Genomic DNA, 57,333 nt, shown 5'->3' with positions numbered 1-57,333 from the left:
TCAAAAACCTGGTGAGCACCCTCTTTCCCCCTGCCGCATCCGCTCAACCGCCAACCCCCAGCATGGCCTGCAAGTCCTCCAGGTCGGCTGCCCCGTCTGGAAGACTCACTGGTCCTGTGTATCAGGCCCTCTACACAACACTTTGAGGACATTTTCTCTAATTGTTACAGCAACTCTGTGAGAGAGGGATTTCTGACTTTCATTTAAAGTTGAGGCTGCTAAAAAAAAAAAAGGTTGAGGCAGCTGAGCCTTATGACAACTCACATGAGTCATACAGCTAGGAGGTCAGTGTCCTCTATTTGGGAGATGGCTGGGCTCTAGGCAGGCCCCCCAAGGCTCCTGGGAACGCGGTGGTTGCAGCTACCCTGGTCCACCTGCAGAGGGTGCCCCTGCCTCGTGGAACTGCCCACGGCTCCCTAATAGCCCTTTTCAACCTGCACTTAGGAAGGGCTTATCTAAACCTTCTTCCCTCTAAACCCCACCATATAATTAGACTTCTCAAAATATTCTCTCTGAGTGGGATGGGGACAATCATATGCTACAGACTTCTCCAATTTCATGAGCAGCCTCTATGGAACTCCCGGAGCAGAAGTCACGGGTCACCCCCCACTCCAGATGGGGCTGCGTTTCACACAGCTGAAGTCAGCTCAGCTGCTGGGATTTAGCAAGTGGCCCAAGGCCTGCTGGGGACTGTCACGTTGCTGGGCCCTATAGCATCACATCACACCACACACACACACACACACACACACACACACACAATTAGAGCTTACCCACCCTGCTAACCTCTGTCTCACTCCCGTCCACCTGCCACATCACCAGCATACTCTCAAATTAGCAGTTAATTTGATCCTCTGGATGTGTGTGGGTGTGTGCTTTGTAAACACAGCACATAATAAAATTGCCTGTCCAGCTAAATCTGAGTTTTGAGCACCCCTTTCTATCAGAGACAAAGCAGGGTAAATAAAATGCCAAAAAGGAGTAGTGGTAAATACTCATTGGTCATGACTAAGACGTTGGGTCCCTGGAAACAGAACAAGTCAGAGGGGTGCAAAAAGTTAAAAGCAATTTCGACCTTCTAGAGAGCAGGGAGGTGGAGTGGCTATGTGTGCAGGCCTTTGGGGGTTCAAAAGCTGCTTTATTGGTCATTTGCTGTGTGACCTTGGGCCAGTTACTTATTGTCTCTGTGCCTTACTTTTCTATTGTGGAAAAATGGGGGAAAAGGATCATAGTCACCTCCCAGGCAGGAGCAAATGAATTAGTCTCTGTAAAGAGCTGGTCAGTCTTAAACTGTGATGGGAAGCCCAGCTGGGGGAATAAGAGAAGAATAAAAGAGATTATGCTAATCACGGATGGGAAGACTTCAGCATAAATAAGATGCCACGGGTTTCAGGCAGCTTTAAAAAAGTATTTAAAAATACGTATGTAATTAAATTCTCCTGATGTAAAAATTTCAAGTAACACAGATAAAGTTTAAATCCCCTCCGTCACACTTCCTTCCCCAGAGGTGATTACTATTGTCAGTCTCACGGGATTGCTTCCATATCTTTTTCTTTGCGTGTGTATACATATGTATGTTTCTTTTTCTTTTTTTAAATTTATTTATGATAGTCACAGAGAGAGAGAGAGAGAGAGGCAGAGACATAGGCAGAGGGAGAAGCAGGCTCCATGCACCGGGAGCCCGATGTGGGATTCGATCCCGGGTCTCCAGGATCGCGCCCTGGGCCAAAGGCAGGCGCCAAACCGCTGCACCATCCATGGATCCCCACATATATATGTTTCTATAGAAATCCATGGCTTTGCTTGACGTTCCTTTTTTTTTTTTCCTTTTTAAAAAAACAACATCAAGTGCTGGGTCTTGGAGCTCTTTGCATGTCAGCGCTCATAGATCTATTTCATCGATGTGCTGCCAAATGTAGGCAGGTACCGTGGTTTGATCATCCTTTGCGTAGTTTCTTAAAAATTATTTTTCTGTTAGCTTAAGAGTAGTAAAAAACAAAAAAACAAAAAAACTGTCATCTTTCTAAAATGCAGTATTGACCATGTGGCTTCAGCTACCCCAAACTTTCAGGGGGTCCCCATTGCGAAACTCTTGTGTTTCTGGCAGCACTTTAGCCTATATCTTAGCCAGTCACTACAATCACCATTTCTTACCCCTTTTAAAAAGAATTTATTTATTTATTTATTTATTTATTTATTTATGAGAGACACACAGAAAGGCAGAGACACAAGCAGAGAGAGAAGCAGGCTCCACGCAGGAAGCCCGATGTGGGACTCGATCCCAGGACACCAGGATCACACCTGGAGCTGAAGGCAGATGGTCAACCACTGAGCCACCCAGGCATCCCTATAATCACCATTTCTTAAACGTGGTACCCATTTACACCCCCTTGTATCTCTGCTCAGCTTGCCAGCACCTGCCTTCTCTGACTGTTCCTACATTCATTCAATGCTCATCGTAGCCTAAATGAACACCAGGGCCACCCTTGGTCACTCTCCCAGCTGGAAATAAGTGTGTGTGTGTGTGTGTGTGTGTGTGTATGTCCACAGCCTTTTGTACCTTTTTCACTCCTTCATTCAGCAAATATTCATCAAGTGTCTGCTCTATCGGTTTGCCTCTTTTCTTTCCTGTCTGTCTCCCTGACTTGGCTGCCAGTTCCCAGGGGGATGAGATCATGTCTCATGCACAGAGGTTTCGGGGGAGAACAGATATCCTGGTTTGCCCTGTGTGGTTCCAGTTTCACCTGTTATCCGGGCGGAAATACTGGTAGTGCCTCCTTTCACTCCGGTTTAGATGAAAAAAATCATGTGATCACTTTAGTTTTATGCATGATAGATGCTTACAGTAACTGTTAATTGGAAAAAAGAAGGGATGGCAGATGAATGAATGTAATTTGCTTCTCACATTTGGAGATGCCATTTAACCCTGAGCTGCAGACTGGAGAGAACACGCTACATTGTGGAGAGGTCGTTTCATCCTGGGGTCTGTTGCCTGGGAGGGGTTTATAGGAATCCTGTAATTCCCAGATATCATGCTTGTAGGTAGTGGGGCATTCTTGTAAGATTCTAATGGGCCAAGCTAAGAAATGATGGGCACAAAGGAAACATCTATGAGTAAAAGAGCTGGGGACCCGCTGAACTTGGGGTAGGAAGCTGCTTCTCAGATGGGGTAGTCCAAAGCAGAGGTTTGGCAGGTGGGCTCTGGAGTCAGATCACCAGGGTGGGAATCCCGGTTCTGCTACTTCTTGCTGTGGAAACTCGAGCCAAGTCACTTCCTCCCGGAGCCTCGGTTTTCTCATCCACAAAGTGGGGGTTGTCACCCCACAGCTCTGTCGGGGGACTCAGGGGAGATGAGGAAATGTAAAATACCATATGAAATCATCTCTATTTGAACACTTTAACCTTCAAAATGGCTTTTCACATAGTTCAAGCTGGCAGATGCCTGGAGCCTAGTAAGTGTGTAAGACATGGTGGCTGTTCACATCTCACACCTGATTGGGCTGATCTTTCCGCTTCCATGGCCTAGCCGAACAGACATTCCTGTCTTGTGTTGAAAATGTATTTGGGGCCCCTGGGTGGCTCAGTCTGTTAGGTATCTGACTCCTCATATCGGTTCAGGTCATGATCTCAGAGTCATGGGATTGGGCCCCATGTCGGGCTCTGTGCTCAGCAGAGTCTGTTTGTCCCTGTCCCTCTGTTCCTCCCCCCTGTGGGTGTGCTCTCTCTGTCTCTCTCAAATAAAAATAAATAAATAAATAAATAAATAAATAAATAAATAAATAAATAAATAAAACAAATTAACTTAAAAAATCTTAAACCCAACCAACCAGCCCATATTTGTGGAGCACTATGTGCCCAGAATTTTAGGAGCAAAGTAGAACAATCCTTACAACATTTTCAGTAGCAGGGTAGCATGCATGGAGGGCTCCAGAATGCACATCAGAGACTGGTCCGTAAGCGTCATCTGGTGGCATAGCCCCGACGACAAAGTGGGCCTTAGCTTACAGAGCATGAGGGGCCAGGGCATGAGCAGCCTGAACCAGGCACTCGCCTTCGGGACTAGCTAGGGAAGCCCAGACCTTTGCTTTCTCAGAGATCAGGGCTCAAAGGGAGCCTGGGCCGTGCAGAGGTGAAGCACAAGAGAAAAGGCAGATTTCTCACATCGGCCAGCCTGGAGACAAGGCTGCAGAGCTGAGCTTTCTGCCTGGGCATGTCCTTTTTCTGGTTGTCCAGCTGGAGAAGAGATTCCACGTGCTGTCATTTGATGTCACTTCCTATATTTAGTTACCAAACACATCGCCTTCGGTCCCCTGGAGCTGATGCCGCTTGGGTGAGGATCCTGGGGAAGTCCCACTCGGCAGGCTTCAGAATCCATCCCTGGCTGCTCTTTTGTTTTGAGGGAGGGATCCCACTTGCACAAGCTTTTGACTATGCTGAGGTATGGATCAGGTCCCGTCTGGAATGAAGGGGCTGAGATAATGGGGACCCCAGTTCCACTCACCCGGGACCTGCAGACAATATCCCGCAGTGATGTGCAGAATCAGGTTGTATCCCAGGCAACAGGAGGGGAGGAGGCAAGAAGTGAGAGTTCTGTTTTCCATGGGGCTGGTGGGGGTTCTCGTACTGACAGTGGGCAGAGGTGGCCTGGCCAAAGGTACTCTCCTTCCTGAGGGAGAGGCCAGTTCTGATAACGTCGCAACAGCCACACTTCAGGCTAGAGGACCTTCTGGAGGGGCAAGGCTCTGTACACCAAGGCAAGGGAGGGCAGATGTCTATTTTAAGCTTCTCTTTTCAGTATTACAACAATAAAATTTTGTTAGCCATTGCAGTCAGACTAGCTGGACTCTAGGGATTTAAGGAATGTGCCTACTCATAATAGGGTTCACCTGGCAGAGAAGATTCTAGAACTATGCTTTCAAACATGGTAGTTACTTGTGGCTAGTCTGAATGAAGATGTCATATAAGTATAAAATATTTATCAGCATTCAAAGACTTACTGCAAAAAAAAGAGAATGTGAACTATTTCATGGATATTTAAAAATTTTTATTGTATATTGAAATTATAATAATTTGGATATGTTAGGTTAAAGAAAACATGTTATAAAAATGAGTTTCATCTGGTTTTTTAATTTTTTAAAATGTGGCTACTAGAAAATTTAAAATTACATGTGTGGCTTGCATTTTATTTCTGTTGGAAAGTGCTGTTCTAGGAGTCTCAGGGTGACTTCCAGCAATCCTGAGTGGCCAAGGTATGAAAGCACCACCAGACTGATTTGACACATGAGCATCCCTTGGGGAGTCTAGAAATTGGTGGATGAGGAAACTCCAGTGAAGATTGCTCTTGCTGTGGCTTGGGCCACCTTAGTTGGGTATAAAAGGGAAGTGTGACCTCAGAGAGCTGGGCCTATGGGTTTAGCCTCAGAGTATGAGAACTAGTGACTTTTATTTTGCAGTGGCCTCAAAATGGTTTCACCGAGACATCAATCCAGAAGTCCAGGATGGGGCCGAGGAGCAAGAAGCCCCCAGGTAGATCCCAAAAAGCTTAGGAGTGGCTTTCAGGCTCAGCAAGCAACTAGGTGGTTTTACTTCAGGACATTAGAGAGTTTGTTCACAAAGACGCTGCTAGACCATGGCTATGTAGAATGGGTTTTTATACCATGGGTCAAATCACAAATGCCCACGTGTAACATGATATGATCCAGAGCAGTAGACACTGTTGGTGCCTTGATGGATCATTTTCGGTTTGTGAACACATTCCCCAGCCTCTGTGACTTTGCTGGCAATGGCAACTGTGATCCTCTTTGGATGATTGCTCATGGGTTACTGGTGCCCTCTCACCCATTCAGAGAGCCAAAGTTCCCATAGCCAATGACTGACTTATGCAGGTGTGCAAAACTCGGACTCCAGGAGGGACAACTCTGAGCTGCACTTATGCATCAGAGCTCTCCAGTAATCAGGTTGAGGTTACACCTCAAGTCACATTCTTTTTTTTTTTTTGGTCCCCCCCCCCCCCCCACTGCCTCAAGTGACATTCTTGTTTGGCTTCTTCGCTTTCCTTGTCCCACTCCCTCCACTCCTTTCCTGATTGTTCTTGGAGGCACTTCATAAACAACAAATCACTTATTCTCAAATGCTCATTTCAGTGTCTGCTTCTGGGGAACACCACCAGAGAACATAGCCAGACTTTATTGTGGGTATTGGTCTTGACCTTGGGTGGAGGCCATGTAATACACATCCATTGAAAGTGTGGGGGATTCCAAACTCTTGAGACACCCTTGCTGAGCCCTGACCTTGTACCCAGAAAATCAGGGGCTGCAAGACCAGAATGGGGTCCACATCTGCCCTGCTTCACTCCAGCCGTGTCCATGAAGCAACAATGAACATCACACCAACACATGACTTCCCCTCTGATGGTTTATTTTATTGCTATTTAATTAGGCTCTTCCCCAAACATCTTTCGATCTTCATCATGGCCTCTCATCCAGAAAGTTGAAATTGTGCCCTGCTTCTTGCCATCTTCATGGCACCCCCTTCCCTCTTAGATAAAATATTTCAACATAAAGATCGAAACAGGAACTTAGCTGAGTTTTGCAACACAGAAATGTATCCTAGGCCTACATTTATAGAAACTGGGGGGTGGGGAAGAGCAAGGAGTCCACAGGGATGGGGGAGGTATGCACGCGGAGGGTAGTCACACGGGGCAGGAGGCAAGCAAAATGGGAATAGATATCTGAGTCCTGGAGGCTCCAGAATCATCAGAAATTACCAACTTATCTATGGGGAAAGTTTTAGAAAAATCTATAAACACACACTGTCTCCACATGGGAGGTACTCACTTCCCTTTAAGGTAGACTAGAAAAAAAAATGAGAGAAAACCCGAAACCCCACATTAACTAAAAACACACACACACACAAACACACACACACACACACGACAAACTCTAAGTCTCAGGATAAACACCTTCAAATAGGCACTTGGTGTTTTCAGCTCTGGGGTTGCAGAGATCTGGGGCTTGGCCCCCCAAAGGCAGGGGCACAACAGCTTCTGAAGGCTCTGGGGTCTGATCTGTCAGATGGTACTGGCCCAGCTGGTTGAAAAAGAACCCTTTGCCTTCATCCAAAATAGTGACTTGCAGGAATTTCTGTGCCCTGTGCATTTCCTGAATCTAGTGGGTTGGCACTTCTAAAGAGCACATCACTGAACGGACAAGTGCTGGCCATTCAGATGTGGGCACTGCATGTTGAGAACTGGCTGGCTCCCTGAGGCAGAGACCAGGACCAGGGTGCTGCTAACCACCACATCCTCACAGCACAGCACCGAGCCTGGCACTTAGTAGGCACACGACAAATGTTTTCTGAATGAAAAAATGAAATAACCCAAGAAGAAAATCCTGTTCTCCCGAGAACACACATTTATAACCTCATTGGCTATGGATTGGTTCTTTTTAATCCTCAAAGTAGAATTATAATTCACTTATTCTCCCAACAACAGTTGGGCCTAAAGGAACTTTTTTTTTTTTTTTTTTTTTTTTTTTAGTTGAAACCGAGTCTTTTGGGTTGGAGCCAGGGACTTAAACTAGTTATGTCCAAATGGGAGGATGTTCAGCAAATGTGCTGGTGAACTTCCATGGGATAGGCCAGCTGCTGGCCCAGAACTGGTGGTTGGGCTGGGGGTCAGGCCAGGTCCTTATATGTTGAGTCTAAGGTCTAGGGAGAACAGGTGGGTCTTTAATTATACCATAGGGGCAGGTCTGAGCCTGGCTGGTAGTGAAAAAGTCCCCGTGTAGCTGCCTGGAGGGATGGCGTGAGGAGTAGGAAGTGGAGGCATGCGAGGAGGGAGACCAAGGACTGCCCAGAGAACGGGGAACCAGGCAGGAGAAGGATACGGCTGAGCCTGGGCATCTTCACCCACGGCCCTCTCAGGTACAAGGATGCTGGTCCGGGGGGAACCGCTCAAGCATTTGGAGAGCCTGTGTCCATCAAAAAGATGAGGTATAAGGAGCGTCTTGAAAATGGAGAGGTCTGTTCTGATAAAATTCACTTCGGGGGAAGGTTCTAAGCTCAATTATTGGACCCTCAGGGAATGGGGAAGCTAGTCAGTGCTGTCTACACTGCAGAGAGAAAGCCAAGGGGATCTGAGAGAGGCTGGGAAGGAATGAATAATTGGAAGCAGCCAGCTGGACACCCCAAGGGAGCTGAATTTAGAATGACAGCAGCTCAAGGTACATCTGGGGCCCCGGGGGCCCTTTCCACAGGATCTACCTTGGCCCTCAGGGCATGGCTGCCAGAACCGGTGATCCCAGAACCGTCAGAACCTCCTTCCTTTCTCTCCTCCTTCAGTTTTGGACAAGAGACTAAGGACTCTTTGGGGAATGGTTTGGGTATAGAGGTTTTTTGTTGTTGTTTTTCATATCAGGGCTATATAGACACTGGCCCAATGCACAGCTATTTTCAGAAAGGAAGGGTTGAGGTTCACTGGGGGTGACTTTGGTGGATGCTGGGGCCCTTCTGAGAGATGGCAAGGTACCGATGTCCCCAATACGTGCCCCCTCCCTGGACGCCTCCCAGTGGGGCAGTCCAGTCCTTGTCAAGTCCTTGCCAGGCAGGGGGGAGCTCTGGGGGGTGTGTGTGCCAGGGGTCTGGAGAAGGAAGGGGGGAGGGAGGTGCCAAGGCCCCCTGTCATGGGAGCTCTGACAGTTGGGTTTTCTCTTTCTGGTTATACAAGTGCCTGACTTGGGCTTGGACTGCTGAGAAGCCCACATCAAAGAAAGCTATCTGCGATAAGCACGTTGCCAGCCAGCCACAGGACTAGATAAAACGCCAGGCTTCCTCCTTCCCCAGGCTCCTCTGTTTTAGAAATCTTAGCTGCTTTCTAAAGCTATTTCGGGCCCCTTGATTTTCCTTGTCCTGTGCTTTGAATTCCTGCTCTTATGTATCAAATTCACGGACAAAGAAGAGCCTACAACACCCTAGGTCCTCACCCCCCCGCCCCCCAAAAAAGCAGACCCCAGGCCTGTGCCGCCTCTCTCTCTCCCTGCGACTTGGCTGTGTGGCCCCAGGTGTGCCGTGCAATGTCCAGGTCCTGGAAGTAATCATCCTTTTCTTCCCCACCCCCAAAGTCTCCTGACCGTTGTTGCTGATGGGCGTCTTGCAATCAATCCCAAGAACCACGAGGGCCAGTCCAGCCACAATATCAGCTATGGATGGGCTGAGACCTGCACCCCACAGCCCCCCGAGGGCTCAGGGCATCATGTGCCACCACTTGAAAGAGAAGGGCTTCCGGCGCACGTTGGTGCCGCAGTGCACCTCCCCCAGGAACTTGTGGTAGGCCGAGATGTCGTCCACGAAGGTGCAGCAGAGGCCCAGCGGCTCCAGCAGGGAGCGCACGTGCGTCTCCAGGCAGCACACGTCCTCCACCTGGGGCCCAAAGGGCTTGGGGATGCCCAGGTCCTTGTCCAGCACGATCATGTTCACCTGTGACCGGGTGCAGCATCAGCGCCTGCTCAGTGAGCGCCAGCTACCCACCGGCCCGGTTCTAAGCTCGTGGGACGTTCCCCTTCCCCTCCCACGTGGGCGTGGCCATCATCTCCTCTTTACAGAGTAGGAAACCGAGGCACAGAGGGGGCTCCGCGGCTCACATGTGGCAGAGCTCAAGTGGAAAACCCGGCGACCTACCTCTGCATGTGTGTGCGTGTACGAGCACCTGCACGTGGTTACACATGTCCGAATCGGCATGTGTGTGCAAGTGTGCCTCTGTGTGTGCGTGCGTGTGTGTCCTAACCTCCTCCGGCTCCTAGAAGGCTCTCTTCTATGACATCATGCATCCCTCCTGTCCCTAAAGGCCTCTCTAACTTAGAGAGCACGTTCCTATCTGTCAGGGTAAAGGATGTCCCAGGATCCCAGGAGGGGCTAGGATGAGCCTGTCACCCCCGGGAGGGAATGCAGCCCAGAAAGGGCAAGGGCCTGGGCTGGGTGGGCGAGGCCGCAGAGCCGCTCAGCCGGGACGGGGACCTGGATCTCCCGACCCAACGGCCTCCGCCGCCCAGGGGTCCCTCCCGGGTCCAGCTGCCCTAATGGGCCTAGACGAGCTGGGGGCCCGGAGTGCCTCACCATGTTTGGGAAGAAGGCCCTGGCCTGGCGGTGCTCATCCATTTTGAACAGAGCGGGGAGATCGATGATGTCCTGCTCCGTGAGCCCCAACTCCTTCTTGAGGATGTCACGGTTCCAGTCCAGGCAACGCTGGGTGACGGGGAGGGTAGGGCAGGCCAGTGAGGGAGGACACTCCTGCCACTTCGTCTACCCTGCTCCTGTCTAAGCAGCAGACCCTGGGGCCCTGCACTCCAGGGAGACTTCCAGGCTCACCCAGCCCCCTGCCACCTCTCCAGTGCCCCTCCCACCACGGCCCAGTGACAGTAGCAATAGAGCGAGACAGAAGAATATCACAGAAATCTCGCTTTTAGGCAGAAATGAGACAGGGACTCAGGAGGTGGGATCCACCCATGGCAAATTTGCTTCAGGGAGCTCTGATCCCCTAAAACAAATAAAAATCCAGAGCATATATTGACACATTTTTCTAGAGGGCAGGTCTGTAGCTTGCGTATTTTTAATTTTATTTTTATTTATTTTTAAAGTAGGCTCCATGCTGGATGTGGAGCCCAATGTGGGGCTCAACCTCACAACCCTGAAATCAAGACTTGAGCTAAAATCAAGAGTCGGCCTACCTGACTGAGCCACCCAGGCACCCCTGTATCATTTGTTGAAGGGGTGTCTCTACCCCAAATGTCAAGAGCTCTGGCCTTACAGAGCCTTCTGTTTTTTTTTTTTTTTTAATAGCACTGCTGATATGCTTTCCTTCCCTGGTCTCCTGTCTGCTCCTGGCCTCTGCTGACCTGCCCTTTCTGTCTTTGTCCCTCCATCTAGCTTCTGGTTTTAGCATCGGAGCAACGCAGGGAGGCGTTGAACCCCTGGTCACTCCCTGTGGAAGCCCTGAAGATGTGAAAGGGGTCACAGGGCACGAACCCTCCATCCCTCCCAGGGCCCCCTGCTCCGCCCTCACCTGGAAGTACTGGTTCTCTTGCACGAGGCTCTCATTGGACAGAATCTTGTTGATGGTGATCCGCTTGCTGCTCATCCCGCCCAAGCCTGTGGAGGTCAGAGGTCACAGGGAACAGTCTAGCCCTGGGGAACCCATCCTGGGTGCTCCCCTCTGTCAGCCGCCCAGCTTTTGGGCTAACTACTGGGAGGAGGGAGATGGGGCTGGGACAGGCTGGGGCACAGGATGGCAGCCCCCCCGGGGAAAGCAGGCCCCCTCTGCCAGAAAGACACTGCTTTCTCCAGAGTGGGCTGTGTTGCCTGGGCCAGGGAAGAGGTGGCGGTGCCTTGCTCTCTCTCTGGCCACAGGGTGGGGTGGCACCAGTAGGTACCTGGGTCTCCCACCTGGAGCCTGCTTCTAAGGACAAGCAGCTGACCAGGGTGAGTGTGGCAAAAGCAGGATGCCCAGAGGTCACCCTTCCTGTTTTCCAGACCTGCCGCACACTCCGCCCCTGCCCTGGTCTGTGCCTGCACCTGTCTCCTACTCCACACGTGGCTTTTGATCTGGTTAGTAATACCTAAACTCATCGAGCACCTACTATGTGACAGACACTGTTCTAGATGTTTTACGTAGATTAACCCAGGAATCTTTCCTACATTTTCATGAGATGGCTGCTAGCATTAAAGATGGGTGAGCTGGGTGGCTCAGCAGTTGAGCATCTCCCTTCAGCCCAGGGCTTGATCCTGGTGTCCTGGGATCCAGTCCCACATCGGGCTCCCTGTGTGGAGCCTGCTTCTCCCTCTGCCTGTGTCTCTGCCTCTCTCTCTCTCTCTGTCTCTGTGTCTCTCATGAATAAATAAATAAAAATTTTTTAAAAATGGGAAAACAGAGGCACAGAGAAGTTAAATGACTTGTCCAAGGGCTAGTGGCAGAGGCTGCATGCAGACCGGGCGGTCTGATTCCAGAGCCTGAGCTTTAATCATAATTCTTCTTCTTCCTCCTCCCCTTACTCCTTCTTCTTTTCCTTCTCCTTCTTTTTGCCTAATCTAGGAAGAGGCTGCTAGTCCCTTGCACTCCCCAGTCTTGCAGCTTGTCAGTGCCAAAGAGATTGGGGCTGTCGCACCGTGTACCTGCACCGTCTCCCCACTACCACTTGGACTCCTTTGTACAAAGATAACGGTTTCTTTATTCTATGGGTAACTTTAGGGTACGTTTAATATAGAAAGAAGGCTCTGGAAAATCCAGACCTGTGCCCGCCAATCCAAGTAAAAAATTTCCCGAAGGCAGGGAATCAAAAAAGGACACAGGCCTTAGCTTGGCCCTGTCTGTTCTGGACACCAGTCCGTCAGGAACGCTGCCTTGGGGTGTGGAGGGCAGTGATGTATGTATAAGTATCAACCAGCCTCAGTAACCCGACTTTTGGGAGTAGGGAGATTGGAGACACCATCCTGAAAAGCGGCACAGAGTAATTTAAGAAAAACACAGAAGAAACCATCACGGCCTCTCTAACCTGGCTCACTGTCTCCACTCGATCAGATCAGCTTTCCCTCTTTCCATGATTAATTTAAGAGCACACCTACTCCTCGTCTACCTCTGTCCCAATTAAGTGAATGTCCCAATTAAGCAGATAATTTCTCACTCTGGGACTGACAGTGATGAGGTCTGACTGTAAATCATGTCTATCTGTTCCCGCTTTTCTTCCTGCCCCTAAACTGCGTTGTGCATATTTTTCTCTGTCACCTTTTCTTTCTTTCTTTCTTTTTTTTAAGATTTTATTTATTTATTCATGAGAGGCACAGAGAGAGAGGCAGAGACGCGGGCAGAGGGAGAAGCAGGCTCCCTGCAGGGAACCTGATGTGGGATTCGACCCCAGGACCCCAGGATCATGACCCAAGCCAAAGGCAGACGCTCACCACTGAGCCACCCGGGTGCCCCCTCTGTCTCCTTTTTAAGCTTCTCGAATACAGATCACATGTCACTTAACTCTCTTTTGGGTCTGGTGCCATTTAAAGTGTACACTAGGTCCTAAGAAGCATCTGGGGCTGCTGCTGATAAGGAGCAGGGGGCAGCTCACAGTCCGGCTGACCACAGCGAGGGTCACGAGAAGCCAGGGCTGCTTACGACCGTGCTGACCTCACAGGCCGGAGCAGCCCAGCCGCCCAGGGAAGCGGAGCTGGATGCTCAGGGGCAACGTGCTCACCTGCCCCGTCCTCCTGGGTCCCCTGGGCACTCACCTTTGAACATGATGGCTTCCCCGTGGCCCTCCCTCTGCTTCTCTCGGAAGAGCTTGTAGCAGGCCGAGGTACTGGCCATGAGCATCCGGAATTTCTGCGAGAGGACGTCCAGAGGGACAGTGTCAGCCGAGGGGACGTGGCCAAGTAGCACGAGGGAGTCCCAGGGGGCTCAGAGCCCCGGATGCCCGTGGTCTCGGGCCTCCTCGTGCCGAGTGGCAAGGGCGGCCTGCCTGGCAGGGTTTTCTCTGTGTCAGAGCAGCGTCTCTCACCCTTCCTGCTCTAGAAACTCCTCCACCTCAGCAACGCCATGGAGTCAAAGCTCAGAGTCTAGGATGGCTTCTTCTTCAGGGTGGACGGGCTTCTGCACGTGGCCAAGAGGACAGGCCATTTGCAAAACTTTTCCAGGGTAGGAACTTGCAGCCATCCCTTGCCCTTCAGAAAGTGAAACAGGCCCCGGCCCATAGCCCATGGCTCCCTAGAGCCTTGCGGCCAATACAGTAGCCACAGCCCTGTGGCTCTTGGACTCGTGAGTTGTGGCTAATCGGAGCTGAGATGTGCTGTGAGGAGTAAAATACGCACCAGAGTTCGAAGACTTGGCATGAATAAAAGAATGCAGCATCGCTCATTAATAATTTTTATATTGATTACACGGTGAAATGCTAATATTTTGCTACCCTGGGTTAAAAATTCACCAGCCGCAGCGACAACAGGCGAACCAGCTTGAGCCTACTTCCTTCTTCCCCGGTGCAGCCACCACCTCTAGGCCCTGCCCTCTGCTGACAAGAGCTGGTAGCGTGTGGGTTCCCCGTCATCCCAGTCACTCCAGCCTCAGGGGCCAGCTCACCTTTGTGCCCGGGATGGGGACGAAGGTCATGAACTCGTCCACGTGGCCCACGGTCAGCCAGTCCGAGTAGAGCTCCACGGGCGCCTGCACCTGCTGGGCTTGCAGGAAGTCCCGCACCACCTTGGTCATCCTCCGACCGCCGGACCTGGGGCAGGGGTGGGGAGGGGGCAGCTCTTCAGATGGTGTTGCGCTGCGCCTGCCTCGCCAGAGGGCCTGCCGGAGTGCAGCCCCTGGAACCCAGCCTGGATCCAGGGTGGTGTCAGCAAAAGTCTCGGGGAGGAGCCTGAGCCACAGGGCTGAGAGACCCTGGTGCTGCCAGGGAGGCAGTTGCGCCCAAGGAGAAAGAAGGGGGCCTTAGCTGTCGCCATGGCCTGTATGAAGGACATGGAGCCCAGCCTTCACCCCTTTCAGCTCCCGAGGGTGTCAGGGGGCATAAAAAGGCCAGCTTCTGGGCTCAGGGGTCCTGCAGGGACTGCTGGAGGGGGCTAGGGCACAGGCATGGTTCCAAAATCTACCCCAGGCCAGGTGCCTCTTTGTTATATTATCTTCTACTTAACTTCAATCTTTAATCAGTTCAAGTGACACCTCCTCCAGGAAGCCCTTCTTCCTGATTTGTGACTCTCTGAGGTCTTTGATCTCCCCAGGACCCTTAAACTATCACTCAAGGCCCTCACAGTGCCTTGCCAGAGGAAGAAATTCCTCTCTGATTTGGCCTCTGCCTGGATCTGTTACCTCCTCTCCTTCCTTCCTCCTTGTTCTACTTCCTAAGCTTGCTGCCCCCTCAAGCCTTTCCCCTCCTGCTCCTTCTATTTGAAATGCTCTTTCCCTCTGATCTTTCCACGGCTGCTCCGTTCTCATTCAAGCCTTGATTCCCAAGTCGCTGCCTTAAATCCATGAAAGCTAAAGCGCACCTGCCCCATCACTCTCTACTATATAAACCCTGTTTTACCTTCTTTATTCCAACTTGTTAGCATCCAGAAGGGGCTCATTTATTTGCTGGCTGCCCTGTTGATTTTCTGTACTCCTCCCACCCTAATTGAAAATTTGCCAAGAGCTGGGGCTTTGTCTGCTTGGCTCACTGATGTATCCCTAGAGTCTAGCACAGTGCCTGGCAGAGAAGGGCCTCAATTAATATTTGTCTCTAAGGAGCCCTCCCTGGATTCCCCAAGGGGGTTAGAGACTCCTCTTTGGTTTCCCCTGGCTCCCTATCATTTTTTCTGTCACTGTATATGGTCCTCCCTTGCACCTCTGCTGTTTCATGTCTGTGATCTCCACTGTCTCCTTGGAGGCAGGGGCTGGGCTTCATGTTTAGAGCACCATGGATGGCACCAGGTTGGTCCATGGGAAATATTTGCTGAATGGATGAATGACTACTGAGTGGAGGGAAGAGGGGAGGCGGACACACAGACACTGCCTCTTCCAGAAGGTAGAGCATCCCATGTGGCTTGGAGGGCCTTGGTGCCCAAATCCTGGCTGATCCCATATATGCAGGTTCCTGGCAGCCCTTTTGTGAAATGAGGACCCACAGTTCCCACTCTTCCCAGTGACTGTCTTGATCAAGGAAGAATCTGCCTTTTCATTGGGAAGTGGGTCCCCTGGGGAGGGAGTGACAGTGTTGTGGACAGGTCAGGGAGCTAGGGACTCACACTTTGGGAAGGGCCATGTCTTTTCCACCCTCTTTTGTATATGGGCACCCCCAAGGACTTATTAGTACTCTCCTACTCAGCCTCTTTCGGTTACCTCCTATGGACTCTTTTGTTCTTTGCCTACCTGGTTTATAATCTCATTATACAACCTCCCATTTGGGGAAAAACTATTTATTTAGTTTTATATTAGATCCTAAGTCCTACTAAGATATAAAGGCTAACTTGGTTTTATTTTTAAGAGTGTCTGTATCTTTTTAGATTCTCCCAGCCAACCCTTCCATGTGTGAGCCCCCCAGGCCACTCCTAAAGAGAAAGAGTAACTCCCCGGCCCCACCCACTCCCGCCGTCCCAACCCTGGCTCCTCTTACAGAGGAAAGCTGCTCCCGATGAGGATCCGGCCCAGGGGGTAGGTCTTGCCATTCACAGTCACTGGTGGACTGACCTCCAGGTTCCCAAAGGAATCAAGGCTGGTGACAGGCTCGAAGAGGGGCTCCCGGGTCACGTAGCCAAAATCTGGGCCCTGGGCAGGGGGCACACACCCATCATTAGCCTTCTGTAGCCAGAGGTCCTTAGCCCCAGCTCAGCCACCCTCTGATGAGTACTCTTACACCACTTGGGTCTGGCACTGTGGGCATTTGGTTTCTAGGGGGTCACCCACAGTCTTCTTATTCCCACTGAAGAGCAGGGGCAAGGTATGGGGAGGCTGAGTTTGTGGGTATGCTGGCCAGTGTGGGCATGCATGGAGGTATGTAAGTGTGTATTAGTGTGTGTGTGTGTGTGTGTGTGTGTGTGTGCACGGGGTCTCTGCATGTGCCTGTTTCTAGACACAGAGACATCACAGACACATATTGGTGACTTCAGGGGTGGTTTGCTTTTTGTGCTGTTGACATCCCTGCTCATCTCTTTCTTTATCTGACCCTCAGTTTCCCCATCTGTAAAAGAGGTATTGGTTTAGGTACTAGAGGGAGGGTGGTAGACGGTACCATCATTCCCAGAGACTTGCTACCCTCTTCCCAGTAAGAGGATTTTGTATCCTGAGCCATTGTTAGTATGTGGTATCTCCCAGCAGAAGGAAGGGAATTCCCCACCCAGTGTTGGACCCGGTCATGTGACTTGCTTTGGCCAGTGAAATATGAGCGGAAATGACATGTGCCAGTTTGGAGCAGAAGCCATCAGCTCCGCTGTGTATGTCTACCAAATCTTTCTCTTCTCCTCGTGCTAGGAGAATGGCATTTCTCAGGCTGGGGCTGCTCCTGCAGCCGGGGCTCTAGAATGGGGAAGGCACGAGGAGGCCGGGCCGTGAACAACCAGCCCACAGTCAACACAGAATCACAAGTGAGAAATGGACCTTTGTTGTCGTCAGCCACGAAGATTGGGGAATTGTTTGTTACTGCAGGCTTACCTAGTAAAAGCTGACCGATACATGAGGAATGACAGATTTGCCACATACACACCATCCCGGCCCATTCCCAGCCAACCCCTGTATCTGTTCCCTGAGCCCACAGAGAGCCTCCGAATCCTGCTTAGAACAGAGCTCCAAAAAATTAGAGCTGGCACACAACGTAACCCCAGTGACCCTTGAATTTTAAGGTTCCTTTCAGGATTTTTCAGTGAAAAAGTAGGGGCCTCACTTGGGAACTTGCACTGGGGCTGGAACTAAGCTTGCCTGATAAAAGTTCTTGTAAAAAAATTGCATGGGGTAGGAAGATGTAGCTTATCCTGGCCCAGCTGAGAGGCTCAAGGGACAGCCGTGCCCAGTGATGTGGACAGCTGCAGCTTAGGGCTTTTTTTTGCTTGGGAGCTCCAGATGACAAGGTGTGACTTGCTGGAAGCTGGGCAGCTGGGCTTTAGGGCATCATGCAGGCGGGCAAGCACGTGGCACAAAGCCGGGCTTGGCCCGGGTCACCAGGAACAGTGCAGCCTGGGACCTTGGAGCCAGGCCAGCCTGGAGCACCGAAGGCACGTGGTGACATGGGAAGAGGGGTAGAGTCAAACTGGCCTCCAGTAGCAGTTACCAAGGCCTCCCAGCAAACTGAGGCTTGTAGAGGTTAAGCTGCTTGTCCATGGTCAAGGGGTGGAAGGAGATACAAGGCCAGGCTCCTCCACCATCTTCCTGTGGTGAGGGCACTAGGTTAGGGAAGGTTCCCAAGATGTACATGTGAACCATGAATGTCTCCGGACTCAAGCAGAGGCTGCCCTGCCCGCGACCTCGGGAAAAACTCTTGATCTATCCCAGTCTCTACTTCGTGCTCTATCCAAACCGCCCTCCCTGTTCCAGGGGGAAGGTGAGATTTTGGTTTTGCCCTTACTCAACCAGTGGTTAAGGGCATAAATGGGAGTGGTAATGGCTTCTAGAACCAGGGGGTCAGATTGCTTAAAAAAAAAAAACCCACACAAACTGAAAACCATACCTTCAGTGAGCTTTGAGGTTAGAACCATGATTTTTGACATTTAAGTATAATTTTCCTCTTTGAAACTTATTTTTCTTGGGGTACCTGGATGGCTCAGTTGGTTGGGGGTCTGCCTTTGGCGCAGGTCATGATCTCGGGATCCTGAGATCAAGCCCTGCATCTGGCTCTCTGCTCAGTGGGGAGCCTACTTCTCCCCCCCCCTCCCCATTGGCCGTGCACACCCACGTGCACACACTCTGTCAAATAAATAAATAAAATATTAAAAAAAGAAAGAAACTCATTTTTCTGCAAGTTGGGGATGGGGCTGGGGACGGACCCCCACTCCACCTCTTTCCTATAGTTCCCATTTTATTTTAGATTTTATTTATTTATTTATTTATTCATTCATTCATTCATTCATTCATTCATTCATGATAGACATAGGGAGAGAGAGAGAGGCAGAGACACAGGCAGAAGGAGAAGCAGGCTCCATGCAGGGAGCCCAATGCGGGACTCGATCTGGGACTCCAGGATCGTGCCCTGGGACAAAGGCCGGCGCTGAACTGCTGAGCCACCCAAGGATCCCCCTAGTTCCCATTTTCTACAAGAAAACTCTCCTCTGAGTAAATTTTTTAATCCAGGGGATCAAATCTCATCTGGGTGGCTTTTTACTCCTGCCTTCCAAAATGGGTGAAACTGATAACAAATGGTACATTTATTGAGCACTTGTGGTGTGCCAGGCCCTGGGGAAGTGTCACACTTTCCTATGAGGAAACTTTTCAAGGAAAGGACCATGGAGGTCACTACCCCAACTGATTCATTCTGCAGATGAGAAGATGGAAGCAGTGGGCAACAGACTAACTTGTCAAGGGGTGCCCAAGGTCTCCGGAGCTCTCTGTTCTTTAAGAGCCCCCAGGATTGTTTCCCCCATGCCCCACCCCGAGGTGGCCCTCAGCATCTCACCAGAAGCTGCTTCACTGGGAAGTCCTTCAGGTTTCCATCTCGGGGCGAATCCAGTACCACAGGGAAGCCTTTGTGGGGGGCCTCTATGTAGCCAAACTCAACTTCATCCTGTGGGGACACCAAGGAGAGCTGTCAGACGAGGCAGCCTCCCTAGTTCTCCTCACTACCAAGCAATGGCAACGGTTCCTTACATATCCTTCAAATAGTCTCTGCACACTCTAAGCATATTTGCATTCATATCAACCCCATTTCTTAAAACATAATCAATAACATCCTTATGTTCATTTTCCTGCAAGTAGCACCTTAATTTGAAGCTCATTCTGTATTTATAGGTTGGCTTCTTTTTAGCTGTTGTATAGTACTCCACTGTAACCCCCCCCCTATCTAATGTGGATAGACATTTAGGTTGTTTTACAGTCTTTTGCTACTTCAAGAAGCAACGCTGCAGTGAATCACCTTATACAGTTATGTGTCTGTGCACATGTGTGTGTATGAGCCAACAGCAGAATTCCCATACATGGAGCTGCTGGCCAACTCTTCTTGCCTGAGCTGTGGGCCACATCTCTCCCAGCCCATGGTGCCTCACCTGGATCCAGCGGTCACCTCGGTTTACGTACTGGAAGCAGACCTTCAGTTCACAGTTGGTTTTCTCAACCAGGTTCTTCACCTCTTTCAGGAACAAGTAATTGTCCTTCATGCTGAGAGGTTCAGGGAAGAGAGGGAGGCCAGGAGGAAGGGTGAGGAGGGACAGGGCCAGTCTAACTGAGGTGGCAACAAGCAGCTGGCACCTCTGGGCTGTTCTGGGAAGATGAGGCCATCTCATCTGTTCACAGTCACCTTTGCAAAGGCTGCTGTGTGGTGTCTGCCAAGGTCACGAACACATAAAACAAGAAGGGGGGCTCTTGCCCGCCCCCCCGTCCAGATTTCTGAAGAAGGGCTGTGTCTACCCCAGGGCCTCAGGATCCCACTTGTCATGGCCAGCATCCACCTGCCGGGACTCCTCTCTCTCACTTCTCATCTTGCTGCAGCTGTCTAGCACATTATAGGTGCTCAAAAAAGAGTGTTGCATAAGATGAGCTGAACATCTACTGCATAGGAGGCTCCCAACCAGATGGTGTGGGCCAAGAATGAGAAAAGGAATGAAAGCTATTATTTTTGAAGCACAAGCTGTGCCAGGACCTTGGATTAATACTTTGCCTGCTTCGTTTAATGCCCACAGTGACTCTGTGACGTCAGCATTTCAGAGAAACAGAGGCACAGAGAGGTCAACTGAGTTGCTCAAGGTCACAGGGATGATAAGTGACAGAGCCAGGATCCAAACTCAGGTCGGTCTGCCCCTGAAGCCCCAGCTATAGTGACTCTGCTGCGCTGCCTCCCGGCGCCGTGGCCCATTGCTTACCAGCACACAAACACCGACACAGGAGGCAGGATGTTGGGGGTCATGATCCATGGAGCAATCCGGAATATCACGGTGTCCGTGAAGATGGGAGTCAGGGGAATCTCCTGGGCATGGGAGAGGGGAGGGGATCACAGAGTCTTGTCCGGGTACCTCTCGCACCTGCCTTCTAGGGTGGGTGAAACTGATAACAATGCTACGTTTGCTGAGCACGGGCGGTGTGGCAGGCCCTGGGGGAGTGCCACACGGGCCGTTTTGCTTCTGCCTTACAGTAACCACAGGGCAGAGCTGCTATTATAACCCTTGTTTCACAGGTGGGGAAACTGAGTCACAGACCTCTAGTCACAGACCTGTTTCGCAGCTGTCCGAGGTCACGTGGTTAGCAAGGGGAGAGCCTGGATTTAAACCCACGGGGGTCAGGCTGCTGCAGCCATACTGGGAACCACTACCGGATCTTGCCCCATCAAAGGCTCCTTCCTGAAACTGGGCTAGCCCTGCCCCTGCTTCTGTTTCTGCTCTGGGCACCTTGTCCTTTTCTACAGGTGAGCATTTTAATGTTGTTTGGAGGAATTTTGCTATGTTCAGATTGTTCTTTAAGGAAAGGTTCAGGAAGCTTGCCTGGAGCCTGGGGGAACATGAGTGGATTCCAGGGTTCCTTTGTGTGGTTGGCTTCGAAGAGCTACAGGAAACGGGCACCTGCCCTTGGTGGAGGCCATGGGGGCAGGTGGGACTATGGGCCTCGCTGGCCCTTCCTGCCTGGGTCCACCTCGTGAGTCTCTGCTGGTGCCCGCTGGAGGGATCAGTCTGAGGCCCTGATGGCCAGGCTGCTCCAAGCTCAGGTGGGAGCAAAAGCCCTCCCCCGTCCAGTCCTGTTAGCGCTGCCTTTTCTCCCTTTCCTCATCTGAGGGACTTGAGGGTGCTTTTGAATGAGTTCTTACAAGCTTGGATGCTCACAACCACCCCAGGAAGCAGAAACATCTGCTGTTTGTCTTACAGATGGGAAGCGAAGGCACAGGGAGAAGATTCACCTGCCCAATGTCTCCTGGGCTGGAAACTAGGCAGTCTGACTCCAGAATCTGTTGTCATAAATCTAAGCTATGGGACGCCTGGGTGGCTCATGTTATGCCCAGGTGGCTCAGCGGTTGAGTGTCTGCCATCGGCTCAGGATGTGATCCTGGGGTCCTGGGATTGAGTCCCACGTCACGCTCCCTGCGTGGAGCCTGCTTCTCCCTCTGCCTGTGTCTGTGCCTCTCTCTGTGTGTCTCTCGTGAATAAATAAATAAAATCTTAAAAAAAATATCTAAGTTAGATGCAGCCTCACCTTCTACAGAGCCCACTGTGTCCTGCCCCAAAGTAGTCTAGAAGTGACAGTGAGGAGGGGACCTTGAGTCTGGGAGGGCAGCCAGGGGTGGGAGCCTGGGGCTGCGTCTTTGGGATGAGAGGTCCTCGTCAGTAGGACACACTCTAAGTGAGGGGAGCCTCTCCTCGAGAGGGGCAGGTGTTCTCCTTCTTGTTCAGTTTCCCAAAACCAAGAACAACAGTGAGTGAGGTGTGTGGCCATAGGGTGTGGGCGTGACCTGCAGCTGGGATTTGGGGTTCCGCCCGTGGTCAGAGGTGGTATGACCCACAGGGAGGGTGAAGGGTCCGTCTGGGGAGGGAAAAGCAGGGCATATAAATAGTCGATAAGCCTCATGTGTGTGGCCTGGTTTGCTCCCTGGAGTAACCCCTGGGGATCTGTGCCTCAGAACTAGGTCCATGCTACTGCAGGGAGGGGGAGGACCAGGGGACAGGTGTGGGGGATGTCAGAAAACATCACCCATGGGGAACCCTGGGGAGTAGGTGAAGCAAGCACGAGGATCCCTGGGGTGTAGCTCAGAGGACCCCAGCTGACATGTGTGGGTGGTCGTTGGGGAGCATCGAGGTCTCTAAGCTTGGCCCTGCCCGGTGCTTTGGGGGGGAGTGGGGCATAGTGAGGACCGCTGACAGTGGCCCTCTGGAAGGACCCCACCAGGTCCCCAGGGGCAGCCCTTCACGGTGGACGCCTGCAGCCCTCACCTCGGCCATGTACTCCAGTAGGCTGACGTGGATGGAGACCAGGCCTGGGAAGCCCTCGTCGGGAAAACGCAGGCCTTCCACGAAGAACAGCAGCTCCGCGGAGCCGCCCGTGTACTTGACCACGTGGTAGAGCTTCCGCCGGCCCAGGATGTGGATGTAACGCTGGCCGAAAAACGGGTCTGGAGGGAGGAGGGCCAAGGTCAGGCTCCTATCCCTGCCAGGGAGGTGTCACTGGGGCGGGGGGTGGGGGGGCAAGACGGCAGAGTAACTGGTCCTCTGGACACAGAGAGAAACGCACAAGCAGGAAGTGCCACCAGAAGGGCCACGGCCCGGTCGTCGCCCCAGCATGGCCACGCTCCCCAGGTGGCCCCAAACCAGGCCCCCCTCTCTAGCTCCTGGCTTCCTCATCTATAAAACGAGCCGAATCCCAGGAGTGGCCCACGTGAAACGACAGCAGGTGATGACAGAGCAGCTAGTGGCGTGGAGGAAGGATATTACGCCCCTGCTTTACCGATGAGGAAACCGAGTCTCAGAAAGGAGAAATGGCTTGCTGAGGTCACACGGCCAGCACGCGGCCGAGCTGGGACTCCGATTCAGGTGCAATTCTGAACCCCAAGCTCCTGCTCCCCTTTGACAAACAAAACACCAATGTGCCCATCTGTACCTCAAAATCCAGAAGCCGTGTTGGCGTGGAGGCCCACACGTGGTCTCTGGCTGTGGCGTCTCTTGCCTGGGAGGAGAGGCAGGTGCCCCCAGGGCTTCTGCCCCACTGGAACCCCCCAGCTCTTTACAGTACTCTTCCCTCCGCTGGGCCTTGATTTGTGTCCCTTCTGGGAAGTACACCCAGATCCCCCGGAGACCAAGCCAGGGACCTGTGTGGGCCTTCTGCAGCCCTCGTCCTTGCCCATCACAGCCCTTCTGAGTGGGTGTGATCTCACTGTTTACCTGTCGACCCCGAGAGACTGTCACCTGGGGGGCAGAGACAGGCCCGGCTGGGCCCAGGGCCAATGCGGCATGTGGTCGTGTTTCATAAACGTCTACTGGATGCACCCGTGGCTCCCACGCCACTCCCTACGGGAGAATTTTTGGGCTAGAGCAGAATTACTGTGTTCCCAGCATGGCCGAGGACCTCTGGGGGGAGGTGGGCAGCGGAGAGAAATGTGAAGATGCCGTTTCTCTGTCTGCCCAGAGCAGTGCTCGGCCGGTGGTAAGATAAGGCGGATGTGGGAAGTGTCCTAACAGGGCTGGAGAGAGCAACCGGCAGGTTACTGGGGTGGGGAGGGTGGGGGCGGGAGGCAGGGTGGGGCGCATGTGAGCAGAGGGAGGCCGACTTTGAGATGCCCTGTGGGGTAGCAGAGGTGGGGTGCGGTGAGGAGGGGAGATACTTGCAGTGCCAGAGGCATGGAGGGAGGACCCTATGCAGTTCCAGAAGGAGTTTCTTTATGCCCTGTGGAGCTGGAAGGGTAGAGTCAGGCTCAGCTTGGTACTTATTGTCAACAACGACCGCGACAGTTCATGACCTGTCACCCACGGGTTAGGACACATAACCAGGACAGTCCTCGTACAAATAGGGTGCGTGATCAAAACTAGCAAATTAAATGGAGGAACCTCCGAAGCCCGAGCTCATAGGACGTAAGACAATGTGCCCAACTGGACCCTGGGTAGACGTCTTGCTGAGGGCAGGTTACCTTAGCGGTTATGACTTCCAGAGTCAGAGAGATCTGGGTTCAAATATCATTCGGACTTTATAAGCAGCAAAAACTCAGGGAATTCACTTAACCTCCCCGAGCCTCAGTTTACCACTTGTTAAATAAGGATAATATCACACCTAGGCCACAGGTCATTGCAAGACAAAATGACACGGCATCCGTAGCTTAGTGAAAGCCGGTAACCATGGGTACCCATCGGTGCCGGTGCCACAGCTGGGCCCCGAGGGTGTCAGTAGGAGGAGAGCCTGTGAATGAGCTAGCGAGACCCTTTCTGCCAAACTCATGGCCTTTGCGTTTGGATGCCTATGAGCGAAGGCAAAGAAATAACATCTCCCCTCCCCTTCCCTTGGGTGGGCCCCAGAAATGAGAAAGACTCGGACCCTGGATGTGCCAAGTTGCTCAGCACGGCCTGACACTGAAGCTGAACTTCTCACTCAGAAACGCCCTGGGTAGATCCTAATCGCTGACTAGATCCAGATGGATCCGCATAATCAAAGCATTCTCTTCCAGGCATTCAGGCTGCACTCCGAGCTGAGGCTCCGGGAGAGAGCTCAGGCCTAGAAGCTGACTTGTCTTTGCAGGAAGCTGCAGTGTCCCCAGCACTCGGGGCAGCTGGGAGGGCCACCTGGGCCTGGGGAGGGAAGGGGTCTGGCCTGGAAGCTGTGTCAGGGGGAGGGACACGATCTTGCTCATCTGCATGTAGGTTTTCTACAGTCTCGTGGCCTGTGATTTACATGTGTCTCTCTTTCTGGTCTTGGGCCAGTACCAGGCACATCGGTTCCGTGGTGGGAACAATCCTGCCACTGTCCCAGGGAGCCTCCTTCCCCCGCCCCCAGCTTGGTGCAGGAGGCCTGAGCACGGCCGCCTCTCCCTGCGGGAACCAAAAGTGCCCTTCTGTTGAGTGGCCCACATGCCTGGGCCTGGGCCTGCCAGCCACCCTGACCTCTCCTTGGCCCCAGGCATTGGCCCCACCAGCCGGCGCGTGGTGTGGTTTGGCATAACCCTTCTGGTCACCTTGGAGCCGTTCCACCTCCCAAGGAGACTCTTGATGGTGCGACCAACCGTCCTGGTCTGCCTGGGACTCAGGGATTTCCCAGGATGGGCGATTTTCAGTGTTAAAACCAGGAAAGTTCCTGGGCAAACTGGGACAAGTTGGTCACTGTATTGTTATAGGAAGGGGTCAGGCCCCAACTTTGGGACCAAGGGAAAGAATCTGAGGCTGGAACCCAGTGTCTTCCTAACAGCACTGGGGACTTCTGTCTGTTGCAAGGATTATAATTAATAATCATGATAATAATCCCAGCAAAAGCAACGAGCGCCATCTACAGAGGGCATTCTGTGGTCCGGCTGCCGTGGGGAGTGCCTGACACATGCTCCTTGTTTGGTCTCCAACCTGAGCAGGGGTAGTCATGCCTCTCATCATCCCCAGGTCACGTCACAGCTGAGCCCCAGGCGTGGGCTGGTAAGTGGACTTGCCCCGATGCAGGGCTTGAGCCTCCCAGGCTCCAGAGCTCCCTCTCGGGGTCCCTCGGCCTCCAGCTCCCTGCCCTTGGGGGACACAGGTGACATAAACCATTTGTGTAACATGACACATGCTCACCCATAGGTGTGCTCAGGCTTTGACAAAACCTGGAAATGTTTGCACGGAAGAGGGGGCAACTGTGCCACAGAGGGATTACTCCCCCGCTGTTCTTTCCAGGATTCCACATATTGTGGGAAAACTGTTGTGGAGTCATGGCTGCACCAGTACTGTGCCCCCCTTGCCCCACAGGACAGCAGCCCAGATGAGACAGGCTGGGAAATGGGGTCTCGAGGCGCTTGTCTGCTCAGAGCCCCTCTCGGATGGCAAGCGAGGGGCAGGGATGTCCTTACGGGGCCAGACTGCAATCCACTCCCATTAATGAACAGAACCTGCTAGATAACGTCCAGGTGTCACTACCAGGAACACAAGGCGTGTCACTGTTCCACGCCACGGCGGAGAGGAGCAGGCCTGCGCCGCAGCACCCCCATCCTCTGTGGCAACCTTGGACCGCACAGGGTAAACATCAACATCCCCGGCCCCCTGGGGCAGCAGAGCCGGCCTGACTCTGGGGACATTCCAACCTGCGTGAGGTCACTGCCAGGGCCCAGGGTGGATCAGGACGGCTGGCTTCGGGTGGCAGCTGTCCACTGCTGTCCGGGTTAAATCACTCCCTGAGGTGAGGGTCCCGGGCCCTCATGCCCAGCTCCTCTGGCGTCTGCCCCGGCTCTAGTGGGCCTGCCCCGAGGGGCCCCCAGACTTAGGCCAGAGATCCTGGGCCCCCCGGACAGCTGGGTGCACGGGGAAGCCCCACCCTGCATCAGGGCAAAATGCAAAGCTAACTATTTTGCTGAGAGAGCTTTTTAATACATAAATCAGATCTTGACAGTCCCTTGCTTAAAAGCTTCTAATGGCTTTCCACCGCACTCAGAATAAAACCCAAGCCCTCCCCCATGCCCTGGCCTCTGCCCAGCTCGCTGACCTTGGCTCCGACACCCCCCCCCACCTCTAGTCTCTCCCTTTTGCTCCTCCAACGCTCCAAGCTGGTCCACCACTCTCTGCTTCATGTGTGCCTCTGCTCCCTCTGCCTGGAACACTCTTCCCTCAGCTCACGAACGGCTGGTTCCTTCTCACTGTTGATTTGGGTCCTTTCTGGCCCCACTGGGCCCAGCGATGCCTCACCTCTGCCCCCAATATCCCCTAGTACTTGGCAGGTGTCATTTGCTCCGGTTGTGCTCCTTGTCACGCCTCCCTCACCAGACCACCCCCTCCCGCTGGGGGTGGGGTGGGGTTGCAGAGTTCACTGCAGGGGACCCCATACTGAGAACAGCATCAGGCGCCGAGGACAGCACCTGGCTCAACACGTATTTATAGAAAGAATGAGACAGAGCGAGCGGCTATGAGGACTAGCTCTGTGCCCGAAGCATGTTCCCTACACAGCGGGGGCCCCGGATGCCCTGTCACCATCAGGAGGAGCCAGGGGTCCAGTCTGTGTGGGTGCCCACAGCCTCATCGGGGTCTCTTGAAACGCTGGAGGCAGTTCTCGGCTCCAGAAAGCCTGAGATGGGCAGAAAGCACCCGGGGGAGTGCTGCGTGGGTAACCCACCTTCGGTATCATGCGGGTGGCACGGCTCCAGAAAAGCTGGACCTCAAAAACCTGGTTCATGGGAAGAAGGGGCCCTCGGGTTGTACATAAACCTGCATCACTAGCGACTCCTCTGAGGGAGGAGCGGCCTATCCCTGGGGCCTCTCGACTTCACGGGACAACAGCGCGCCCAGTGATGGTTACGAAGAGGCGGGTCCTGGCCCTCTCAGGTCCCCTGCACCTGTAGGAACCACCGCTACTGAGGGGTGGCTCTGGGGAGCGTGGAGGGCAGAGCTGGGCCCCGGGGAGGTCCGCTCAGTGGGCACCGGATGGATGGAACCTTCTGGGGGGGGCTGCGCTGGGGTCACTCACTTTCCACATAGAACACGCCCACTTTGTCCGAGTCAGCCATGGAAATGTAGAGAATGATCTCGTATCCGGCGGGGAGGCGGTCCGGGCCTTTGGTCCGCAGGATCATCTGGGACATGTCCTTGAGGTCTGGGGTGGGAAGATGCAGAGGAGGTTAGAATTAAGACACACGCGGCTGGAATGTGGGCTCGTAAATAACGGTCACTTTTCCAACTGGGACAGAAAGCCCCACACACGTGTATTGTGGGAACTGTAGGGCAGCACAGAGACTGGTTGTCTCCTCCGACACTATGACCTCCTGTAACTTTTTGGAAATTTCCTTCCAGGCCTTTCCCTATGTGTATCTGTATGTGTAACTGCTAAAAAGCATGGCTCCAACTGAACCACATTAATAGTTTTGTCTTCTGTTTTTTAGCAAGAGTGGATTTTTTTTTTTTTGAGAAAGAGAGAGAGAGTGAGTGAGCGAGCAGAGCAGGGAGGTGCAGAGGGAGAGAAAGAGAATCTTCAGCAGGTTCCATGCCCAGTGAGGAGCCGGACACGGGGCTCAATCTCACAACCCTGAGATCATGATCTGACCTGAAATCAAGAGTTGGATGCTTAACCGACTGAGCCCCTGAGGCGCCCCAAGAGTAGATAACTGAGTCCACCATCCCCAGGAGACCGAAGGTCACCCCTGCCTCAGCCTTGGGCCAGCCCAGGACTGAGCATGTTTCCACTCCTCTTCCCTGCCCCCAACCCCGAGTGTGGGTCCCGCTGGCACCTTCCTTGCTGTAGACCTTCTCATCGTTCAGGTCCTCCTTGGGCAGCCAGGGTGTGTCTCGGTCACAGTTCACCAGCAGGATGGCCCCCTGGCCCTCGGGGCCCCAGGTCCAGGATGCCTGCGTCGCCAGGGAGAGGGGTCAGCGCCTTCTTGTCTACCTGCTGGCTGATTCCCAGCCCCACTGCAGATCCCCGCCCCAGGACACCAAAGAGACAGCCCCAGGATGAGAATGAAGAGCAGCCACCACGCATCGGGGCAGGGATGACTCGGCAGACGAGAATCCCACATCTGGTGGTGGGGGGGGGGATGGCGGTGGCAGAGGGAGACACAGGGCTCCGAAAACGGACCCTGCATTTGTGAACGTCCAGCCTGGTGAGGCTGTGCCTGGAGGGGGAGGAGGCAGGGAGACGGAGGGTGGCCAGGGAAATGGACAGGCCGACATTCTACGACAGGCTCTGAAGTCCCCGGGGGGATCAGGGGGAGAGGTCTGGACGGACGGACGCCCAGCTGTTTCCAGACATGTGAGCGCTCCAAATGGGACCTGCAAGGCGATCCATTCTCTACGCTGCAGCCAGGGCCATAATAGAACAAGCTCCAACCAGATCATGTTATCACGTCCCTTTCCTGCGTTAAGCTCTGTCGGGGGCTCCCTGTTGACTTAGGATAAAACCCCAATCCCTGACTGCGGGCTGCAAGGCTGGTAAGACGGCTGGCTCTCCGTCCATCCTCCCACCTGCCCGGCTCGCTGGCCCCCGGCTCTCAGGCCTGTGCCCTCCCTCACAGGTCCTTGCGCTCGCGGAGCTGGTCTGTCTCCCCCCACCCGGCCAACCCCAGTCCTCCTGTGGTCGTGGCCTCACCATCCCTTTCTGATTCTCCAGCCCTGAGCAGCTGCCCTGGGGTTACATTTAGGGCACCATACACGTGCTATTTGGGGGTGAACTTGGGACAATTGTGGAGAAAATATGAAACTTCATAGACCCAGATAGAGGGAGTCTGAGAAAGTTCAGGCCCACAGGGATTGTGTGACTTCACCAAGGCTGCAGAGCTCCTCAGGGGAGGCTGGGCTCCACAGAGGCTTCCATGGTCAAGTCCGTGTGGCATGGCCACGGACACAGACCCGGGGTCTCCTTGCAGCCGGCTGCCTCCAAAAGCCAGAGTCCCATGGAGGAGCCGAGGAGAAGGGACTCCCCAGCAGGTGCGAAATCCCCCATCCCTGGTACAGACAGTCTAGGGCTGGCTGCTAGGACCAGGCTTCCCTCTGGGCTGTATTCATTTAACTGTTTCAAGTATCCGTCTACATGTAATTTAAAACAGGCTTTAGGTTGTTATTAGGAGAGTAGCAGAGGCCCGTGGCAACAAGGTAAGGATACAGACGGGCAGAAAATGGAAAACAGAAACAGGATGTACGCAGAGCAAAGCCAATGGAGCTTAAAAACTGGCTCGAGGTTGAAAGAACCCAGGAGAATGAGATGCAGAACACAATGCTACCCACACAAGCTAATCGTGCGCCAGCCACACGGTGTGTTTTGCAAGAATCATGAGGACAGAAAGGAACACACAAAAGCCATTAAATGGTCCTTTGTGGGGGAGCAAGATGGGAGCGTGGAATGTAGGGTAAGAGAGAATAAATGAGTGAACACAGGAACAGATGAAGGGACGATGAATGAATGGATGGGTGGATCACACAAGAGAGGGGCTGTGTGTGCACCCTTAAAAATAACATCCCTGGAACTGAGAGCAACGCGTGCAACCTTCTGCTTCTCATTCAGTTTTACAGTTTTTAGAAAATGCAGAGTAATGAGAGCAAATGCTTTGGCAGCACCTCCTCTGCGGCAGGACATTTATTATTTCCGACAGCTCTGTGAACTGCGTGTCCCATCCTGTGGATGGGGGACCAGAGTCCGGGAGGTGCTTTGCTGCCATTGCTCTAAGGAGCTCAGCTCCTCTGTGGGCCCTGCCACCAGCACACTAGGTGTGGGAGCCTGCACCGGGCCTCAGTCTCCCCATCTGTAAAAGGAGAGCTGTCTGTGCTTAATGGGAGGAAAAACAGCTGCATGCAGCCTCCCTCCTGAGCCTCTCTGCCCCCCCGGGACTCCCCAGTCCAGGGCCATGTGCCCTGGTAGCTTGGTACCTTTTTGGGGTTGTTCTTCTCCACCACACCATCCCGGTCTGCATCCACATCCAGGGAGATCTCTGGGGAAAGACACACAGGTGAGTTGTTGAGCCTGCCAGACAAGGTGGGGGCAGGGCCAGGGCCAGGGCCAAGAGGAACACCTGTGGGACTGGGTGCAGCTCCCACATTCCCTCGGTCCCTGGAAGGAGAGGGCCTTGTTGAGGGTCATCTTATCCAAACCCCTACGCCAATACCCCAGTTGCCGATGCAGAACGTAGGCAGATACTGTGCAGATGTCACAGCTGATAGACTTGAGAGGGGCTACCGGGTAGGCCGGGGGTCTCCCAACACTTCACCGTTCTGTGGGCAGTTCTGGGTGGTGGGTGGCATGAGCCTCACCAGACAGATCCAGGAGCCTTGGCTCAGAGAGGCCACGTCACGAGCCCCGTGGGAATGGGGAGCAGTAGTGGACCTGGGCCATGCTGGGCATTTGCCTTCCCTGAAGCTCCTATTTTGAAAATTTTCGGAGGAATTCCTGACTCCTTTTCTCTGTCTGTCCAGGTGGTGTGCATGGGGGTGTGATCTCTTCCAGAACTCCCGCCTCCCATCAGTTCTGCTTTGGGTGGGAAGCTGGGTCTCCAACCCCTCTCCATCTAAGGGTGCCCGAGCAAGCCAGGCTGTCAGATGGAGGATCCAGGCTGGGGTCCCTGTTTATTCCTTCTCTTGGAGAAAAAGGGGTGTTTGGTATTCCCAGGCTTGTCGGGGGGGGTGGTGGGAGGACAGGTTTTGTGGAAACTGCGGGGCAGTGAAAGGAGCCCAGGATTTACTGTTACTGCTGGTTTTCTGCTTACAAGCTGTGGGACTTTGGGCAGGTTAGACAGCCTCTCTGAGCCCCAGCTGTCCACCTGCGCAATGGGGCCCTTCCTAGCTGGACGAGGTGCACTCATTGCAACGGGAGGTGCGATTGACGTTCCAAGCTGGACCCTTTGTTGCGGCGGCTCTCCTGTGGTGTTTAACAGCATCCCCGGCCTCTACCTGCCAGATGCCAGTAACATCCCCCAACTGTGACAACCAAAATGTCTCCAGATGTTGCCAAATGTCCCCTGGGAGGCCAAATGGCCCCCGGAGTTAGAGACTAACAGGGCTGGGCAGGAGAGCTGGCCCGAGGTGGCGGGAGTGTCCCACAATGGGGTGAGCTGAGCCCAGGTCCTGGGACTGCCCCGTGGGCTCGGCCTCACGCTGAGCATGACTTGGACGGAGGCGGGAGCTGGGTGGGAGTGAATGCATTCCTGGTCTGTCCCCTTGGCAGCCGTGCTCAGTCCCCGGATCGGGCGGGAGGAGGGTACTGATGTCACCCTTCCTGAGGCGGCTCACCCTGGGGATAATGCTCAAGTCCTCCTTTTGCTCAATAGCCTGATTCCCTGAATGTGGCTTTTCTGGGTCTAGAAGGAGGCAGGACGGGGGAAGCTCTCAGGGTTCTCGGTCCTTGGGAGAAGCAGCGCCCCGGTGTCCCCGCCTCTGCAGCCCTGCTGTCAGTTGGATGCGGTGGGGCCTGATTTAGATAAGCGCCTCCCATTGATCCCGTGTGCATCACACAGCAGATCACCGTTGAGCATCCACTGTGTTTCAGGCACCACAGGAGGCATGGGGACCCAGGGGGACCCATGGGGACCCAGGGGATGGCATTCGGGGTACACTGCATGCCCTGGGGTCCCCAGTCTTATGAGATAAATATTATTGTTGCCACTGTACAGGTGAGCGAACCCAGACTCAGAGACATCACCTGTCAGCAAATTGGGCTGATAACCCGAGGCTGGTGCAGGGTAAGGATTCTCGGGACAAAGCGGGGAAGGGGGTACCACCAGCTGCTCTTAAGAGACTGAAGCCTCAGAAGGAGGAACAGTATTGATTTTGGCTTCTACACCTTCAGGAACTTCGCAGCTTGGACACTCCCCAGTGAATGCTGCCTTTCAGGGAGGTTGGCTTCCCGAAGCTCCTCCCTGGGCACCAGCCCCAGATCCGGGTTCCCTAAGAAATCTCTTTCTTTGCTTTTCAAGATAACAATCTCTCCCCGTGTGTGCAGTTCCCTTTGCCAGAGGCAGAGCACTTCCCGTTCCTATTCTCCTCTCAGTCATACCAGCCAGGGAGGAGTCACCACCCACCCAGCCACCCTCGCCATATAGATGAGGAGACAGAGGCACCCCGCAGGGAAGTGACCAAGTGGTCCCCAGGGAGTGCAGTGCCAGGCATCCCACTTGGGCCTCTGACTCCAGACCCCTGACCTTGGCCTGTTTCCTCCACTGACCCAGGCTCATCCCCACCTTGGGCTGTTTCTAAAACCCAAGTCTGCCTCCAAAGACCCAAAACCTACTCCCTTATGGCCGTTCCCAGAGGAGCTGACCACATCCCCACCTGGCAGCCCTGGGGCTTTTGTCTCCAGGTCAAAGTGGCACCACACCATGGCCGTGGTGGGTCTGTGAAAACAGTGCATCACAGGAGAGAAATTATGAGCGCTTGATTGTGCTTCACCTCATGATAAATCCCTTCAATTTAAAAATTTTATCGCTGGAATATTTGCACGTAATGCAAAAAATCAATCAATCAATCAATCAATCAAATAGCACCAAACAGCTTCTAAAGAAAAATAGCAGTTTCCTGTCCATCCCAGCCCCTCACCTGCCTGAGGCAACCTCCATAATATTAAGTAATACACTTATGGCTCTTCCTTGATTTATTGACTTCAAACAAGTGTCACTGACTTCCTGTTATGACATTCAGGCATTACGTAATTGGGCTCTCTCATCACCCACCGCCCAACCTCCAGGGCTTCTCCCCTTCAAAATTTCCTCCAATGTTCACAATTTAACTAGATTTCAGTGGGATGATCCTTGTAGGGACAGAGAACAGGGCTGTCATGACCCACCCAGACCCCTGCCCTCTTGAGATAGCTCTGTCTTCCCTGCGGGGCAGGAGACAGGACAGCTGTTTCAGGGCATCTGGGCCCCAGACGACATTTCCCAGAGGCTCTGAATCCTACCTCGGCTCCCCAGAATAGCCCCAAGGTGTCAGATGGCACCTGGGGTGTGGGGCAGATTTATGGGAAATGTCACTGGGATTGAGTTCAAGGTAGCCTGAGAATCTAGACACCAAGGCTTCAGGCTTGACACAGGGGCAGAAGCATTTTGGCAGGCCACCGGCCCCCATGGACAGTGGCAGGGTGCCTGGCCTTCTTACGTAACCGGGCAGCTTGGGGTGTGGTGGGGAGGAAGGACTCTCTCCCCCACGGCCAACTGGGGCAATGCTCCTAGGCCCTGGGGAGGGGGCCCAAGGAATGAGGCCTCAGGGCTCATGTCCTGCCCCTGTTGCCAGGACCACAGCAAAGAGGGTGAGACCATTCTTCCCGCTTCCATTTGTCCTCTCCCGCAGTCCCCTTAGTAGGGAGGGCTTTGCGAATCAGCCCTACCTGGAGTCCTGAAGGCCATGAGGGACCAACGGGCTCAAAGCCCTCATTCTACAGCTGGGAGAAAGTGAGGTCCCGAGGGCTGGGCTGCTTGGGAAGTCACACAGCACGTCCTTGGCGGGACTGGGAGCCAAGCCCTGGGGCCTGGTCTGGCCAAGGGCACCATGAGTTTGTTCCCAAATTCCACAAGGAAGACTGAGGGACAATGGGGTTCTTCAACTTTGCCCAGGCAGAGGGACAATGTGGCTCCCCAAAAGCAGAAAGGAGAAAAGAGCAAGTATTGACGGAGCATCTACTCCATGCCATGCACGCACCCTCCCATCGGATCCCTGGGAGCCCGGTGCACGAGGCTGCCATGAGTCCCTCTGCGCAGAAGAGGGACCAGGGGCTCACGGTGGTGACAGTCACAATGTGGCCCGAGAGGCAGAGCCAGAACTTAGACTTATTTCTGTCTACTTCCCAGCCTGGGCTCTTTCTGCTCAGTGGGGGCTCAGGACAGAGCTAGGGTTCCGTGGACTCAGACACATCCCCGGGTGGGGGCAGCCCCACCGTCCCGGGGCCTCGGGGGTGTTCTTGCCTCTGAGGTGCCCTCCCTGTGAAGGGGGGGATAAGGACGCGGGCCGTGCGGGCTCAAGGGCCCTGGGGTCGATGCCTGAGGGAAGATAAGACCTGGAGGCCCACACAGACCAGGGGGCCCTTAGGGGAACCAAATTCCACCAGGATCCCTGGTGGGACAGGAAAGCTCAGTGCGGTGGTGGTGGTGGGGGGTGTTCCACAGGACTTTATGTCTGTGATGCAAACGACTGTCTTTTATTCTGAAATTATTCCTCTGCCCATTTTTAGGTGTGAAAATGTTAGAATGGTGGTGATAGTTGTTGGCAAATTGTTTTATTCATATTTTTCCTTTTTAGCCAAGCACCAAATTTGTCAGGCTTATGGGGGGGGGGGTGCACATTTTACCTGTCCATGGAACCTGAGTATCTGGAAGTGTAGTTAGTGTCTTCTGGGGTCTCAGTCCTGCTGCCCCCTCTGAGCACAAGCCCCACAGTCCTTGAGAGGAGAGGGGGAGTCCAGTCCCGGCCTCCTCACCGGGTGCTGTCTGGCCATCGATCCTGTCTGCCTGGCTTTGGTGGAAGGCTCGCTAATGGTGGAGTCAGCTCTCTGGGACCCCCTCACTGAACAGGTCTCTGGCCGCTGCCCTTCTTGTTTATGTCCTCAGGTGTCCCTGTCTCTGTGGGATTGGGTTTCCTCAGGGCCGGTCATCTGAGACGACCCGGGGGCCGCGTGTGCATGGGACGTGTACACACGTGCCAGCCTTCCACTGCGACTCGGGAGGCTTTGGTGCTCATCTCCTGGGGCCCCCTGAGGGTGTCCCGAGGTGGGTGCTCCCTTGGTGCAGAAAGACGGTCAGGGTAGCCAGCAAACAAGCCAACTGGGGCGGCAGCTGAGGAGTGGAGGAGCATTGCCCTTGAGCCTACTTTGGTGGCTAAAGGCTCATATTAGGAATTAATGGTTTTCTGGGGGGAAGTTCTGAGACCCCCCCCTCCCACCGGTCTATCCTTGGGATGGCTGGGAGAGTAGATTGAGATGGGGATAGTAAAGTATTGGTGCCTGGCACATTGTAGGTGCTCCAGGAAAGTTAGGTGTTTCTCCTCCTCCTGTCCTCCTGGTTTAAACATTATATGATTAAAAAAAATATATATATATATATATATATATATATAAAAGTAATATCTCCATTGTAGAAGAGTCCACATGCCAAGTGCCCTGGCACCCAGGCAGGCAGGGGAGTGCTATGCAGATGGAAAGACCCTGGGCAGGGAGTAATCCCGAGCTCTGGACTCAACCTGCCAGGGAGTTGCTGTGCAACCCTGGACAAGTTCCCAAACCTCTCTGGGCCTCCCTGTCCTCAATGCCAAATGAAAGGCTTGGACTACATAAGTTGAGGAGCTAGGCTGGATCACTGTGTTCCCAAGGCAGGGTCTAGGGAGGGCAAGGGGGTAGCTGGGACTGTCAGGGACAGAGCAGACTTTATAGACAGGCCATTTCCCTCACTATGAGAGGCAGGCGCTTCTCCAGGCTGCAGGGGAGAGGCAGGGGAGGAGCAGACTTTGCTCTCTCTTCTCAGTGGCCCCCAGAACCTGGGGCAGGGATGCAGACATTGGGGTGAGGTGCCGGAGACCGGGGCATGCCTCCTCCTGCAGGACGCCCCTCAACCCAGTGCACAAGGGCTGGGCACGTGTGGCATCACTTCTCAGTCCTGCATTATTCAGAGGAAGCTCCGAGTGCCAGGCCTGCAGCACTGAGAACAGGCCAAGTGCTGCTGAGAAGGGCAGCAGTGCCAGCCCCTGGGGAGCAAGGCACCCAGGTCGCAGCCACACCAACTTACCAACGGCCGTGAGGAAGAGCCCAGCCTGGTCAATGGGCATACTCCCCTCCTCGTCGTAGTAGTTGACAGTGACCTTGGCAGGGAGGGGCGCATTGGGAGGGAGAGAAGAGTAGAGATCACAGATCACGGGCAGGAAGATCTGCAGTGACCACCCTCCCTGACTCACGCCTCCCAGCCTGTCCAGTCAGTTCTCCCCAAACCTCCAAACCCTTTCCTCCAGGAAGCATTCCTGGGTTGATGGGCTGCTTCTCCCAAATTATCCAACACATGTGGGGCTCCCCTCCTCTAGGGCATGCAGGGTCCTGACTGCTTACCTATGGCCCCTGGTGCATTCTGTTGCCTGGGCGGGGGGGTCCCCGCCCCCCTCTGGTATCTGCCACAATATATGACTCACTCCTGCTGAGCAACCAGGGGGCAGGGCTGAGGTTGTTTTCTTTGAATAATGGCCAGTGCCATCCCTGCCAGGGGGCGCTGGGTGACGTTCATAATTAGAGAACCCGGTGAAGAGATGTCTCAGCTTCACACTTGCCCTGCTGCATGGGCACTCAGCACCCCACTTAATACAGGATGAGGCCAAGGACATTTGGGGCTGTAACTTCTGGTGACTCTAATATATCACTCAGCAGCCCTCAGCTTTAACCTTCCACGACGTCGTCATTCCACGGTCTGGCCCTGAGCTTCCAGGACAGGCGCCACCAGCTGCAGGTGGGACCCGAGCACAGAAACGTGGCAAATCTGACTCGAGATGCGCCCTAAGTGTGATACAGACTTGGGATGAGAAAGAACGTACGCTAGCTCATTAATTTTTTTTTTTATGTTGGCATCACGTCCAAAGAATAATATGGTGACATATCGAGTTAAGGAAAATACACGACTAAGGCGAAGCCCACCCGTTTCTTCCTGTTCTTTCAGTGTGGCCACGAGGAGCCTGGCACTGACACGTGTGGCTCGCGCTCTGTTTGTACCGGACGGCGCTGCTCTAGCCCGGGCCCCGGTTCCCGCGGCCCCCGGAGGACCGCCCCGGCCAGGGTACCTTGTCACTGCTGGCCTCCGTGCTGGCCTGGCTCATGGTGACCCGCAGTGTGGTGCTGGGCGACAGAAGCCAGCGCTGTTTGCCATTGGTGGCCACCTCCTCGGCCTCCCCGTCGCGCACCACCTCCACCCGCACCCGCTCCGAGTGCTTCAGGCTGAAGGTCTGGGCCTCAGCTGGGGCCGCGCTGTAGGGAGACAGAGAGAGAGGGTCATGGGGTGGGGGACCCAAGGGCAGGTGGGATAAGGGGCTCCCAAAAAAGAGTCCTGGGGGGGAGGGCTGCAGGGACCTCCCGGGTTGTCAGGTCTGGGGGACCCCCAAGGACCCAGCTGCACCACAATCGCCTGGTAGGGGGGAGGGCACTTGGTAACCATAGAGATTCCTTGGGCCAGTCTTGTACCCACTGAGTCAATGTGTGAGGGCAGGGCCTGGGATCTGAATTTTTTTTTTTAAGATTTTAATTATTTATTCATGAGAGACACACAGAGAGGGAGGCAGAGACACAGGCAGAGGGAGAAGCAGGCTCTCCGTGGGGAGCCAGATGTGGGACTCGGTCCCGGGACCCCAGAATCACAGCCTGAGCCAAAGGCAGATGCTAAACTGCTGAGCCACCCAGGGATCCCAGGGATCTGAATTTTTAACAGGCTCCCTCATGCTTCTGATGCCAGCCATGTAGGGCCCTAAGCATGTGGATATTGAGACCCAGACCAAGAAATGAATCTGCTCCAAAGGCAGCACCCACCCCCGATCCAGAGTCAGCCAAAGGGCAGGAGGCAGGCGTCAAAGCGCTGGCTTTGCCCACCAAAGGAGCCTGGAGCTTGGGTCCTCAGGGGGCGAGGGTGGGCTGGCTTTGTCAAAGGATCCCTCCGTCCTGCCACACTTTCTATCCCAGCTCGGAGCTCCCCCTCTGAGAGTCATTCCTTGGGGTTCTGGAGTGGTTTTCTATCCATTGGTGACACCTTTGGAATTCTCGAGAAGCCATTAAGATTTCAGGGCGGGGAATGGGCTGCTCTGATTGGGTTGCCCTGCACGTGTGTGACTCCCAAATCCACATGCTGAAGCCCTGACCCCAGACCCAATTGCATGTGCAGATAAGCCTTTCAGAAGGTCGAGTTAAATGAAGTCACGATCACGAGGTCCGATCTGAAAAGACTGGTCGCCTTCTAAGAAGGGGAAGAGAGATGTTTCTCCCTCACCCTGGCGAAGGCCAAGCGAGTGCAGGTGGGAGAGTGACCGCCTGCGAGTCAGGAAGAGCTCCCACCCCAACCCGACCACGCGGGCCCCTGACCTCAGACTTCCAGGCTCCAGGACTGTGAGAAATACATCTCTTTGTTTAAGCCACCCAGCCCACGGTGTTTGCCACTGCCCAGGACATTGGTATAGGGGAGGTGACAGGAAGGACAGGGAGACTGGGGGAGGACGGTGCCCAGGGAGGACAGTTTTGCTAAATCCAGCCCCCCGGCCTGAAGATTTCCAGAGGCTAAAGAGGGCTCAGAGGGATTTAGGGGGGGATTCTCATGGGATTTGGGACTAAGACATAGGTACAAATGTCTGCCTCAAAGACACATCTGCTCTTCCGAGGGCCTGGTGCTCCTGGGTCCCAGAATAGTTCTCCACTATGATTAGGCATCAGAATCATGAGGGGGTGCAGTCTAAATCTCCAGGGCTTTCTTTTTTAAGGCCGGAGATTTGTGGATCCTTTCCCTGGAGAGTCTGGCCGGCAGGGCGGAGGTTCGGCCGGGGCAGCTGAAGATGTGAGCAGTGGCCAGGGGTCAGGTGAGAGGTTTACACCAGTGGTTCTCAAAGCTCAGGGGCATTACCTGGAAGGCTCGTCCCCCCGCAGATTGCTTGGCCCCCTCCTCAGAGTTTCAGATTCAGTAGGTCTGGAGTGGGGCCTGAGAATTTGCGTTTCTACCATTTTTAGGAACTGTTGGTGATGCTGGCCTAGGCCTATGCTTCGAGAACCACTGGTCTAGACATTCAGCAGTGTGGTCTGCTGGTTAGAGCCCGGGGGCGGCCAAGGCCGTGGGTGGGAGTCAGGCAGGGTCTCTCTGGCCCAGGCCACAGGCTGCAGGGGCTGCTGGCAAAGCCCACTGGTCTGGGACACTGCAGAGAGAGCGGGCAGGGGTCTGACAGTCCACACCCGGGGCTGGGAGAGGAGCTTGAAAAAGAGGCTCCAGGGCCCCTCTGTTTCTCGTCCGTCTGCCCCCTTCTCAGTCCATCACGGGGCCACAGGGCTGGTCTGAGGCTGGACACTTGTTGGCAGTGGTTGGCTGCTGTATGTCCATACCCATCTTTGGGAGAAGTGGGGCCTCAGCGAAATCCTAGATTGGGGGTACTTTTCCATAAGATGTGAATGTGAGCCCAATTTTGCCACTGAGCTGCTGAGGGAGACGGGAGTGTGCTCCTTGCACCTTCTCAGTGTCCCTCTGCCAACCTAGAAGACACCCACCCACCCACCTGCTGTCCTACAGGCTTCATCCCCTTGTCCCTCACGGGGCAAGGGCTGCATTTAGTCTTAGGGTGTTGCCATGGGGTACCTGTCCTCCTCTGGAGTGCAAGTCCCTAAGGTCAGGGTCTGGCCCCTTCCATCTCTCCTCCTCCAGAGTCGAGCACAGGGCTGGCCACATCACACACCCCCCAACAAAGAGGGCAGAGCTGAGCGGGATAGAGGTGAGCCTTTTAGAAGCGCCTGACAGCAGTGCCCAGACGGCACGCGCATAGAACGCTGTCAGGTGGCACGTAGATGCACAATCGAAAAGGAGATTTATGTATTTATTAAATGCATTATCTTCTATGGCAACTGGTAAAGAATCGCCACTTATGGTAATGATAAAAGATCTCCATTTATTAATTTTTGAAAGTAGGCTCCACGCCCAACGTGGGGCTCGAACTCATGACCCTGAGATCAAGAGTCACATGCACTTCTGACTGAGCCAGCCAGACCCCCACCCCCATAAGATCTCCACTCATGAGAGTAATGAAAGTAATGAAATATGAGTCGATGTACAGAAAAGTGTTAAGTTATTAGTGCTACAGGTGGAATAGGGCTTTCAGAAGAGTCACGGGTCTGAGCAATGGTGGGTGGGCTCGGGTCAGGGAAACAGGCCTCTCTAGTGGAAGTCCCAGCTTTGACCATCAACTTGCTGGGTGGCCTCGGGCAAGTTGCTTTCCCTCTGTTTCACCGAGTGTAAAATGGGGGCACAGCACCAGGTAGGGGTGGTGGCTGGTATCTGGGCAGCTCAGAGGGGGCAGGTCCCGGACACAGGGCTGAGGAGGGGGACATGGAGAAGCTGGGGATCTCTTGGCTGGGCCCCCCTCCACTTTCAGCAGCGCCTAACTGGGACTTCACCTGGTTTTACATATTGGGTTTCTGCATACAGTTCTAGTCAGAAAAAAAATGCTCTAGAAGCTGGCAGGCAGGGCAGGATGAGTCTTAAGACTCGACTCTGACCATAGCGGCTCTAAGTGATGCTTTCTGTCACCTGTGTTCCTCTCGGCAGCAAGAACCTGGAGGAGGCCCCAGAGGCTCCGGGGGTTAGCGTCAGGCCCACATGGGAGCTCTGGGGCCCCACACCCTCCTACCCCAGCTCCAGCCCTGCTCTGAGCCGAGCAAACAGCTCTCCTTGGGGCAGCTCTAGCAGAAGCAACAAAGGCACCATTGTCCCCTGCGGAGCCTGCCAGAGGCCTCCCTCCCCGGGAAGAACCTCTCAGGACTCATCCCCCAGAAACCAGAGAGCCAGGGGCGGGGGCACCTCGACTGTCCCTGGAGGCGGCAGGGAGGGGGTCCAGGATGGTATCGAGGGAGCCAGTGGGGACACAGGCAGGGGCCGTGACAGTGGCCATGGCTGCTGAAGATACTGTGCACAGGACAGGCTGCCGGTCCCTGGGACCACATGGTTCCCAGAGCCCAGGACAGGGCCACGCTCCATATAGACTTGGGGGAAACAAATGAACGATGGAACCCATCCTTCCTGGTTTCCCAAACCATATTACTAGAAGGATCAAGAAAAATGAAACCCAATTGCTTGTCGGCTTGAAAACACTCAGTGGCTCCTGGTGCCAGCCGATACAGCAGACGCTGGTGCCCGTCCGGTGACATTCAGCCACCGGGCCTCAGCTTCACCCTCCAGCCTCATCATCCCCCCCGACGCCGCTCCAGCTCACTGTACACTCTGCACAGGTGGTTCCCTCTGTCCTTTCCCCTGACTTCTCTGCCGGGCAGCGACCAGCCCTCATAAAAGACCCAGCTCAATCCACTTGTCTCCATCCGTGTTTTTTTCCCCTTGTGGCCGCTGGATCCCAGAAGGTGGGGGTTGCCTCTTTTTTCTCTTTCAGCCTCCAGCCCAGTCCAGGCCCAGGGGGAGTACAAGCATTGGCTGAAGGAAGGGCGGGGAGAGCAGGGCTTGCTCATGTGGTCACTCACGCCCTCAACACCTACTGACGGAGCTGACGGAGCACTTACTATGTGCCAGGCCCAAGAGAACCGGCTCCCCGGGCCCACGGAGCACATGTTCTAGGGGAAGAGAGAGACGTTCAGTGGACTACACAGCGGATGACGATGCGGCTTTGGCTGTGAGAATGGCTCTACTATAGAAGCAGCGAGTGCCTTAAAGCCCTGGCCTGCAGGTCAAGGAGGGCTTCCTGGAGGAGGTGGCACTGGAGCTGAGGTCTAACCCTGGACTCTGAAGGACAGCAAGAATTAGCTAGACCAGTGGATCTTAAATTTGGAGCGTGCATCAGCATTACCTGAAGGGCCTCGTAAAATACAGGTTGTGGGACCATCCTGTCTCTGACTCGCTGCTCTGGGGGGGAGCCTGAGAAACGTGCTTTACATTTCTTTTTCTCCCTTAGATTTGCAGAGGAACAATCGACAAATATAATTATATATATTTAAAGTGTCCAGCATGATGACTTGCTATATATCCACATTATGGAATGAAACCGCGTTCCTTTCTTTTCTCGGTTTTGTAACTCATTTGATGGCAAATTAACAACGGTTACCTTCAAACGTGCTATCATTTCTCGAGGGTGATCAGAGACCTGGAATCATAGACAACTTCCCACAGAAGAAGCTCGATATAAGTCAGAGTTGGTGTATCACCAGCGTTTATACAACCCGGCCTAGGGAGGGCACGAGAACCGGCGACACACGCACGGTCTTAACATAGTGAACATTTAGCCTGGAAACTGTGTTTCTAACAAGTTCCCAGGTGCTCCTGCTGCTGCTGCTGGTCCAGGGACCATAGTTTGAGAACCAGCGAATTGGACAAAGAGAGGAGGAAGAGGAGCAGAGATTTCCAGGCAGCAGGGACAGCCTGGGTGGGGGCCGAGGTGGACATCAGCCCGGGGCGTTGGAGGCAGCGGGGATTGGTGTGGCCGCAGTGGGTGAGCAAGGGGGAAGGAAGTGGCAGGAGAGGACTCAGCTCGTGGCGAGGAGCTGGCCTTTCCACCTGAGGGCACTGAAGGCTTCTGGACTTTTTTTGGGGGGGGGGGCATGGTTGTTTCTGCACTGCAGGCAGATCACCCAGGTGCAGGGTGGGGCACGCATTTCAGGAGAGCAACACTGGAAGTGGGGGACTGAGGGTGAAGGTGACCGCAGCGTCTGGGTGAGTCATGACAGGGGCATGGGACAGGGTGGTGGCCGTGGAAATGGACAGAAACGGCCAGTCGGTTGGTGTCAAACACAGGCGCTTTGAGCAAGACTGGAAAGCAGTGTCAGGGTAGAAGAGGATGTTTACTGAGTCCGGCCCAAGGGAACAGGCTCTGTGATCTAACATCTGCTCAGCCCCGCACATGTCCCATGGCCTCTGGGGAGCCAGTCGGCCTCTCTGGTCTTCACTCACTCGGTGGCGAGGGTCACCAGCTTGGCCTCGCGGGGCTGGGGTGCCCACTCAGCCGCGGACTTGAGGGCATGACGTGTCTGCTCCTAGCTGGCGCCTGGCCCTCTCGGCTTATCCATCTGTCCCGGGCCTCGTTAACACCAGCCAGGGATCACCCCCCCTCCCCCAGTGAACCCAGCTCCTGGCAGCCTGGGTGTGACATCCTGCCCTCGGGTCTTTGCAGGAGTCTGAGGGGGGGTTGTGGGTGCCAACGTGGCATGCAGGCCCATGGCGAGCACCCTCAAGGGGAGGGATGAGGGGAGGAAGGCAAAGCCTCAACTTGGCAGGATGGGGGCTGGAGCCCTGAGGTGGGTAGCTGCCCTGGACGGGGGATGCGGCTATCTTCAGCCGGCCCCCCTTCTCTGCCTGGTGACCTCAGCCGCCTCTCACACCAGGCTTCCAGCTGCCCGTCTCCTTACGGCAGAAACCATCTAATCTGCGGTCACTCCCTCCCCGGACACCTTCAGTAACCCCCTGCCGCCTGTGTAACAAAGTCTAACACGCGAGCCTGGCAGTCGAAGCCCTGGTTTGAGCTCACTGACTCTCCAGCCCTACACTGTAGGCCACTGAGTCTGTGCCCTTTCTGCTCCCGTGTGTCCCAACTGTCCTGCCAGGTACCTCTGCTCCCGCGTGGCATGACCTGGTCACACTGTGAACCCCTGTCCCTCCTTACAGCTCAATTGCCACCTCCTCCAGGAAGTCTTCCCTGATCCCAGCTGCCAGGACTCCTCCCTCCCTCCCCTTTGTTGGTGCTTTTAACGGCCCCTAAAACAAAGGTTCAACATTTCTCTCCCATGAGTGTTATGGATGCTTTGAAGCCAAAGCTCATTATTGTTTTAATAATGTTACAATAAGCCCAATACGAGTTCACGATAATGACTTTCTGAGGATTTAGCATGTGCCAGGGCCACCCGCCCTCAGGCCATCCTTTTGAAACCCCATGAGGTCTGTATCAATATCATCCCCTTCTACAGATGAGCATGTTGAGAGCTGCAGAGAGTGAGCACCTGGTCCACGTCTCAGAGACAGCAGGGGCAGCGCGTGAGGTAAACTCAAGCTCTCTGAGCTCCGTCCCAGTCTGGCTGCTGCCTTCCTGGGGGAGGATCCAGACCTTACAGTCTTCCCTAAAGGTCCTCTACTGGAGGGTGCGGGGATGTTGGGCCCGGCTCAGGAGCGGAGCAAATGAGAAGCCCTTAGGAGCCTCTAGAGCCCCCGACTTATTTTGGAGGTGGGGTCAGGGGCCCAGAGGAGGGACACCAAAGGCTTGGGTGAGTGACCTAGATAGGCAGGCTTGGGCCCATCACAGCCTGGCCACAGAGCCTGGCACGGTGGGCAGGCAGCGCTGCCTCTGAAAACTGGCCACCCCCACTGTCTCACAGGTGTCACCAGCTGCAGGGTGACACAGTGGTGAGCCTCTGCCACCGTGCTCCCCACCTGATGCAGGGCCCTCTGGGCAGGAACAGAAGGCTCTCGGAGACCCCAGCTCTGCAAGTGGCTGGGGGCTTGACACACAGGGTACCGGGTCCTCCTTAGGACCCTGCCACTCCCCAGGAACCAGCCCGAAACCAGAGCCGAGGAGCAGCTCCTGGCAAGACCTCCTTTTTAGGGTTGAGAGCGCTGGGTGCTGCCCTAATTTATGAGGCCACCTGACCTGGCCTGATTCCTCCCACCGTCATTCTCTCAGGAGCAAGCGCCGCTCTGGCCAAGCTCGGCCACATGCCTTTGACCTTCCACTGGCCAGTCCGACAGTGCTCATCCCTTGAGGCTGGGGGTGGAGAGCTCAGCCCAGTGAGAGGCCAGTCTACAGGCATCACCGGCCACCTCCATCCATTCATTCAATGAAGGAGCCCTTCATTGACTTGAGGGCTGGAGGTATATGGGAGCAGGGAGGGCAGCAGGCATGGAGGGGGACACGCCCCCAACATAAGTCCCAGAAGGCAGCCTGGCAGAGTGGTCAGGGGCCTGGGCCCGGCACTGCCACCATTCACCTGCTGTGTCAACTTGGACAAACATTTTTTATCTCAGTTTCCCCAAATAAGGGGGCATAAAATTGTTGTGAGGTCTAAACACATGTAAATTATTAAATGCACGTGAGATGAGCACGGAGGGCGTTAGGAAGGCAGTCTGGGCATTCAGTAAACGCGAGCGAGTAATAGTAAGTAAATAAGATCTGCAAGGAGGAAAAATAGTACAGAGGTGGAGAGTGCCTGGGGCGTGAGGTAGGGCACCACGAAACGAGGGTAGTGACAAATGCTGCTCAGAGGGGCTGATGTCTGCGCTAAGCCTTGATGGATGAAAGGTCAGGCTTGCAGGAGTCTGAGGAATAGTACTCCAGGCAGAGGGACGAGCACATACAAAGGTCCTGTGGCACGAATGAGCTTGGTGTGGTCAAGTGCTAACAGCATCCACAATGTGGCCAGAATGGAGTGTATGCAGGGTAGTCAGCAGGAGATGGGATCGGTGAGGCAGGGGCTGGCCCTCTCCGGGAAGGGGACACCATGGCACCCCACTTCTCTAATGCTTCTAACGGGATCACAGACCCCACCCCCCCCATCATCTTTCTCCTAAGGATGCTTTCTAAAATACTCACACCAGCCAAGGGACAGGGAAGAAGTCTAAGAGGAGTCCAGGGAGTTAGATGGTGAATTTTGATTCTCCAGGCTCTTCCCGAAGGTGGGGTACGTATCTGTCCTCCTCCCCGTTTTCCCAGCATTTTTCCTAAGCCCGCTCCTCCTGCCCTGATACCCTCTTCCCATCTGTTGCCAGAAAGTGATGGGCGAGACCCAGTCAGGAAAAATGGCTGGTCAGCCCCTGCCTCGGGGCATCCCGGGGTGGGGGGATCACTCCCACCTCCCATCTCATCCTGAGGTCAAGTGTCACCAGGAGAATGCTGTGCAGAGGCAAGAGACAACCGTGAAGGTCATCTGTGCCCTGAAGCTCCTGCAGACTTTAAGAAAGAGATCCTGACCTCTCTCCACCAGACAGAAGGGGACACCTCTCACTCCCCCCTGGGCAGATGCACAAACCAAGGGAGGGACAGGAGAAGCTGTCTTCACGGCCCCGTTTGTGGGTCAGTGGGACAGTCAGGCACAGAGTGATCGCCCCCGTAACTTGACTCCAAGGCTGCCCTTCCCCTGGTCCCTCTGGCTCCGGGGGGTGTCTCCGCAGAGAAACCAAAGGGAAGAAAGGAGGGTGAAGCCAGCAGGGAGATGCCACACGTGCTGCGCCCCCTCCAGCTTCAAGCCTAAATCAGATAGGGACCTGGGCCAGCCCCAGGGAGGAAGCAGCTGCCAGGCAAAGGGACCGTCGGGGGAGATGGCGTTGGGCAAGGCGTACATGTGCCAGATCTAAGATAAGATGCTTGGGGGAAGGAAACAGCAAGTACCTTTAGCAACTGTCACAAAGTAAATCTCTAGAAAAAAAAAAAAATCCTGACTTCCTTTTTTCTGTGAATTTACTGAGTTTACTGGAAACTAGCCCTCAGAATGTGCCCGGGTTGGGGCATCTCCCCCAAGGGGCCAGTGCGGCTCAGGAGACCCACCAGACGGTCTGCTGAGGAACGGGGCAGGCAAGGTCCCCCCTGGGCTGCAGGACGGGGAGCCATGTGCGCATCTCAGGAAAGGCGGCCCACGCCCTTGGGAAAGGGGGGTGGGTGCTGACACCTGTTCACTCATTCGGGAGGTGAAGAGGCCAAATATACTCCCTTACTAACGGGGCATAGGGTCCACCAGGCCTTGTCGGAGACCCTGGGGGGCATCATGTGGGGTCTACAGTTAGAACCTGTGCCTGGGTCCAAAGGACTCCGTGGGAAGTGCGGGGCTGAAAGGGGGTGGGGGAAGCGAGTGTGGGCAATGGAGGGTGCAAGAGACACAGGCCGGCGGAGAGGGTCACCCTGTTCAACTTGCTAATTTTAAAGTCACACAGTGGAGGTTAAGAGCGTGGGCTCTGGGGTGCCTGGGTGGCTCAGTGGTTGAGCCTTTGGCCCAGGGCCTGATCCTGGAGACCCGGGATCGAGTCCCAGGTCGGGCTCCCTGCAGGGAACCTGTTTCTCCCTCTGCCCGTGTCTCTGCCTCTCTCTCTGCGTCTCTCATGAATAAATGAACAAAATCTTAAAAAAAAAAATTAAAAGAGCATGGGTTCTGAGTCAGATCTGGGCCCGAGTCCTGTGTGACATGGGGGCACTGGTCTCACTTCTCTGAGCCTTGCTTCCTCATCTACAATATGGGATAATCTCAGCGTGACCCCCAAGGTCTGTGGTGAGGAAGATACAAGATAGGGCATCTGGTTTCTAAGTGCTCACTAATATCCCTGCTATTATTAATACTGACGCTAGCTCTTACTGCTACAGATGCCAGCGGCGACAGAAGTCACAGTCCCGTCTCCTTCGTTCTGGAAGACGCTTCCTTCTAATAGACCAGTGGCTTTCAACGGGTGGTGATGTTGTCCTCCTGCCAGGTGTCCGATGGCAGGGGGACTGCTCCTGGCATCTAGGGGTGGGAAGCCAGGGCTGACGCTAAACACTGTACAAGGCACAGGACAGCCCCCCACGACAGAGGATTATCTGGCTCCAAATGCAGTAGCGCTGAGGGTCAGAACCCCCGCTCTAGGCCCGTCCTGTTCAGGACATGTGGACATCAAGCTAAAATTCAGCGAATCTGCCTGGAGATGTGCCGTAAGTATAAAATACATGTTGAATTTCAAAGGCTTAGTATGAAAAAGACAATGTGAACTATCTCATTAATCATCTTTATATTGATTATATATCGGAACGCTAGTATTTTTGGATATACTGGTTTAAATAAAATATACATGGAAATTAATTTCACATATTTTAATCCTAAAAAATGTGGCTGCTAGAAAATTAAAATTTACACAAGTGGCTCTGTTTCTGGCTGGCACTCTCTTTCTGCTGGACAGTGCTGGTCTACACTGCGCTCCTTCTCTTGGGGGTGGTGGAGTCTTCAGTGAAGTGCAGCTGGGAGATGTGGGTCGTGGTGGCAGTGGCCACTTTCTTGAGAAAGGACAAAAGGGATCATCACACCTCTGCTCCCTGCCAGAGCGAGGGTGAGTCCACACCTCCTCGCTCAGTGCCCCTGCTGGGGCTGGGCCTCTCTCTGCCAGGACAGGGGAGGGCAGGAGGCCCGAGCCCGGCCCCCCTCTTTTCTCCCCATCCCCCCACTGGAGGCACCATGCCAGCAGTTCGGGCTGCAGCAAAAATGCCCCAGTGAACAAACAGGCGGGTATAGGGACAGCTGAGGCTTACAGACCTGAGTGCACTGGCTCCCAGCCCACTCCCTGGCAGTGCCCAGTTTAGGACTGGGGGTGGGGAAGAAAGGTCTGGACCACACTCCCCTGCTGTGTTATGACCCTCAGAAACCACATTTGAGGTTTCCATGTGGATGACTGAGGCCAGGGGCAGATGAGCAGAGAGGGTCCCTGGTCTGCGTGGTGACAGGGCCCTTTGCCCTCAGGAGGCTGGGGCCTAATGGTATCGGCATGGCCAGTGCCTGCTGAAAAGGTGGCAGGAGACTGGCTGGGCAGGGCTGCCAGGGCCACGGGAGGTGACAGAGAGGATGGGCTGGGGAGGGTGTGTGAGAAGACACGGGGATGGGATTTGGTGAGGGCCTGGGGGAGGCAGCTGTGCTCCAGATGACAGAATGACTTGGAAACGATAAGCCACGTTGGCACCTCCAGCTCAGCTCAAGGCACAGAGACGTTAGGGGAGCTGCCCAAGGGTATCAGCATGGGATCCCACCTGAGAGTCCTGAATGCTCCCCTCGTCAGCACTGACCCCTCCCCCTCTGGCAAGGGGGAGCATTTCACATGCTCTGATCGAATGCTCATGATCCTGCGGGGACCCTCTGCACCCCTTTACTCACACCAGCCACACCTTCGCAAGGATGCCCCACAGAATACCGGCGGTGGACCACGGACTTGCCCCCTTCCTGGGGGCCGGGGGCAGCGGGGAGGGGCATGACCTCAATTCCCCCACCCTGTGTCCTGCCGCCGCCTCAGAAATCCTACACTCCACCAAAGTTTGGGTGCAAGAGAAGAGGGGGAGGAAACAGGGTCCAGAGTCAGGGGCGCCCTTCTGCCAAAGACCCTGCCTCTGCACCCTCCAGCCTGGCATATCAAAGTCCTCCCCAGCCCCAGGGTGAAGTCAGGGGAAGGCATTCGGGGACAAGCAGCTCACAGCCAGTGCCTGGGGACAGGCCACCAGCAGCAGCCCCCACTGGGCGAAATTGGAGCCTGAGTATCCCCCAGGGCCAGATCCCGCCCCAGGGCAGCTCCCCTCTGGCCTGGCCCCAGCCTGCATCCGGGCAAATCCTGGAGGAAGCTCATCTGAGGTGGGTGGTGAGTCAGAAGGGTCTGAGAGGAGGGGGAGGGTGGAGGGGAGAGGAAGGGGGAAGAGCAGGGGTCCCCTGGGGTTTCCTGGGAGAGGGCCTGGGGCGGGTGAGCCCCAGGGAAGACTGGGGTCCAGGGGAGGGGCTCTGGGAAAGGAGAGACGACGGAGCTGGGTCTGTGTCAGGGTCTCAGGATTTCGGGGAGGCTGCCAGTGTGGGGGCGGCCAGGTTTCTGGGTGTCTTAGGATTCCTGGGTGCAGGGGCCTCGGGATGAGGAGCAGCTGGCGCTGGAGGAAGGCGGTCGCGTCCCCAGCCCCGAGGAGGCCTCGGGGTTTCTGGGGCCTCGGGGGGGGGGGGGGTGTCGGGCCGCGGCGGGCCCCGCTCACCTGTACACATCCGTCCAGAGGTAGGTACCCAGCACGTACACCGCCTCCACGCGGCTCCCGTACTGCAGCCGCACGGTCCTCTCGCGCAGCATCTTCCCGCAGCGCAGAGCCGGGCCTCGCTGGTCGCTGGTCGGGGTCGCGTCCCGCCGGGGCACCTGCCGGAGCACCTGCCGCACAGGTGCGCCCACTCCCGCGGCGGCGGCCCCGCGCTCCGCCTTATCTAGGGCCGGGGGGCGGGGCGGGCGGGCGGCCTCCTCGCGCAGTGGGCCGCGGGCCCGTCCGTCAAGCGTGGCCACGCCCCCGCTCCCCGCCCGCGCCCCCCGCCCCGCCCCCCGCCCGCCCGCCACCCGGGTGAGGTCAGCGGTTGCCAATTTCCTCCCTCCCTCGGTTGCTTGGCTCCCTCGGCTCCGTTGCGGTGGGCTCCGGCCACCGGGCCCGGGACGCAGGGCCACTGTCCCCTCCGGGGGGGGGGGCGCCCAGCCTGGGGTCCCGACCTGAGCCTTCCCTAACGGGGCGTTTGCAAAGTAAGGGCACGGGAGCAGAGGGCGTGGCCAGGAAGCCAGATACAGGCTGAGGTCCCCTGCACCCCCAACCACCAGGGTTAGGGTGAGGACTGGGGAGGGAGGGGTTGGCAGGGGCACCCAGCAGCCTCCAGGGTCAGAATGCCCAGCCAGGGCCTCGCGGGGTGGGGTGCTTCTTCCACCAGGAATGGTCAGGGGTGGGGGTGAGAAGGGCCATCCTGGCTGTGGAAGATGGAGGAGCCCCTGGGGCCAGGGGGCTGGAGGCCGCTGGCGAGGAGGGCATTGATGGGAGCAGCGTTTGTGGACTGAATATGGATGTTCTGGGGACGGACAGTGAGGAATCCCGTTCTGGCCTGGGCCACTGGGTAAAGGAGGGTGCCACTGCAGGGGTCAGTTTGTGTTTTGGGGGGGTACAAGGTGACATCCAGTGGGTTCGGTCCCCACCCCTGTCTCAGACCTTTCCAGCCCTAAAGCTAAGCCAGGGCCTAGTCAGATAATTCAACCAGGTGTGAGTAAGTGGTCCTCTGTAGAGGGGACAGGAGCTGGGAGGTGGACGGTGGACTGGGATGGGTAAGGGGACAGGTTACAAGAAGGATGGGGTGGGGGCAGGCTGGAGGGGGGTGCATGTTTCAGAAGGGGGTAAGCTTATTGGGGGAATGGGAGCCCTGGGAGGTGGTGCAGGGTGGAGGCTCATAAGTTCCCCGGGGCTGAGACACACCCAGCCTCTGACCCCAGTGGCCTTTTTGAGGAGGCCCAAATTAGGAGGTGGTGATGAGCCCAGCTGCTGGTGGGTGCCAGGATCTGGGAGGAATGTGGGTAGACAAAGGGGAAGGTCTGAGTTGGGCTGGGGGCGGGGCACCCGCCCACAAGGGCTCACAGACCCAGGGAGACACTGGTAAATTTTGAAGGGCTCCTGGCAGTGCCAAGTGAGTGCACCATCCATCAGGAGGCAGCTCGAGCATAGTTACCTGCCAAAGAGGCAAAAACGTGTGCACCCTGGAGCTGACTCTGAGAGTCCCCCCCCCCCCCCCCCCCCAGGTGGGCTCTTGTCTGGGCATCCCTCTACTGGAATTACATTTGAGTCCCTACTTCATGGCAGATACTTGGCAGATGCCAGGGTTCCCACCTTCCTGGGGATCACAGAGCATGACACCCTCATCTCACCCACGGGGCAACGAGGGCCCAGAGTGGGGGGGTTGGGAAGGGACACAGAACCCCTACTGAGGCCCTGGCAGGTCACAACAGTGATAACGTCAAGCAAGCGGTGGTGATTGCCAGGAGAGAAGGAGTAACAGCGGGCCCTTAATGCGTTCTTTCTGTGTGCCAGGCACTGTCCCAGCGGCACTTTTCATGTATTAGAATTAGATCATTGTACCCTCCCGATAACCCCGCCGCTTTGCAGACGAAGAAGTGAGCTGCCCAAAGGTTAAGGAATTTGCCCTCAGACTCCCAGCTCCCAAGAGTGGCAGGGCCGGGGTAGGAGCTCGCATGGCCCTGGGGGCAGGGGGGCTGGGGCAGGGGCAGAGCAGGTAAGAGCAGAGAAGGAACGTGGTCTTTTTTTTTTTTTTTTTAAGATTTTATTCATTCATTCATGAGAGACACACAAGAGAGGCAGAGACACAGGTGGAGGGAGAAAGAAGCAGGCTCCCTGCGGGGAGCCCGATGCGGGACTCGATCCCAGGACCCTGGGATCACAACCTGAGCTGAAGGCAGATGCTTTTCAGGTGCCCTGGGAACGTTGTCTCTTAATTGGTAGGTGAAGAAACACAAATCCTAGTTCCTTGGTGGGGACTGCCTCTGTGGGGCCCTGGACAATTCGCCCTGCCACTTGGTGCCTCATTTTTGTCATCTGTGAACGACTGACCTCTCAGCATAGATGTGAGGATGGTGTTAAATGAGACCATGTGTGGAAAACACAGTGCCTGGCACAAGCAAGCACTCAAGAGATGAAAGTCCCTCTCCGTAAAAAAACCCAGCCTGGACCCGGTGGACCCAGTTTCGGGGTTCCTGCCCCTGGCTCAGGGCCTGCGATGGGTGTTGGGCCGCAGTGGCTGGTTGGTGTGAGGGGAGCCTCCCGGTGCCCAAGGGTTTAAAATAGCTGAAGTGGTCACAGCTGTTGGTGGATTCAGGGCCGGAGGTCTCACGCATCACGGCTGCTCCCACCTCTCCCCCGGGGGCCCGGAAGAGCCGCGGGGCATCTCATTGTGCCTTTTGGGGAATGCCAACAAAGAGCAGGCTTAGCTTGGGTCAGTTCCTGGCACTGATCCGCACCCCACGCCCCCAACTCCGGCTCCTGTCAAGTGTGTGGCTGGAGAGCCTGGGCTGGGAGGGCTCCCGTGAGCTGTTCCGTGCTGTGATCCTTTCCCGGGGGTCTGTCTCCCTGTGCCAGGCCTCGGGGAGGTGACTCGGACATCTCACGGGCCTGCTTTGAGGGAGTGACAGCTCACTGAGGGCATCGTTCATGCAAGAATTTCAAAAGAAAGAGACATACAAGTAATGCCTGCTTATTACAGAAAAAGAAAAAAAAATATGATCACCCATGACCTCAGGACCAGAGACACCACTGTTCACTTTTTTTTGAGTACGGTCTTGCAGGGCCGGCCTGACACAGTCCAGTGCTACCGTGGGTGACGGTGCTTGCGGGCTGAGCCCTTAGGCTCTGCCAGGAGCCGCTCTGAGGGCTTTGCACCTCTTAGCTCATTTAATCCTCCAACAACCCTATGAGCTGGGAGCTATTATTATTCCCAATTTGCACAGAGGTACCAACTGGTCTGGCGGTGAAGAGCAGGCATGGCCTTTGGACTCGGCAAAGCAGGGGTCAAGTCCAGTTCTGCTCCTCACTAGCTACGGGACCTCTCTGGACCTTGGTTTCTTCTTCCTTATGGGAGACGCTGGCAGTGCCCAGCCGAACAGGGTTGTAAGGAATAATGAGGCGATACACATAGTAACGTGCTTAGCTCATCAGAGCCCAGTTCCAACTAAGTCCAGTAGATGATGGCTACTTTCTAGATGCACGTTTTGGACTGTACGTGCTGCTCTATAACACACTTTTAAAAAGCCTCTGCAGTTTATCACAGCATGTATTCCTAAGGTCTATCATCATCCGCCTTTATATTGTCCAGAACTTCAGAGTTTGCAGATGAAACCGAGGTTCTGATTAGCCAAGGAGACTCAGACAGGGAAGGAGATTGGAGAGAGAGGTCACCCAGCCGGAGAGCAAATGGAAGAATGCAGAGCAAGGAGTGGATGATATTTAGTGAGCGCCACTGTGTGCCAGGCTGTACCAGGCATCGGGTGGTCTACAATGTAAAAACAGGTCGCTGTGGCCATTCTTGCGAAGGAGAGGGCAGGAGCAGAGGAGCGCCCTTGAGCACTGCTGGGGAGGAAGAACTTTTCTCTACCGTTCAAGATTCTTCTAGCTGGTCTAAATCAAACTGACATGAGACAGATTTTTTTTTTTTTTTTTATGAGACAGATTAATGAGAGAAAATCAAGCAAAGTTTAAGAGCATGTGTGTCTACCTTCTGTATACATGGGGGAGACTCTGGGAAACGGAATAACTCCCGAAGTGGCTGAAGTCATCACCTTAAGTACCATGCCCAGTTAAAGACAAAAGAAGGGGCTGGGGTAGGGGCAGTCAGTTATGGGAAGTGACCAGGAAAAGCACAGGCGACAAGGGTCAGATTGTTATGCAGGTTTAAGTCCATGCTTTCTCCACTTATAGAGTTTCTAGAGATTTAGAGTCACTCCCCTATTCCTGGTACAGGGAGGGAGACACTCTTACACGTGGAGCTTCCCTTTTACACATTAAATGCCTCTTATGAAATGGTAACTTCTATCAGTTTTTAGAACTTCTCTTTTCTCTTGTGTTTGCAGTTTCTTAAAAAATAACCAGTTTAATGTAATCAATATGCCCCGAAGGCCTCCTATTATGGGGTGGCAAAATTTGCTCCCCTATATTACCACTAAGCCCCCTGAAGCCACTCAGGCAGATGCCTGAATCTAAGGCTCTTCTATACAGAAATTCTGGAGGGGCCGCTAAACCAGGACTTGGGGACCCAGAGGAGGAGTGCAGGGCTGCCTTGTAGATGACGGGAGGGGGCCATGATCCTAGGTGAGACTCGAAGTGTGGGCTGCTGGGGAGGAGGATTTGAGAAGCGTGTTCCGGAAAAAGGCAAGTATACATCCAAGGGTCTAGTGAGTACCATCTGGCCAATGTCTGGGTAGGGCAGGGGCTGGCCTGGCCAACACTAGGTCACACAGTGTCTTCTAAGTCATAGGAAGGACTGTTGGCTTTATCTTAAGATTGTAGGAAAGCCTCGCAAGGGCCTTGAAACATGGCAGATGACTTGATGGGTGGTTTAGGAAAATCATTCTGGTGGCGGCGTAGAGCTGGATTTGACAGGAATTTCTCTTCTTCTTCTTCTTCTTCTTCTTCTTCTTCTTCTTCTTCTTCTTCTTCTTCTTTCTTCTTTTTAAAGATTTTTATTATTTATTTATTCATGAGAGACCACACAGAGAGGCAGAGACACAAGCAGAAGGAGAAGCAGGCGCCCTGCGAGGAGCTTGATGTGGGACCCCAGGATCATGCCCTGAGCCAAAGGCAGACGCTCAACCACTGAGCCACCCAGGCATCCCTTGACAGGAGTTCTGACAGGAGGCCAGAGTGGGGAGGTGATGGGCCATCCATCCTCAAGGTAGCTCCTCTGTGCCCAGGGACCTCCCCCCACTCTGCCCTCAAGAGCAGCTCCCGACACCCTGGGTCTTTCCTTGCTCCCTCACATCCCCTTTCTGCAGCAAAGCCTACCTCATGATCCCAGATCTCTCAGATCCCACTGTCTCTGGCCAGCCAGTGAGGGAGGGGCTCTGGGATGGGCCAGTAAGTCCACTTCTGTCTCAGCTCTCAGGCCTGTTGCCATTCCACTCAGAGGAAGGGAAGGGCTGCTGTGATACATTTACACAGTGGCTTAAGCAATGCGGTCATTTCACCTTTAGTACCATAGCACTCAGGGACACCTGAGTGTGGGGGATGGGGAGAGGGAAAGATTGACTGATTTTTAGAGGGTGGGGAGGGGCCAAGGGAGAGAGAGAGAGAAAGAATCTCAAGCTGACTCTCCACATTGAGTGTAGAGCCTGATATGGGGCCGATCCCACAACCCTGAGATGATGATCTAAGTCAAAATCAAGAGTCAGATGTTTAACCAACGGAGCCACCCAGGTGTCCCAAGAGATGCTTATTTTAAGGAATTGCTTCATGCTGTTATTGGGGCTGGCAATTCTGAAATTTGTAGAGTTGGACTCCAGGCTAGCTGGAAATTCAGGAAGAGCTGCTGTTCCTGTCTTGAGTCCGAAATCTGCAGGATGGAAACCCAGGCAGAGTCTCTATGTCGCAATCTGGAAGCAGATTTGCTTCCACGAGAAACCTCTTTGGTCTTAAGGTCTCGGACGGATTGAATGAGGCCCACTGCTTTTCTCAAAGTCTGCTGATTGAAATGTTAAATCGTGTCAAAAAAGAAGACCTTGGGGCGCCTGGGTGGCTCAGTCGGGTAAGTGGGTAAGTGTCTGCCTTCAGCTCGGGTCATGCTCCCAGAGTCCTGGGATCGAGGCCCCCACATCGGGCTCCCTGCTCAGTGGGGAGCCTGCTTCTCCCTCTCCCTCTGCCTGCTGCTCCCCCTCCATGTGCTCGCACTTGCTCTCTGTCAAATAATTTTTTTTTTAAATAAAGAGAATACCCCCACAGCAACATTTAGTTTAGTGTTTGACTAAACAATTGGCATCATAGTCCAGCCAAATGGACGCATAAAATTCACCATCACAGCGCCGAAAAGCAGGCTAAGGGTTTGGTTCACTAGGCCACCATCTACGGGGCACTGATTTCCTGCCAGTCATCCCTGCCACAACCTCAGAGGGAAGTACTTTCATTACCCTCCTTTTATGTTTCCAAGGTACAATGACTTGCGCAGCATCCTGTCCCCAGTCCTTAAGATTCAAACGCAGGTCAGGGGGAGGACAGAGCTTGGATGAAACCCTCCACACCCTGAAAACAAAGCTGCAAAGGTAAATCCCAAGGGAGATGGATGTAATGGGCCAAATCTCTGAAAAGCTGCCGAGGGGCCAGAGAAAACTGACTCCGTCTATTTGTTGTGCTGCTCGGCGTGGCAGGCAGCCACCGGCCCACTGAGCCACCGAGCATTTGATATGTGGCCAGTCCGAATGGAGATGTACGGTGAGAGAAAGATAGAGATTTTGGAGACTGTGCGTAATTAAAGTAAAAAAGATAATTTAAAAAATTGACTAAATGTGCGAGTGATAATATTTTGTATATATTGGATTGGATAAAACATATTATTAAAATGATTTGTACCTAGTTATTTTGATTTCCTTTTTTTAAAAATTTTGATTTTCAAAACATAGCTGTTGGAAAGTTTTACTTTACGCGTGAGATGTGCATTTGGGGCTTGCATATTTCTGTTGGAAGTGCTGGTCTAGACTCTTCTAAACTGCGGCCGCCTTGCTCATGATGGTCGCTCCTGGGTTGAGCCTTTGTGCCTAGACATAAACGTTGGGTGAGGAGAGAGGAATGCCCTGGGGTTCTCAGGGGGCAGCAGGCTCCAAGGCAAGAAGTTTTGAAAAGGAAAAGGTGGCAGAGGAGGAAGAAAGGATGACCACGAGGTGGCACCAGAGCCCCAGTTTAGGAGCAGAGGCA

General features: G+C 54.4%; 1 protein-coding gene and 1 non-coding gene across 2 annotated transcripts; both read right to left on the bottom strand.

The window, feature by feature from the left end:
• Positions 1 to 6,396: 6,396 nt before the first annotated feature.
• PADI2 (peptidyl arginine deiminase 2) lies at positions 6,397 to 50,342 on the bottom strand. Its single transcript, XM_026012014.2, has 16 exons — positions 50,107 to 50,342; positions 37,498 to 37,681; positions 36,465 to 36,537; positions 30,634 to 30,695; positions 28,503 to 28,620; positions 27,746 to 27,871; positions 22,561 to 22,739; positions 20,509 to 20,612; positions 19,696 to 19,807; positions 19,110 to 19,217; positions 16,125 to 16,276; positions 14,111 to 14,255; positions 13,267 to 13,360; positions 11,057 to 11,142; positions 10,111 to 10,239; positions 6,397 to 9,474 (listed from the first exon to the last, which is right to left on the bottom strand). Exons 1-16 carry the CDS (start codon positions 50,196 to 50,198, stop codon positions 9,241 to 9,243), a joined length of 1,998 nt encoding a protein of 665 aa, XP_025867799.1. The 5' UTR covers positions 50,199 to 50,342; the 3' UTR covers positions 6,397 to 9,240.
• LOC112929850 (small nucleolar RNA SNORA72) lies at positions 42,590 to 42,715 on the bottom strand. The gene has a single exon (XR_003237000.2). It is a non-coding gene; the product is annotated as a small nucleolar RNA SNORA72 (small nucleolar RNA).
• Positions 50,343 to 57,333: the final 6,991 nt, after the last annotated feature.

Source organism: Vulpes vulpes, chromosome 2 (assembly GCF_048418805.1).
Source record: "Vulpes vulpes isolate BD-2025 chromosome 2, VulVul3, whole genome shotgun sequence".
NCBI classification, from domain to species: domain Eukaryota; kingdom Metazoa; phylum Chordata; class Mammalia; order Carnivora; family Canidae; genus Vulpes; species Vulpes vulpes.
Note: the sequence above shows the minus strand (reverse complement) of the source record. Positions and strands in the feature narration are given on the sequence as shown.

Excerpts from the sequence above, each read along its gene's own strand:
- PADI2 (XM_026012014.2), bottom strand. The coding sequence starts at position 50,198 with ATGCTGCGCGAGAGGACCGTGCGGCTGCAGTACGGGAGCCGCGTGGAG. Across the intron at positions 13,361-14,110 it reads TCCCCATCCCGGGCACAAAG|AAATTCCGGATGCTCATGGC; the intron begins GTGAGCTGGCCC and ends GTCCTCTCGCAG. Across the intron at positions 10,240-11,056 it reads AAGAGAACCAGTACTTCCAG|CGTTGCCTGGACTGGAACCG; the intron begins GTGAGGGCGGAG and ends CCCGTCACCCAG.